This window comes from Rana temporaria, chromosome 3 (assembly GCF_905171775.1).
Source record: "Rana temporaria chromosome 3, aRanTem1.1, whole genome shotgun sequence".
In the NCBI taxonomy this organism is placed as follows: Eukaryota; Metazoa; Chordata; class Amphibia; order Anura; family Ranidae; genus Rana; species Rana temporaria.
Window position 1 is genome coordinate 191,378,653 of NC_053491.1, and position 72,089 is coordinate 191,450,741.

At 42.4% G+C, this 72,089-nt stretch overlaps 1 protein-coding gene across 1 annotated transcript; it reads left to right on the plus strand.

The window, feature by feature from the left end:
- The first annotated feature begins 11,476 nt into the window (after positions 1–11,476).
- On the plus strand, positions 11,477–48,935 carry TSPAN8 (tetraspanin 8). Its single transcript, XM_040343999.1, has 8 exons — positions 11,477–11,656; positions 27,406–27,468; positions 37,934–38,065; positions 40,252–40,326; positions 40,412–40,507; positions 41,241–41,357; positions 44,068–44,151; positions 48,770–48,935. The coding sequence occupies exons 1-8, from the start codon at positions 11,597–11,599 to the stop codon at positions 48,821–48,823; spliced, it is 681 nt and encodes a 226-aa protein (XP_040199933.1). The 5' UTR covers positions 11,477–11,596; the 3' UTR covers positions 48,824–48,935.
- The last annotated feature ends 23,154 nt before the right edge of the window (positions 48,936–72,089 follow it).

Consider the following 72,089-nt stretch of genomic DNA (forward strand, 5'->3'; position numbering starts at 1 on the left):
TTCATCTATCTCTGACCGCTGTTGGACGGGTTGTGGAGATTGAGGTTCCCATGCACATATCTGGTGGTTATGTCCTTTAATTAGACCGTTTTGGTCTTTTGTGTTGCATTGGATTGAGAAAATTCAAGGGTCCAGGGTCCCTGATGACCCCTGGGTGATATTATTTAATTGCACAAGTGAGCCAGTAGGATCATATTCTAAGTCAATTACTCCCTACCTCCTTAATGCGGCCAAAGCGCTTGTCCCTAAATTTTGGAAGCACAAAAGAGGTCGATCACATTTATCACATGGAAAGTAGTATGCTAGCACTACGAAATAAATCTGATCTAGCCCATAAAAAATGGTCCTGCTGGTTCGCCTTTAAGTTTTCGACAGCATATGCGGATATCATGGCACAACCTGTTTAGATGTTTAAATGGAAGGAGTAAATGTCTTGTTTTGTTGACATCCTGCTGTGGCTGGTCAAATCCCCCCACCCCTGTCCCCACCTACCCCTTCTTCTACTCTCTTCTTCTTCTTCTGTGCTGTGACGTCTTCTTCTTCTTCAGCCTTCTCCCGATGTTGACACGTGGGTAGGTACCGGAGCATGATGGGACTGTGAGGCCTATATAAGTCAGATGCAAGCCGCGCACCTGTCATTGCAGCGAGAAGAGGCGACGTGTCAACATCGGGAGAAGGCTGAAGAAGAAGACGTCACAGCACAGAAGAAGAAGAAGACGTCACAGCACAGAAGAAGAAGAAGACGTTCAGCCCTGAAGGAGAAGGCACCGGACAGCGGGAGGAAGAACCGGGGTGCGCCGAGTCAACAGCGGAGAGCGGTGAACATAGAAGAAGACCCCCGGAGAGTGGAGAAGACCCCCCGGATAGCGGAGAAGACCCCCCTGGATAGCGGAAGAAGAAGCCCCCCCTGAGAAGCACACCACCCCCCGCCGAAGACGTCGGAGGAAACCCGCCGGGGGGTGGGCGCTTTTATAAAAGCGACCCCCCCGGCGGTGAAAGAGAACCAGACGGCGGCGAAGAAGAGCGGCCCCCACCCGAAGACGTCAAAGAAGAAGCCCCCCCTGGTGAAAAGAGCTAAAGAAGACAGGGGGTGCCTCCGGAGCAGACTAATAAATTATTTTAAAAACCCTTGTGTCGTGTTTATTAACTTTAACATTTTTCCTCTAGGTGAATGGGTAGGGGTACGATGTACCCCATATCCATTCACTTAGGGTGGGGGGCCGGTATCTGGGGGCCCCCTTATTAAAGGGGGCTCCCAGATTCCGATAAGCCTCCCGCCCGCATACCCCGACAACCAACGACCAGGGTTGTCGGGAAGGGGCCCTGTTCTCATCAACATGGGGACAGGGTGCTCTGGGGTAGGGGGGCCCCCGCAGTGCGCCCCCCTGCCCCAGAGCACCCAACCCCCCCATGTTGAGGGCATGCAGCCTGGTACGGCTCAGGAGGGGGGGCGCTCGCTCGTCCCCACTCCTTTCCTGGCCGGCTGGGTAGCGTGCTTTGGATACGGGTCTGGTATGGATTGTAGGGGGACCCCCTACGCCGTTTTTTCGGCGTAGGGGGGTCTCCTTACAACCCATACCAGACCTAAGGGCCGGTATGCTCCTGAGGGGGAAACCCATGCCGGATTTTTATTTAAAATCCGGCGGGGACTTCCACCTCAGGATTCATAACAAACGCCGCACACGTGTAGAATTGGCGGGAATCCAAGTCAGATCTCCCGTCGCTTCTATGACGGCTTTGTCTCCATCGCGACAAGCCAGCTCGGCGCTGGCTCCCGCGATGGGGCTCGTAGGTGGTCAATCTCGCCGAGAAAGGGAGCGAGATTGACACAATATCGCGGTCACCCACTGTAAGTCCATTTCCAGCTGAACCCAGATTGTTGTGTCTTTATGATATTTCCAATCGGATAACCTTGTCAATACAATGGCAAAAAAATATTTCTTAAAGTCCGGAAGTGCAAGGCCCCCCTCTCGCTTTGGCTTAATCAATCAATTATAGGCGATCCTGGGGCGCTTGCGGTTCCACACATACCTACGGACCAAAGACTGTATTGTCCTAAAAAACCCAGGGGGAATCCCATAAGGAATCATTTGGAATAGAAAAAGCAGTCTGGACAAAATATTCATCTTTATAATGCTAATTCATCCTAGCCACGAGTGAGCCATCTGAGTACACTTTTGCAAATCAGCCTTAATTGAGTTCAATAAAGGAATGTAATTACTACGGAATAAGGAAGCCAGATTAGGGGGTCAGGAGTATACCTAAGTATTTCAATGAGTGGGATTGCAAGTCAAAGGGGAAGGATGGTTTCAACTGAGATACTAATTTGTGGGGAGTAGATATATTCAAAATGTCCGACTTGGTAAGATTAATTTTAAAATTAGAAAGGGATCCGAATTTGGTAAAGGCCGACATAAGATTAGGGAGTAAATGAAATCATGTTATGATCACTGCTACCCAGGTGTTCCTTTATCTGAACACCAGGTCCAACAGAGCATCATCCTAGTTGGGGCCTCAATAAACTGGACCATAAAATTGTCCTGCAATAGGTTTTAAAAATGTTGTCTTTTAACTGTCCCAGCAGTGCCATTATTCCAGTCAATTTCTGGGTAGTTAAAATCCCCCATTATTATCACCGTCCCAGCCCTTGCAGCCCTTTCCATCTGTGCAAGGAGCTGAGTCTCCACCTCCTCATTAACATTGGGTGGTCTATAACAAACTCCAATCATTAACTTTGAACTACACACATCTGTATGCAGTTCCACCCATACTGCTTCAGCCTCATCACACTCTCCATCAACCAGTGCTGGTCGTGGACACGGTGCATCCTCATCAGCACGTGGCCGTTGGACACGCTCGTCCTTGTTTTCGGCACTGGCCGTGTTGAGCTGCAACATGCCAAAGACTTGGTAGAGTGGATGACCAAGCCGTCCTCATCCTCCTCATCCTCTCTCACCCAGGCTCAGGGTGCTTTGTCTGGCAAAGTAGCTGCCAAGGCGTCCTCTTCCCTCTGCTCAATGGCATCACTCACTCCTTCCCTAGCCCCACCATGTCCTCCTGAGGAGTCCCCCGAACTGTTTGACCACAGTGTTGGGTACATGCTGCATTAGGATGCGCAGCATTTTGAAGGCACTGATGATGGTACACAGATAGAGGAAGGCAGTAACAAGAGACCAGAGAGAGGGGGTGCCCAAGAAGGACAGCAATCTGGCAGTCATGTTCCCCCAGCTGCAGCATACTGCCAGGTTTTCTACAGTGAGGAGGGAGGGGATGATGAGGTTGACGTGGGTGCCTGATAGGAGAGAGGAGGAGGAGGCACAGGCACATCTCCAACGAGGCAGGATGCCCTCCAGGGGCCAGCTTAAGGGCAGCACACCGACTGCATCACAACGCAGAGCTACGCATGTGCAGGGCGCTGCTGTGTCTCAGCGTTATTCCAAAAGTTCTTTGGTGTGGGCCTTTTTTGAGACGAGTGCATCAGATCGCACCGCTGCTATTTGCAACATATGTCTCAAGCGTCTCTCGCATGGCCAAAACTTCACCCGCTTGGGCACCACATGCTTGACCAGACATATGTCGACATGCCATGCAGTTCGTTGGCAAGCCTACCTCAAAGACCCACACCAAAGAACAAAGCGGACCTCCCCTTGCCCCTCATCAGCTGGGATCTCCAACCCCACTATACCCTCAGTCCTCTCTGAAGCCTGCACTGATAGGACTGAAGGTGTAGAATTAGGTGTGTCACAGCCTAGTACATGCGGGCAATCTACTATCGGTACACCGATGGCAGACTGTACCAGGTAAATTTCCCTGCCCCAGCTGCTGCAGCGCCGAAAGAAGTTCTCTCCCAGCCATCCACATGCCCAGCGGTTGAATGCTAGCTTAGCTAAATTGCTAGCACTTCAACTGCTGCATTTTCAGTTGGTAGATTCTTCCCCCTTCCGTGAGTTTGTGGAATGTGCGGTACCTCAGTGGCAAGTTCCCAAATGCCATTTTTTCTCACGGAAGGGGATTACGGCTCTCTACCGCCATGTGGAAGGCAATGTCCAAGCCTCGCTGGACAGGGCGGTCAGTGGTAAGGTGCATATTACCGCTGACTTATGGTCCAGCAGGCATGGACAGGGACGTTACCTATCTTTCACGGCGCACTGGGTGACTCTGCTGGCAGCTGGGAAGGACGCAGGACAAGGTACAGTAGTGTTGGAGGTTGCTCCGCCACCACGCCTCCAAAATGCTACTACTGGTTGTGACACACCCCCTGCTCTTCTTCTTCCTCTGTGGCCTCTTCCTGTGCTGATGTTTCCTCGGAACCAGCGGTGCTCCGTAGGCGTTCAAGGGGCTACGCAGGTACGCAAGCAAAGAGATGCCATGCGGTGCTTGAGCTGGTGTGCTTGGGAGACAGGAGTCACACTGGGGCAAAGGTTCTGTCAGCTCTGCAGGGGCAGGCTCAGAGGTGGTTGACGCCACGCCAGCTTAAGCCAGGAATGGTGGTTTACGACAATGGCACCAACCTCCTCTCCGCCCTGCGACAGGGACAACTGACCCATGTGCCCTGTTTTGCTCATGTTCTTAATTTGGTGGTGCAGCAGTCCTTGGGCAGGTACCCGGGCTTACAGGATGTCCTGAAGCAGGCCAGAAAAGTCTGTGTGCATTTCCGACGGTCATATAATGCCAGTGCTCGGCTGGCAGACCTCCAAAGGAAATACAACCTGCCCAAGAACCGCCTAATCTGTGACATGCCCACCAGGTGGAACTCTACGTTGGCCATGCTGCAGTGGCTGCACACGCAGCAGAGGGCCATCAATGAGTATCTGTGCCAATATGGCAGCAGAACTGGGATCAGGGGAGCTTGTTTTTTTTCCCCCACGCCAGTGGGCCTTGATCAGGGATGCATGCACTGTCCTGTCACCATTTGAGGAGGCCACAAGGATGGTGAGCAGTGACAGTGCATGCATCAGTGAGACTGTCCCTCTTATTCACATGTTGGAGCACATGCTGCGTGGAATAATGGACAGGGCCCTTGAGGCAGAACAGAGGTAGGAAGAGGAGGACTTTCTTACCTCTCAAGGCCCCCTTTATCCAGACAGTGTTCCTGCTTGCCCTCTATCAAACAGGAGGAGGAGGATTGTGTCAGCATGGACATGGAGCCTAGCACTCAGCATCAGCAGCAGTCTTCAAGGGATCAGTTACAGTCCCAAGGAACCCATGGACTTGTACGTGGCTGGGATGAGGTGGCTGCGGATCATGTCGTCCTCAGTGACCCAGAGGACTCCTCACCGAATGCCTCAGCAAACCATACGTTGTATGGCCTCCCTGATCCTGCAAAACCTGCGGAAGGATCCTCGTATTCGTGCTATCAAGGAGAGGGATCATTACTGGCTGGCAACTCTTCTTGATCCACGTTACAAGAATTTGGGTTGCAAGAGGTTGCGGACCTTATCTTGCCGGCGCAGAGGGAGCAGAAGATGAAACATCTTTGGGAGGCCTTGCAGAAAGGTCTGTGCAACGCGTTCCCAGAGACTGGGGGTTTACAAAATCCAGGTTCTGGACAACGTGTTGCTGAGGCTTCGGTCAGTCACAGAAGGAGCGGTGGAGAAGGTGGCCGTCTGACCGATGCGTTCACACAATTTTTTAGTCCGCAACCCCAAGGTATGATCGGTTCCAGCAACCATCGCCAGCGTCTGTTTCACATGGTTCCGGAATACCTAGGGGCCAGATCAGACTTGTACACCTTTCCCACCAAAAATCCTCTGGCTTACTGGGTCTTGAGGATGGATCACTGGCCAGAGCTTGCACAGTACGCAATTGAGCTACTGGCTTGTCCTGCATCCAGCGTTCTTTCAGAACGCACATTCAGTGCTGCTGGAGGCTTTGTAACCGATCACAGGGTGCGCCTCTCCACCGACTCGGTCGATCGACTGACCTTCATAAAAATGAATCAGGCTTGGATCACCACCAGCTAGCAAGAACCTGATGCTGATGTAACTGAATCAGATCCCTTCAAAACTGCCTATGCTGATGCTGAGTGACTATCCTGTTATGCTGAGTGAATATCCTTTTCCTCCTCAATGATCTTGCTGATAGCTTGTAAGAACATTGTTGGTTCTGGGCACCGCCACCAGTGGCTAAGGTCCAATTTTTCTGTCCCTGTTTAACAGGGGCGTGTAATTTCAATTTTTAATGCAATATTTCACAGCAGGGCATTCCAGCGCCCACCAAGACTAACTGTGATGGCTTACAGTGTTGTGGCAACACCAACACATAGGGCCCAAATTTATGCAGAGTATATACGGCAGGCCCCTACTTTCAAACATCCAACTTACGACTACAACTACTTGCAAACGGAAGGAGACAGCAGGAAGTAAGAGGAAATCTACCCCTAGGAAGGGAAATTCTCTTCTGTAAAAGGTGTCTCCTGTCCACTGATGCTTTATCACCAATCCTTGTTTCACAAAAAAAAAAAACATTTTCAAAAAATCTTTTTTCATTGGGACAGAAAGTTAGGTACAATCTTCTGAACAGATGCACACAGACAGCAAAACAAATGTTACAGGGGTGATAACCCTATGTTTTCAGAAAAGCTTAAAAACGATTTTATGGCTGAAGCTAATCTTCAAAGAAGTACTAGTTGAAAATTACAAACAGATTCTACTTAACAACAAACCTACAGTCACTGTCTTGTTTGCACCACCTGTATACTGCTGTTCAAAGTATATAGGGCCAAAGGGGCTTGTAATGACCTGGGGGGGAGGGGGGCGGGGAAACCCATGCTATTTTTCTCAGTAATTTTCATCCATATTGCAGGGACCAAGTATTACATTAAAGCCGCAAGCAGTCTTAAATTACTTTTTTCTTATAGTAATATCAGTTCTAAACATGTGCCACTTCACAGGCATACTATAGACACCCAGCAGGTACGATAATTAAAGTAATTTTTCATTATTTTTTTTTTCACTTTAAGCATCATTAAAATCGCTGCAATTGTTTTTAAAACTTTATTTTCCATTGATGCATGTTCCCTGGGGCAAGACCCGGGTCCCCAAACCTGTTTTCTGACAATAATTTGCATATTAGGCTTTAAAATGAGCACTTTTGAATTCAAACGTTCGAGTCCCATTGACGTCAATGGGGCTCTAAATGTTCGCACGAACGTTCAGTCCGTTCAAAGGTTCTGGTGCAAACCGAACAGGGGGGGTTTTCGGCTCATCCCAACTTAGAGACAACAAACAATTCATTCAAATTTTAGAAGGTGTCTCATGTACGACTAATAGTATACTTATTACTGCTGATGTCAGTTCATTATACACAATTATTAGCCATTCAGACGCCATTCTCTTGGTTAAATGAAGTTTATTACGGTCTGATTTATCTAGTAAAATTCCTATTACAGTGCTTAGAATTTTGTTTGACCAAAAATAATTTTCGGTACGGTAGGAAATTTTAATTTACAAATTATGGGCGTTGCAATGGGGGTGAAATTCGCCCCCCAGCGTGGCTAACTTATTCATGGCCTTATGGGAGGAGGAAAGTGTCTTTAGAGATCCCCACACCAATGGAAGTGCTACAAACGATACATTGACAATCTTGTTATGGTGTGGGAGGGACACATGTGTAGTCTAGAGGCATTCATGCTCAAATTTAACACTAACACGAAAAATATCTCCATTTCATGGAACATTGATTTCCAGAAGATCGTGTTCCTTGATCTGGAGAATTTTTAAGGAAGGACCTGTATTTAAGACACATAATCACTTTAAGCCTTCTGACAAAAATGGCTACATCGCTTTGGATAGTTGCCACCACAAAAGTTGGCTTTGCAAAATTCCCAGAGGACAGTTCATCTGCCTAAGACGGAATAGCACTTCCAACAATGATTTCTTAGCCCAATTTCAAATTCTAGCGGACAGATTTCAGCAAAAAGGTTACCATAAGGATATTATTCAGAATGAAATAGGGTAAGTTCTTTGAATAGGACTGACCTCATTTCTGACTCTAGTAATAAAAGGGAAGCAAAGTACGAATTTTTAATTATTTTGGATCACAATATCCAACATAAACAGTTTGAAAAAATAGTGGGTAAGCACTAGCAGGTATTAAGAAAAGATAAAGTTCTGGGAGCTGTTCTTCCTCCACGCCCATCAGTTATATACAAAAGAGCCCTGTCCTGAGGGATGTTATAGTCCCAGGAGTCATTGATCCACCTGTATTTAAAGAGAGTAGAATGTTCTCTTTTCTCACAGGCTTTTATGCTTGTGGATGCTGCCAAGGATGTAAGCAGTGTAAATGTAATATTAAAAAACGCAATGAGTTAATTTCCTTTTCTACCAATAAATCTTACACGATTAGTAATCTCATTACGTGTGGTACCCGTGGTGTAGTTTATATGCTGAAATGCAATTGCGGTTTCCTGTACATAGGTCATACCACGACCTTTGAGCCTTTGGATCGGGGAGCACGTGAATAATATAAAGAGGGGCCTTAGGAGTCAGGACCCATAGAGTTTCCAGACATTTTAGGCAATGCTATAATAGCAATAGTAATATCCTGGATTTTTTAAATTCTGGGGGATCGAAAGGGGGAATCAGTATTGGAAGGGGGAAATTACATCTGCCATATCAGTCAAAGAGAATCGTATTGGATTGTAGAAGCTAAGGTTTTGACGCTCAAAGGGTTAAATGTTGATTTCGACCTTAATTGTTTCATCTCAGATAAATAAATTTTCCCTTTTTCTTCTCTATTATTAATTAATATTTCTTAATTATTTTTTTATGCATATCTTTCAATTACATTTTTAATGTATTTTTTTGTGTATTTTTTATGTATATTTAATGTATTTGTTGTTAAGGTTTTGAAGGATGGTATTGGGTGATTCATTATTTATTATGGAATGTGCAATGGAATTAGTAGGTTTTAAACATAGTTGTGCTATAATTTTTATCCACTTGATGGCGGTTACCCAATCCTACACGTCTAATTCTATTGGTTTGATTATAGATTAAAACTTTGTTTTTTATGTATTTCATTACATTAGTGAATATTTAATACCTACACGTTTTCTTTGTTAAAGCCGATCTAGATGCCTGGTGCACAGATAGTTCTGTTTAATGGCCGAAGAGCTGTGTCTCTCACCACTCTGTTTGGCATGGGCTGTTGCCATAACAATAGTGTATTAGAAATAGGCTGATGGGTGACTCGGTGGCCCCGCCCCGCTGAGGAAGTTCACACAAGCGTAATACGTACAGGGGATGAGACACGTATGGATGACATCACCCACTGCTATCCTTCGTAACCAGACACATGTCTGTATTTCATGCCGAATGTATCGTAACTAAATCCGAGTAGTCCAAAATTGGATATTAATACATTTTCAGTATTATACAGTGAGCACTTATATCTTCTCCTTTTTTATCATTTATGGTCTGGTGCCCTTACTGAGATTTAAGGAGTCTGGAAAGGAGCTTTGATTCGTATTTACCCATTGACATTGTGGGATCTGCTTGCATGACTACCTGTTAGCTCAGGAGTCCATGCTTTAAGGTGAGAGTAGAAAATATGATCGGAGGTGGAGGGACTGTCACCTATTTTGATTTCTGTCATCTCCGGTGAAGATTTTCTGGGACCTGTTGTCCATCAACACCTATACTGCATTTTGGGACTTGTTGTTTATCAACTTTCCTGATTGTTTTGTTTGTGCTGCACTTATACCTTTATACAACAGACCGCTGTTCTACCTGTGTCCCGAACGAGCCGCGGGTTCCAGTGGACATTGCGTCTGCCGGACCCACTGATTGGTTCCCACTGTGTCCAATTACAGCAGGATCAGGTGGCCAGCGACATGTATGCGTGCCCCAGATCCAGTGCGGGATAATGTACAGGTACGTGCTCCTGCCCAGTGGAGCCACCTTGCCACCATATATTTAGAGTATTTGGTTGGCAAGCGGTTAAACAGGAGCATTTTCTTACTTTTTCAAACATTTTCAAACATTACACAGCCGGTCGCAAGATAACAGTAAGCTAATCTATTAGGAAAATCACAGACATTCAGTTTAAGGCCTCTTGCACATTGCAGCTTGAAAAAGCTTGGTACAGGTTATTTTTTTTACTGAACTAAAATACAACCCATTAATTGTAATGTGTCTGTGCACACAGGTGCAATAAATATATAAAAATCAGCATTTCTGGTCAGTAATTTACTCCCCATGTATGCAAATGCGTGCAAATGTCCATTAAAATATTGTGAATGTGAGAATAAGTTTGCGCTCAAAAATGCACAAAATTGCATGAACGTATATGCGCGAAAATGCGCACAAATACATACAAAAAAAAACAGCTGAAAAAATAGATGATCAAACAGGGGTATCGTGTGCAAGAGGCCTTAAAGCGACACTAAAGTTATTTTTTTTTTTAAATAAAAAACATATTGTACTTACCTCCACTGTGTGGCTCGTTTTTCACACAGTGGCCCAGATCCACGTCTTCTGGGGTCCCTCGGCGGCTGTCATGGCTCCCCCTCCGCAAGAGCTTTCCACCTTCATGCAAACGAGCTTGCATGGTTGAAAGCTCTTGTGGGCGCGCTCCCGTGATACAGCGGTGGCCATAGCCGCCGACTGTATAAATTGGCCCCATTGCCCCGTATCATTGGATGTGATTGACAGCAACGCCAGCCAATGGCTGCGCTGCTTTCAATCCACCCAGTGTAGCAAATTAACGGCCAGGCTGGGAACTGAAGAGGATGACGGGGACGAGCGCAGGACTTTCGAGGGGTCAGGTAAGTAAAACTGGGGCTCGGGGGGGGGGGGGGGCGTTACTGGGATGCATTAAGGTGAAAAAACATTTACCTTTACAACCACTTTAAGCTTGCTGTAGGCAATTCGTTTTTTTTTATTCAGTCAGCAGTCTGCAAAAACAAAAACAAAAAAAACATATTCTTCCATCAACAAAAACAAGGTAGATGTCCCTCCTAGCTGGTACATTGTATTCTGACACTGGGACTCTCCACTGTCAGAATATACTGATAATTGGCTGTGCAAGTGTTGGGGATAGCTTTCCAACATAGACAAATGTAGGAAGGGGTTAAGAGGTTTCTATGTAATTCCTCATGTGGCCACTAGTAGGTTCCCTTTTCTCTAGCAGGAGAGAATTTACACCAATCAGTCACCCACCTAATATTGAGTAGGTTCCCATTTTGCCACCAAAACAGTCCTTTACACTTCAATAACAATAAAACATATAAAGCCAAGGCTGACACAATAACGTTTTAACACAAATAATGCAAAATCTGATCTCATGATCTATGGCACCATTGCTTTGAAACTGCAGAGAAAATAATTTTGTGTGCACTATTCGTATTATTCCTACATACAATACTTTGTTTGTCATACGAGGAAAGAGTCAAAACTGATAAGAGTGAAGAGTCATAACTGTTTTATTAGTAAGTTAGTGGATGCAAGCAGCGACAGCACCAAATGGCATACCTCAAATAACCTGGTTAATATTTAGCCCACTGCTATATTTGAATGTGCAGCTTTTAATGGCACATTCATTTAGGTAGTGTGCTACAGTTTCCCTAAGACACAGCTCGAAAACAAGCTAGAAAATGGCGGGGGTGAATAAGTGCCTCAAATACTCGATGTTTGCATTCAACTTCTTGTTCTGGGTAAGTTGCAAATTACAGTAATTATTGTTGATAATTATCTATTCATATGCATTTAATTAATAAAATACAGAGATCGGAAATCCAAGCAATTTACTGCAAATGCTTAAAGTAGATTTCCAAATTTTCAAACTGCTTGCGTTTATATTACTTTTTTTAACTGCATTACAAAAAGGATTTTTTTTTGTTTATGAAGCTGGTAAAGCTGCAGTTTGAGTGTGTGTATATATATTTATTGTATGTTTTTTCTTTATTAAGTGGTAATTTTTACTGGTCATTGCTAGTATTCTGTATGTTTTATATTATTTTTTTGAGCATGTTCAGTTTAACCATAGCAGATTATTATTATTATTATACAGGATTTATATAGCGCCAACAGTTTTCGCAGTGCTTTACAACTTGCGGGTGTACAGTACAGTTACAATACTATTCAATACATGTGGAATCAGAAGCTAGTTTGAGCTTACAGATATAAAGTAGTTGCATTAACCTTAGTATTTTACTTTGTAAACCAATTTCCAATCTGAAAAATACTGCTAGAAAATATAGATGATTTTACCAAACCTACAATGTAAAGTAGTGAAGAATAGCAATATAGTGATTTGCCTTAATGATGCGATTACTGCAATCACACAAAGTTAACTAAACTGACCTTCGCAAACTTTACAATAAAACTAGTATCACAGTAAACTTCTGTGGCAATATCCAGATATTGCTATATATTGGATAGTTGTGCTCACCCTTGTGCTGTATGGATGTGTGCATCCATACAGGACATGGGTGAGCACAACTACCTAATATATAGCTATTTGTTTTTTCACTTACACCAGTGGTGATTATTAGTTGCAGCATAACCCTCACTTTAATATATATATTTTGATTTGGGCCACGACAGTTCTTTACTACACCAATATCCAGATATTGTCACCTTCAACCTTATGCCTTTGAGTATATATGCATACACCAGCCTCTTTCAATCTGGGTGCCTTCATATTTCTTCAGGGGTGCCTTGACAAAATGCCCAACAATTGTATACAAGCCTGAAGCCTCGTACACACAATCAGTTTTCCCGGCGGGAAAACTGTGAGGAGAGCTTTTGGCCAGGAATCCCAGGGGTGTGTATGCTCCTCGCAGGTTTTTCCAACGGGAAAACTGCCCAAAAACTGACGGACAAAGAAGGAGAATTGCCACACGTGCGGGATTTCCAATGGGAAACGTTCCCGTCGGAAAACCCGAGGGGAAAGCCGAGAACCTGCTCGGTTCAGTCTTTCCCCTACACACTGGCAGTTTTCCCGACAGGAAAACTGTGATGGAGCTTTGGCCGTGAATCCCGCGTTTATGTTCCATTACAGTTTTTCCCAAAGAAAAACTGCTAAAAAACGTTTTTTGGGCAGTTTTTCCATCTGAAAAGTAGTAGCATACACACGGCCGGGATTCCCAGCCAAAAGCTCTCCTTACAGTTTGTATACGAGGCTAATCAGTTCTCGGTTTTCCCGCCGTGAAATCCGGCGGACTTTTGTCCGGGGTTTTTTGGCAGTTTTCCTATGGGAAAAACTGCGATGGAACACACATACAGCCGGGATTCCCGGCCAAAGCTCCATTTTTTTGTCGGGAAAGACTGAACTGAGACGACTTTTAGCTGCCAGCGTCCTAGCAACCAAGACGTTGGGTCTTGCACAGCATCCTTGTTTGTCCCTCCACTGCCCCTCTGCATCAGTAGAAGAAGGGAGAAGAGAAACACTGGAATACTAGTCAGTACCAGAGTGCAAAGGTGTATTTAATTTGCTATGTGTGTGGATGTTGCTGGATTATGTAAAACTATTAGTTTACCTTTTAGAACGGAATGCCTCCAGATTATGCAGACTTTTAGAGGGTGCCTTGACTGAAAAAAAGGTTGAGAAACACTGATATACACCTCTCAGACGTTATAATTTGCATGTTTTACAATAATAGCACCCAATGTGAATTCTTCCGAACTTTTACATTTTTTGCAACAAGCCAGTTACACTTAAGCCAGTCATGCATGGATCAAAATTCGATTGGTTCAGCAGGGACCAGCCTAATTTTGATCCATGTGTGGGCAGGCTGGTTGTACACAAGTCAATCTTTAGATTGGAATACAACCAGTCTGTTGGAAAATGTTCTCTTGATCAGCACCGCTGGCTATATATTTTGCAAATGGCTCAGGATTACAAATTATTCCTTACAACTATTATGAAAGTGTTTTCGTTTCTTGGGTGAGTTCGTTTTACATTTTTAATGCATACCTTTTTGTGCATCTTTTTATTTGTTATGCAAAGTGAGGCTGAAACAATTGGGAAAGGGATTTTCTGGAGTGCAATCCCATTTACAATGAATCAAATAGAAAAACCTCATATATTTTTGTTTAGCTGCTGTTCATTTCAATAGGCCTGTTAAAGCAATCATATAAATATAATACATATCCTATGTTTTCATACACACTAAGCTGCAAGGTCTAGATTAAAAAACACAAGAATAAGATTTTAAACTGAAATGCATTTTCACGCTGTAAAATGTATATGTCTTACAGCAGGAAGTGACAACTGTGAATGGGCCCTATGACAAATATATAAGCTAGCTAACACAGGAACATGATTCATTGAACATGATATGGATTCTTTAGAAAAGCCTAAATTAAACTGTATTCTGAGGTTGACACTCCTTGTAAATGTGTGTGGGAGTTGTAAGTAGTAGTGCTTATCTTGAGATAAGTGCGTAACATAGAAATGAAATTTCATTGCAAAAACAAACAATAGGCATGGCCCTACCTCTTAATTACACAGTCCAGAGCTAAGAGATTATTGAACTCAGTGGACTTTGCAACCACTTGCAAAGACCGAGCCTCTTTCTGAGATTTGTTGTTTACAAGTTAAAAACATTTTTTGTTAGAAAATTACTTAGAACCCCAAACATTATATATTTTTTTGGAATGCCCTAGAGAATAAAATGGCGGTCGTGGCAATACTTTTTGTCACACCGTATTTGCGCAGCGGTCTTGCAAGCGCACTTTTTTGGGGAAAAAAATCACTTTTTTAAATAAAAAAAATAAGACAACAGTAAAGTTAGCCCAATTTTTTTTCATATTTTTTTATATTGTGAAAGATATTGTTACTTCGAGTAAATTTATACCCAATATGTCACGTTTCAAAATTGCACCCGCTCGTGGAATGGCGACAACCTTTTACCCATAAAAATCTCCAAGGCGAGGTTTTATATATATATATTTAATATTCTACAGGTTGCATGTTTTGAGTTACAGAGGAGGTCTATAGCTAGAATAATTGCTCTTGCTCTACCAATCGCGGTGATACCTCAAATGAGTGGTTTGAACACCGTTTTCATATGTAGGCGCTGCTCACATTTGTGTTTGCTTCTGCAAGAGAGCTTGTGGGATGGGGCGCATTTACATTTATTTTATTTTTTATTTTTACATTGTTCTTTAAAAAAATAATTATTGTGTCACTTTTATTCCTATTACAAGGAATGTAAACATCCCTTGTAATAGAAAAAGCATGACAGGACCTCTTAAATATGAGATCTGGGGTCAAAAAGACCTCATATTTACACAAATATGCAATAAAAAAAAATGGAATGTACTTAAAAAAAATAATGCTTCTGGAGCTATGGGCGGAAGTGACGCTTCCACCCGGCAATGGTATGGAGATGGGTGGGAGCCATCTTCCCCTCACTCGTCTCCATACCAGGCAAGGAAGAGGACCCAATCCCCTCCGCCGCTATTGATGGCTCCGGGAAAACGGTTCAGGGCACCGTAGAGCGGTGAGAGGGGGGCCCCTCTCCCAACGCCGATAAAATAAATCTTGTGGCGAATCCAGCAGAAACCACTTTTATCGGAAACCAGAGCGCTCACTAAAGAAGAGGATACCGGGGTTATGGTACTGTAGCTAGCTGCTGCCATAACAAAGATATCCCTCTTCAAAGTGCCGACGTATATCGGCGTGAGCCGGTCCAGAAATCGTAAAAAAAAAAAGGAAGCTTGGTCATATGAAACTAAAATATGTGAATTTGACTTCTCAGTCATTTTTAGTTCTTGGTTAACTATGTACTATTAACTATTATCTTCTGTAAAGTTTGTGAACATCGCTTCCAAATGAGCAATATTTCAAAGAGGGAGGTTGGATCTTAGGTAACCTCCAAATGGTAGAAGATCTATTATTATTATTTCAGTGTGTGCATATATTGATGGTTGTATGCCCATGTGTATAATAAGGGTTGATATCTTTGTGGAACAACTCATTTTTCAGCACTGATATTGGTTAATATTGGTTAATAATTATCCTAGTCCCGGTTGCCATAAGGTGTCGGGTTCACATATGTGTGGCCCTGGTTTGCCAGGGTCTAGTGTGTTTCTGTTCACCCGTTCAGGTGCAAATCAGGCCCAAATTTTTGCCTGAACTCGCACCTGAACCAGACCCAAAAACGCACAGGACCCTTTTGGAAACCACACAGCGGTCACCCTGGAAATGTGTTAAAACTAAACTAGCATTTCTGTGACCATCTTAACTGTTTGCTGACTGCCGCACACACTTATACGTCGACAGAATGGCACGGGCAGGCAAAGCAACGATATATATACGTTGCTTTGAATCTGCTGCCTAGCGATGTCCCGTGATCAGGTCACGGAGCGGCAGAACGGGGGGATGTCTGTGTAAACAAGGCATCTCCCTGTTCTGCCTAGTGACAGGACACTGATCGTCTGCTCCCTGTCATCGCACCCTACTGGTTAACCCCTTCCCTGCCAGTCACATTTATACAGTAATCAGTGCATTTTTATAGCACTGATCGTTGTATAAATGTGAATGGTCCCAAAATAGTGTCAAAAGTGTTCGATGTGTCCGTCACAATAAAAATCACAGATCGCCGCCATAACTAGTAAAAAAATGTAATAGTAAAAAAGCCATAAAACTATCCCCTATTTTGTAGATGCTATAACTTTCGCGCAAACCAATCAATATACACTTATTGCGATTCTTTTTACCAGAAATATGTTGAAGAATACGTATCGGCCTAAACTTATTATAGCAAAAAGTAAAAAATATTGCTTTTTTTTTCAAAATTTTCGCTCTATTTTTATTTATAGCGCAAACAATAAAAACTGCAGAGGTGATCAAATACCACCAAAAGAAAGCTCTATTGGTGGGGAAAAAAGGACATCAATTTAGTTTGGGAGCCACGTTGCACGACTGCACAATTGTCAGTTAAAGCGATGTAATGCGAATCGCAAAAAGTGGCCCTGTCATTTGGCAGCCAAATCCTCAGTGGCTGAAGAAAGGGCAGAAGACTCATGTAGCATTTACTTCCTGGAATCTGTCTGCACTTAGCTCAGGCATTCAAGCAGGAGGGTATGCTTATATGAGAAATCCTCACCTTCCCTCCTCCAGATAAAAGAAAAACTACCATGAAGACTCCTGGGATACAGGTATATGACTTAATTTTGATCAAGGCCAGACCCCAGGAAGCAACCGAAGAAAAGTAAAAAAAAAGTAAATTGAATAACTTAACTGAAAATTGTGTGGTCATGCGACGCTGTACCTAAACACAATGTATGCCATTTTTGAAAAACTATATATATATATTTTTTACTTTGTGCTATAATACAGTACATGTTGCCGAGAATGTGTTTCTAGCATGACAGCATCGCGCTGGTTCTCGGCGACATGGTGCCGACATCTCGCACTCGCTGGAATAGACAAAGCACATTCCAGCGAGCGCGTCATAGAAGCGACGGGAGATCCGACTTGGATTCCCGTCAATTCTAGGTGCGGCATTTGGTATGCATTCCTGAGAGGGAGAACTCCACGGCAATTTTTAAATAAAAAACCGACATGGGTTCCCCCCCAGGAGCATACCAGGCCCTTAGGTCTGGTATGGGTTGTAAGGAGACCCCCCCCTACGCCGAAAAACCGACGTAGGGGGTCCCCCTACAATCCATACCAGACCCATATCCAAAGCACGCTACCCGGCCGGCCAGGAAGGGAGTGGGGACGAGCGAGCGCCCCCCCCCCCCTGCTGAGCCATACCAGTCCGCATGCCCTCAACATGGGGGGGTTGGTTGCTCTGGGGCAGGGTGGCGCACTGCTGGGCCCCCCAACCCCAGAGCACCCTGTCCCCATGTTGATAAGGACATGGCCTCTTCCCGACAACCCTGGCCGTTGGTTGTCGGGGTCTGCGGGCGGGGGGCTTATCGGAATCTGGACCCCCAGACTCCTCCGCTCTCCGGGGGTCTTCTCCGCTTTCCGGGGGGTCTTCTTCTATCTTCGCCGCTCTCCGCTGTTGACTCGGCGCACCCCGGTTCTTCCTCCCGCTGTCCCGTGTCTTCTCCTTCAGGGCTGGCCGCCACTATCTTCGTGTGTTAGCTCAATTACTAGCAGGCGGCCAGCCCAGTTCTTCTGTGACGTCGTCTTCTTCTCTTCTCTTCTTCTCCCTTCTTCTGATGTTGACCCGACGACTCTTCTCGCTGCAATGACAGGTGCGCGGCTTGCATCCGACTTATATAGGCCTCACAGTCCCATCATGCTCCGGTACCTACCCACGTGGGTAGGTACCACGTGGGTAGGTACCGGAGCATGATGGGACTGTGAGGCCTATACAAGTCGGATGCAAGCCGCGCACCTGTCATTGCAGCGAGAAGAGCCGTCGGGTCAACATCGGAAGAAGGGAGAAGAAGAGAAGAGAAGAGAAGAAGACAACGTCAACAGAAGAGCTGGGCTGGCCGCCTGCTAGTAATTGAGCTAACACACGAAGATAGCAGCGGCCAGCCCTGAAGGAGAAGACACCGGACAGCGGGAGGAAGAACCGGGTGCGCCGAGTCAACAGCGGAGAGCGGCGAAGATAGAAGAAGACTCCCCGGAAAGCGGAGAAGACCCCCAGAGAGCGGAGGAGACCCCCCGGAGAGCAGAAGACCCCCCAGAGAGCGGAAGAAGAAGCCCCCCCCTGCTAAAAGAGCTAAAGAAGACAGGAGGGCCCCTGGAGCAGACTAATAAATTGTTTAAAAACTCTGTGTCGCGTGTTTATTAACTTTAACACTTTGCCTCCAGGTGAATATGTAGGGGTACGATGTACCCCATATCCATTCACTTAGGGTGGGGGGCCGGTATCTGGGGGCCCCCTTATTTGAGGGGGCTCCCAGATTCCGATAAGCCCCCCGCCCGCAGACCCCGACAACCAACGGCCAGGGTTGTCGGGAAGAGGCCCTGTCCTTATCAACATGGGGACAGGGTGCTCTGGGGTTGGGGGGCCCCACAGTGCGCCCATCTGCCCCAGAGCACCCAATCCCCCCCCCATGTTGAGGGCATGCGGCCTGGTACGGCTCAGAAGGGGGGGGGCTGCTTGCTCGTCCCCACTTCTTTCGGCGTAGGGGGGGTCTCCTTACAACCCATACCAGACCTAAGGGCCTGGTATGCTCCTGGGGGGGAACCCATGTCTGTTTTTTATTTAAAAATTGGCGTGGAGTTCTCCCTCTCAGGAATGCATACCAAATGCCGCACCTAGAATTGGCCGGAATCCAAGTCGGATCTCCCGTCGCTTCTATGACGGCTTTGTCTCCATCGCGGCAAGCCAGCTCGGCGCTGGCTCCCGCGATGGGGCTCGTAGGTGGTCAATCTCGCCGAGAAAGGGAGCGAGATTGACACAATTTCGCGGTCACCTACTGTACATATCCAAAAAAAAAATTGTCATCAGTTTAGGCCGATATATATTCTTCTACATATTTCTGGTATAAAAAAAACCCCAATAGGCGTAAATTGATTAATTTGTGAAAAAGTTATTGCGTCTACACACTATGGGCTAGGTTTAGGAACATTGTTTTTTTTTCTTAATTGTTTTTACTAGTAATGGCGATGATCTGCAATTTTTAGTGGGACTGCTACATTGCGGCGGACAAATCTGATCCCAAATGACACTTTTTGGGGACCAGTAACATTTTTTACATTGATCATTGCTATAAAAATGCACTGATCAATGTAAAAATTACACTGGCAGGGAAGGGGTTACCACTAGGGGGCAATCAAGGGGTTAACTGTGTTCCCTAGGTGTGTTCTAACTGTAGGGGGCTGGGCTGCCAGGGACATGAATGGGAACAGTAGACCTCTGTCATGTCCCCTGTCAGAACAGGGATCCACCTTGTTTACACTGGCAGAACCCCATTCAGCTTCTGTACTAGGCGATTGCTGGTCGCCGGCAGACATCGAGTCCATCCGACCCGCAGGGTGCTTTTGGGAGCACTGGTCATCGGGGCAGAGCCAGGAGCACAGAGCAGGTATGTATGACATGTTTTTTTTTGTTTTTTAAAGCCGAACCTTTAATACCAATTGACCATTCCCTAGCAAATTGAAGAGTCTATTTAACTTCAAATTAAAAAAAAAACACAATTTGAGAAGTTTGAGGAGGAGGAAAATGATTGGTTCCATGGAGCCCTGACCTCAACCCCAAAGAATATCTTTAGAATGATTTGAAATGCTGATTGCAAGCCAGGTCTTTTTATTCATCACCAAACTCTGACTTTAGAAACGATCAGATGGATAAATGCGGATGATATTTTGTTTTATGTAACAAACCCTAGGATAACCCTGCCCAATCTAATGCAAATGATTAAAGAGTATGGGAAGATATCCAATTTCAAGATAAATCCCGCCAAATCTGAAATATTGAGCATAAACATCCCAAAAAAAGAAAAATGTGTCCTACAGGAATATTTCCCTTTTAGCTGGAAAAAAGAACTAAAATATCTGGGAATCAGGCTGGCAATCTCCATGGAAACCTTATACAAGATTAATATTATTCCTTTGTTAACCAGTTAAGCCCCGGACCAATATGCAGCCTAAAGACCCAAGGTGTTTTTACAGTTCGGGACTGCGTCGCTTTAACAGACAATTGCGCGGTCGTGCGACGTGGCTCCCAAACAAAATTGGCGTCCTTTTTTCCCCCCACAAATAGAGCTTTCTTTTGGTGGTATTTGATCACATCTGCGGTTTTTAGTTTTTGCGCTATAAACAAAAATAGAGCGACAATTTTGAAAAAAATGCAATATTTTTTACTTTTTGCTGTAATAAATATCCCCCAAAAACATATATAAAAACATTTTTTTTCCTCAGTTTAGGCCGATACGTATTCTTCTACCTATTTTTAGTAAAAAAAATCGCAATAAGCGTTTATCGATTGGTTTGCGCAAAATTTATAGCGTTTACAAAATAGGGGATAGTTTTATTGCATTTTTATTATTTTTTTTTTTTTTACTACTAATGGCGGCGATCAGCAATTTTTTTCGTGACTGCGACATTATGGCGGACAATTTTGACACATTTTTGGGACCATTGTCATTTTCACAGCAAAAGTAGCATTTAAATTGCATTCTTTATTGTGAAAATGACAGTTGCAGTTTGGGAGTTAACCACAGGTGGCGCTGTAGGAGTTAGGGTGCACCTAGTATGTGTTTACAACTGTAGGGGGGTGTGGCTGTAGGAATGACGTCATCGATCGTGTCTTCCCTATAAAGGGAATGACGCGATCGATGCGCCGCCATAGTGAAGCACGGGGAAGCCGTGTTTATACACGGCTCTCCCCGTTCTTCAGCTCCGGGGAGCGATCGCGACGGAGCGGCTATAAACAAATAGCCGCGCCGTGGTCCCGGATCGCTCCCCGAGCGGACCCGACCTCCGCATGTAGCGGGGGGGGTCCCGATCGGACCCCCCACCCGCTAATAGGCAAGGACGTACATGTACGCCCATGTGCCTGTACGTGCCATATTGTGGACGTATATGTACATGCGGGGGTCGGGAACTGGTTAAATGAGGTCAAAGCTGAACTAAATAGAATTGCGCCAGGGCAACTATCTTGAAGTGGAAGAATAAATATATTTAAAATGGTGATTCTACCTAAGATAGTTTATAAAATGCAGATGCTCCTAATCCCAATACCACAAGCATATTTTAAAAAATTACAATCAATGCTTTTAAAATTTATTTGGAGAGGAAAAAAAACACGTATTAAATTTAGCTTATTGATTAAAGATAAGGCACAGGGGGGGTTAGGGGCACCCGGCATTAGAAAATATCACCAAGTGATTGTAATATCACGAATAACGGACTGGGCGAAAAATAATATAGAAAAAAGGTGGGTCAATTTGGAAATCAAAATGAGTAAAATAGCAATGGGGAAATCAATATGGGTCCCGGCACAGCATAGAGAAATCGGTTCTGACACTCACTATATCACGAGGCACGCATTAAAATTATGGGATCAGTTGCACAAAAAAGAAAAATGGGATTACAATTCACCATTCATACCCTTATCCGACACAAAATTCTTTCCACCCGGGGAAAAAAAAGGTTTGGTAAATGGCTCATTCAAGACAATATACAATTAAAAGATGTTATGAAGCTAAATAGGCTGTTAACAATTCAGGAATTGAAAAATAAAAAGGAAATGATTTTGATCAATGAATGGACGTGCAATTGAAACACTTTTTTGAAAGTCTCCCTCAACCGATTAGATCCGAAACTAATCTTCGGCCCCTTGAAAAATTATGTGAGGGGAAGGCCGAAAAGGGGACAATTTCTAAGGTCTATAAAATCTTGAATGAACCAAAATCACAAATCGTCCCACCTTACATCGAGAAATGGGAGGAGGAGCTAGGGTCAAGTGTAAACGAGTTTGACATCAGTCAGCTAATAACAAGAGTCAACGTTGGTAAACAATAACATCATGGAACTGAATTATAAATGTCGGATGCGTTGGTACCTTACCCAGGATAAAGTACACAAGTTCTCAGGAACTACCTCACAGCTCTGTTGGAGGGGTTGTAATGAGGTGGGATCCATGGCCCACATCTGGTGGACATGCCCCAAAATAAAAAAATATTGGGGGGAGATTAGACAAAAAATTAGAGAAATAACAAATGAGGAACTCCAGGATAACCCATGGGTCTGTGTACTACACGGGTCCCGAATCCCAACTAAACAGTACCTGAAGACACTAATTCCACAACTCCTGAACGCGGCAAAGATCCAAGTATCCCGTAATTGGCAAGAACTGGAGAGCCCTTCCTTGAGAGGATGGTGTAAAAGAGTTGAGGAAACGTATAATATGGAATACCTAAGATATAGGGATGAAGAGAAGTGGGAGGAGTTTGAAGAAAAGTGGGAGAAATGGAAGGTGTTTAAGCATACAATGGGATATGCAGAAGTGATGGGCGCCTACGCCTAAAACTAAAGCTAAAGATATACATCTATGGTATGAGGTAACATCGTGGAAGGAAAAAGAAGCTGGAAAGCAGGTGTTAGAGCCAAGTGAGAGAGGTCGGTAGGAAAGGGAGGGGTTGGGAAGGGGAGGAGGGAAGGGGGGAAGGGAATTAGTTTCCATGAAGATATAGATGTGTTAACAACCCCTTTTTCTCTCTCTTTTCTGGGAAAAAAAACCCTAAAGAAACAATAAGTAAAGAAATAAAACAAAAGAAATAAGGAATAATAAGAAAAGAAATATAACAAGAAAAAAAAAACAATCCACATATGATGCGAAACCATAGAAGAGACGTAATGGGCAAATGAACTGTGAGCAAGTCTCGCTGCCTTCTTTCTGTTTTTGGTGGAGTCTGAAGTGGAAATAAAAAAAAAAATAATAAAAAAAAAAAAAAAGATGGATGAATGGCCATTTCCACTGCTGATTGCCAAAATATTGTGAAATACATTCCCAAAAAAGTAGAGGCTGTTATAGCTTTAAAGGTGATAGCAAATCCATATTAATGCTCATTCCTTTGAAATGGAATTTACAACAAGCTCATATAGATATGAGAGTTGCAAATTTTTAGCCATGTCATATTTTTAAAAATTGGATCTAAGTTAAAGGTTTTTTTTTTTTCTGAATAGGTTCCTTTAAGCTAGTGCATTGTTGGTTCACTTACCTTTTCCTTCGATTTCCCTTCTAAATGTTTATTTTCTTTGTCTGAATTTCTCACTTCGTGTTTCTCCTCAGTAAGCTTGCCCCCATCATCTGGCTGGGGGTTAGTCAGCCAGACCAGCTTACCGAGGAGGAACAGGAAGTGAGAAATTCAGACAAAGAAAACAAAGAAAAAACAACATTTAGAAGGGAAATCAAAGGAAAAGGTAAGTGAACCAACAATGTACTAGCTTAAAGGAACCTATTTATAAAATAATAAACAAACCTTTACAACCCATTTAAGGTCTACGAAGTCTATGGTAGAAAAATCGGAATGTATGTAACCACCATTACTTAGATAAGAATTAGAAAAGGCTCCCTGCCTCTACTCAACTATCACCTCAGTTGTGATAAACCTGTTGGGACAGTTTACTGTGTTTTATATTTCTTTCAAAAATATAGACCTTTCAAGAGTTCCTTATTAGCAAAAGCAATAAACATGTAAAGTGCTATTTAAAGGCCTTTACAACATAAATATGGTTTTGTTGGTTAGGCGTTTTAGGGCTAGGCTCACAAACTTATTTTAGAGCTCCTCAAACATGATCTTTCACACAAGTATTTATAACCATACATCATCGAGGCTTATCCTGTGTACCATATTAGCATGAGTGCAATAAATGATGGGGTAAGGTATTGTAAGCAAGTATATTTGTTAACAATATTCATAGTGGCTTTAAAAAAATATAAGATATTCTGTCTTTTTCAATAATAATTATGGGCCAGATTCACGTAGAATTGCGGCGGCGTAATGTATCGTAGATACGTTACACCGCCGCAAGTTTTCATCGCAAGTGCCTGATTCACAGAGCACTTGCAATGAAAACCTACGCCGGCGACCTCCGGCGTAAGCCCGCGTAATTTAAATGGGCGTGTGCCATTTAAATTAGGCGCGCTCCCGCGCCGGACCTGCTGTGCATGCTCCGTTTCGCAATTCCCGTCGTGCTTTGCACGCAGTGACGTAATTTTTTCGAACGGCGACGCGCGTAGCGTAATTCCGTATTCCCGGACGGCTTACGCAAACGACGTTCATTTTTAAATTTCGACGCGGGAACGACGGCCATACTTTATACAGCAATACGATTGCTGTGTAAAGTTAAGGCAGGTCAAATAACGACTAACTTTGCGACGGGAAACTAGACTAGCGGTGACTTAGCGAATGCGAAAATCCATCGTGAATCGCCGTAACTCCTAATTTGCATACCCGACGCTGGTTTACGACGCAAACTCCCCCCAGCGGCGGCCGCGGTACTGCATCCTAAGATCCGACAGTGTAAAACAATTACACCTGTCGGATCTTATGGATATCTATGCGTAACTGATTCTATGAATCAGTCGCATAGATAGAAACACGTATCAGGAGATACGCCGTCGTATCTCTTTTGTGAATCTGGCCCTTAGTTTACAATGAAGGTAATAGAAAACTAAAATGCTAGAAGTCATTTATGCCTGCAGAAATTTATGAGCCTTGGTAACCATGCAACCAAATAAGCATAATCAAACACATTCCTATGTGTAAAGTACGTACACATATTTTCTTAAGCAATAAAAGAGATGCAGACAACAGATTAAAAGGGGATACAACTGACATCATGTACATACTGTATCTGTTGTAGCAATGGTTTGCAGTTTTCATTACAAGCATGACAATATTTGCTGAGAGCAGAACGTTAGCTAGAAATAGCAAGATGAAAAATAAATAAGCCATCAAACAGTAAAATAAAACCAGCTTTAGCGGCAATATTCACCATCAATCCAGAGATTTTCCCTGTAATACTTTTTTCTGCTCTGTCTGATGGTTGGCATTATTCAATCCACTTCTTCAGAAGCCAGGTTGTCTTGGACCCACCCCCAAGCCTGTTTTCAAGAGTGAAAGGAAAAGCACCACAGTTGGTGGTGTCAGCGGGGGGATCTGTAATTTAAAAAACACTTTCAGATGGTTATCTTGGCAAACACAACATTTATGAATATGGGAAATGGTAGTGGCATAATACACACACGATTAACTGGGTGGACTGGTGTCTTTACTAAAACTTCACCAACTAAATGTAACTATGAAGGGAGCATTAGAATAGATCACCATTGACCAACATCATGTAGGTTTGTGATCTGTGCTAGTAAGTGAGCCCCCCTACAGGGTTGGACTGACAGAGAGTTAGAAATGAGGACTAAAGCTAAGGGGAATCATGAGGAAGAATGCAGAAGGAATTAATCTATCCCTGACCTTCGTTAGCTGGTCTGTAGACTAGAGTGAGAAAGCAGTCAGGGCCTAGACCCAACAGTATATCCCAAGGGAGGACCCTCAGTTGAGGAACACATGGGAAAGTGGCTGCTGTTTAAAAAGTTGTATTGTTAGAACTATTGTGCTATGCTCTGTAAGGAGTAATGGGACTGCTGTATCATACACTGTACAGAGGAAGACATGCTGTTGTGCCAACAGGCCTCTGGCAAAGAATATGTCAGTACTGGGTAAAGTGATAGTGACACAATATGGCAGAGCCTCCCTCAAAGACAGGTATCATGTACGTATCCTTTCTGATGAAGAAGCAGGGCTGGACCTGGACCAGCTTGGCAGGAACTGCGGTCCAATCCAGGTCATTTACAAGTATGCTTTTTTCAGCACCTGAACTAATAGTCTCCTTGTACTGCTTTTCTTTTCACACTCCAGCCCTGCTGTACAGACACTGCAAAAGGCTGATACTAGGTCAAATGGACTGCTTGTATTAAAAAAATTATGTCTTGTATATTTGCATAGAGTTCATCTTTAACTGCTTACTTAAATTGCATGACCGTGTCAAAAATGTTTTCCTAGTTTTTACAAAGAGTAGGACAGAGCTTAAACCCTTGTCAAAGTCCTATGTCAGTCTGTGTTTGACTGAACACCCACTAAAACCATTTTTTAAAAAGCTTCTTGCAGAATTTTAGGCCTGATTTTCAATTAATACATTAAGCCCTGGTTCACACTGATGCTACTTTGAAATCGTGCTACTTTACTTGAAGTAGCGCGATTTCAAAGTAGCAAGGTCAGCGCGATTTCAGGTGCTACTTGATAGACATTCCTGTGGCTTCATACACAGAAATCGCACCTGAAATCGTCAAAAATAGTGCAGGAACTACTTTTGCAAATCGGTGCGGCGCCGCAAAATCAGTGTCGCACCGATTGGAACAGTGCCATTGCCGCCAATTGGCTGCGACTTGTCATGCGATTTGATCTCTCAAATCGCATGACAAATCGCTCCAATGTGAACCTAGGCTAAAGGGGTTGTAAAGCCTCATGTAAATTCCAATGTTTACAAGCCCCCCAGTTTACTTACCTGAGCCCTCGAAAGTCCCACGTCATGAACGTGCTGGCTTCTCGGCACGGTCTTCTTGGCTGTTCTCGGGTCTTCATTGGATGATTGATAGCAGCGCAGCCATTGGCTCCCGCTGCTGTCAATCAACTCAACGATGCGGCGCACCGGGGGGGCGGGGCCGAGTGATACACTCGGTGGCTATGGCCGCCGACTGTATCACGGGAGCGTGCCCGCAAGCTAACCTCCTTGGGAGAGCGCTTTCCAGAAGGGGGTTAGCTCTTGCGGGGAGGGGTTGAGACAGCCGCAGAGGGACCCCAGAAGACGAGGATCGGGGCCACTCTGTGCAAAAGAAACTGCACAGTGGAGGTAAGTATGACATGTTTGTTATTTAAAAAATAAATAAAAAAGAACCTTTAGTAACCCTTTAAAACTGAATTGATGGTATGTAGTAGGTTTTGCAGTATTTTACTAAAACTTTCTGTTACTTTTCAGTTATGCGGCTGTGTCATTTTGGGTGTGTCCATTTATCTTCGTGTTAGTAAAGATGCTCAACAGGTAAGTCTTACTCCTTCCTACAGAGGTCTACTGCATAGTCGATTTATTGTTTATAGTTATTTTGTTAGTTATCCAAGGAATAGTGTTCAAAAAGTGAACAAATAGGCAATTTAACTATGTTAAATCAAACGAATTCATGAATTAGAAATATGTAAATGCCAATATTTTTAGTGTATATGCAAATAATTTTTTAAGGCAAAAGGTGGGCATCAAAAATATATGTTTAAACGCTTGCTGACCAGCCGCCCTCATTGTACTGTCGCAGGTCGGCACGTTCCTGTGAGCCGTCCTATCTGTACATCAGCCCTTTAAGCAGGGATAGCAGGCGCACGCACTTCAGGGGGACTGATGCATATGGCCGGCGGTAAACACACAAATCCCTGTTCTGTGAAGAGAGGAGAGACAGATCGTGTGTTCCTACTAACTAGGCACAACGATCTGTCATCTCCTCTAGTCACTCCCATTCCCCCACATTTAGAACACACAGGAGGGAACACAGTTAACCCCTTGATTGCCCCCTAGTGTTAACCTCTTCCCTGCCAGTGACATTTACACAGTAATCAGTGCATTTTTATAGCACTGATCACTGTATAAATGTCAATGGCCTCAAAAATGTGTCAAAAGTATCTGATCTATCTGCCATAATGTCGCAGTCCAGATAAAAGTTGCAGATCACTGCCATTACTATTAAAAAAAAAAAAAATATTAAAAATGGCATAAATCTTTCCCATAGTTTGTAGACACTGTAACTTTTGCGCAAACCAATCAATTAAAAGGAAAAAAATTGCTTTTTTTAAAAAAAAAAAAATGGGGATTCTTATTATAGCAAAAGTACAAAATATTGTGTTTTTTTCAAAATTGGCACTCTTTTTTTGTTTATAGCGCATAAAATAAAAACTGCAGAGGTGATCAAATACCACCAAAAGAAAGCTCTATTTGTAGGAAAAAAAGGACGGAAATTTTGTTTAGGTACAGCGTTGCATGACCACTCAATTGTCAGTTAAAGCGACGCAGTGCCGTAACGCAAAAAATGGCCTGGTCATTAAGCAGGCAAATCTTCCGGGGCTGAAGTGGATAATTAGCTGCTGGCCATATAAAGCATACTTGAAGTGTATTTCTAGTTTTGCAGTTAAATTAGAGAAAACCCCACTTTTGTTTGCTGTGTGTTCTTATTCACACATCATACATGAAAAAGACTGCAAGACTGCAAGAATTCCTCACAAAGTTCAGTGTGATTTTTCCCCATAGAAAGGCTTAAGGACAGGATTAATTTTGGCAAACACAGCTTCTCAGGCCCCTCTTTAAACAAAGAGAACTAATTAGGATTTTTCAGTACTGGAATGTAAAGAACAGAGCATCTAAAAAATTACAAAGTGAAAAATTGCTTTGCAAAGTGGACACACTTTATGCCTTTAGTAAATCAACCCCACATTGTGCAATATGCCATTTAAAATCATTACATGCATTTACTGTAGGGTTGTCCCAATACCGATACTAGTATCGGTATCGGGACCGATACCGAGTATTTGCGCTAGTAATTGTACTCGCACAAATACTCCCGATGCCTGGTAGAATACTTATTTTTTTTTTTCGAGTGCGGGTGGAGAGGGGGTGGAGTGCAGGTGGAGAGGGGGCGGAGAGCGGAGCAGAGCAGTCCTTGTATGGGGGAGAGGAGAGCTGCTGCCGCTGCCGCCTTAGATAAAGCCAAGTCAATCCCCCCCCTTCCCCCACCGCTGCCGACATCTAGTTACTATGCGCTGGGGGAACACAACAGCTGTCATTTGCATTTGAATAGATGTGTGTTCCCCCGCCACGCCGTCATGTATAGCCCCTCCCCCTTGCCCAGGCACTTTGATAGACAGTTCACCCGTTCCTAAAAAAGTGGTATCGGGACAACCCTAATTTAATGTATATGCATTTAGAAATGTCATATAAACCAATATAATATATTTCATTCCCGTGTGAATGAGAACTAAGTGTTACAGGGGTTATCGTCCAGTTTATAGCCAATAAATACATAACCATCTCCTGCCCATCCCACACTGTCATATTTATGTGATAGTTCATAATAAAAATGTTCATATGTGAACGAAGGAAAATGGTTCCAAATTTTTTAAATATCTTGCAATTTAAAAAGCAAATGCCCAATACATCCTACTGATGTATGACATGAAAGCACTAAAGCAGCAGATAGAAGCATGAGTAAAACGTCTCTGAAAGGTGTATGTAGGCAAATCAATGTGCTGAGGTCTAGAATCAGAAAGGGCTTGGCACAGAAGAGGGAGATTTTTACACCAATACTTTCAGCACTTGATAAAACGTGAAGTTTTACTTATGTGATGGTTTAGATTGGAGTTTAGTGTTGGGGTCAAGGGTTAGGTGTTAATGTTTAGGTTTGGAGCTGAGTTTAGGATTGGGTTTTAAGTTGCACAAATGATAACATTTGCTTCCCTAGCTTTTCTCTAATTTACTTTTGCTAAAAATCCTTTTTCAATCCTCATCCAGTAATGATTTTCTAAAAGTGGCAAAAAAATTAAAACGTATTCATTGTCTTTCTAGCAGTAGTTAGTCATATACAGGCATACCCCACTCTGTACAACTGCCCTTGTTCTGCAATGGTAAATAGGGGTAAAGGAGAATAGTGGTGATTGTAAACTGAGTTATATTTATAGACACACTGGGGGCGGGTTACCTCCGTGTATCACTCAGCAATTGTCATGCCCTGTACACACGACCGGTTTTCCTGACATGCCAAAACCCAAAGTTTTTCCCAACGTGATTCCTCTCATTCCTGCCTTGCATACACACGTTCAGTCAAAAAAACTCTCGACCAGATCGCGTGACGTCCAACACATACGATGGCACTGTAAAGGGGACGTTTCATTCAAATGGTGCCACCCTTTGGGCTGCTTTTGCTGATCCTTGTGTTAGTAAAAGTTTGGTGAGAGATGATTCGCGCTTTTGAGCCTTGTGCTTTTCAGTCTGTTACAGTGTGACGAATAAGCTATCCCCATTACAAACACTAGTTTTAACAGAACGAGTGCTCCTGTCTCATACTTGATTCTTAGCATGCGCAATTTTTTTCCCTCCAAAAAGCATACACACGAGTGGTTTTTCGCGACGAGAAAAAGACTGATGGGAAACACGACAGGAAAAAATAGAGCAGGTTCGAATTTTTTTGTGGGCAGTTTTCTCATCGGGAAAACTGCTATGGAGCATACATACGACCGGTTTTCCCGACCAATCTAAAAAATGGCAGTTTTCTCATCGGGAAAACCGGTTGTGTGTACGAGGCATCAGAGTAAATGTTGATTACCAATTCACCAAATCACATTCCTGGCAGCAAGTCGGAAGAAACGAAGTAAGCTTTTATTGGCATTCAATATCTTTTTAATTCATTTTCTAGTGGAGTACATGTTCAAAAAATTTATTTACCCAGGGCCATTCATAAATGGCACTAGATAAATAGCAGTCAGGAGGCCAATTTGCCCTGTAATCGCTGTGTACTAAGCTATCATTTGACAATTTGATACACAGAAAAACTGTACCAAGCCAATCCAAGGGACTGGGTACCATGTGATAGCTGTGATATGTCATCACATCGATTAAATTGTGCTGTTTACAGTATTGATCCCTCCCCTTCCCCTTACAACATGGGAAGAAGAGGGAGCAAGTCCATGGGGACAGAATAAATGGATCGTCAGCTGCATATTCATTCAACCTATTTTGCTGACACAAGCATTTTTTTAAACTCTTTCATGGTCCTTCCTGTTCTAAATATACTATCTTTATGCTGTCTTCTTGTGACCTACACATTAAGCCCCTCACCCCTGCACCATTCTGAAGCTCCGTGTTTGACCCTTTCAGTGTGTTTTCATTTCCAAAATAATGTAGTAAAAAATTAGATCCCCTTGGGGTGTCTAATTTCCAAAAATGGTTCATTCAGGGGTTTTCATACTATTATGGGAATTTTATTTTAACAGAAAGTAAGGGAAATAGATTTTTTTTCTTTCCCTTTTTTCCTTTTTAAAAAGCAAGCTCTACCCCTTTAAAAATAAAAATTATTCTATATAGATGTAGCACCCTGGTGCAGGGTTGCTAACAAATTTAGTTTGCCAGGCAGTAATTTCCCTGACTAATTGTTAGAAGATCCACTGATTCCTCTCTAATTCTGGAATTGCTGCACTTTTTCTCTTCTGTCACTAGGTGGCACTGTGGCTGGTGACATTAGATTGACAAGTGCATAGCAAGGTCAGATTATGAATGGATGGGGTGTCTCAGCCAATTGGCAGGGGTTTCTTTAGTCCCTTGGCCTGCTGGGAGAGCCTATTTATTTGGTTGGAGTCAGGTGATCAGGGTTCCGTGCCACCTGAATGGCTGTCAAGGTGAATGTGTGTTATGTCGCCCTGGGTTGCTAGACTGGAAGCCAGAGGCCTATCCCAGGGACACCTGGCTGCTAGGCTGCCTCAGGCCTATCCAGAATCACGAGAAGCAGCATAGGGTTGGGACTGCAGTATTGGAGTTGCAGAGGTTCAGCTGGACGGGAAACCAGTTGTGGTCGGAGGTAAAGGGGAAGCAGTCGCCACTAAGGGACCATCCACCTTATTACCAGAGACTACAGAGTAAGCTAGAGCAAGTACCAGAGCAGTCTTCTCACCAGCCAGGGGCGGTGAAGAAGTGGGAAAGCTTCAGCAAGTGCCAAGCCAGGGACCCAGCGTGTTAGCTGGGTGTGAAGCTTGAGGAGTATACAGTGGGTTAGCTGTGGGAGAGCTTAGGAAATCCGGTGACGACTGGGATCTGTAAGTCTAGTGAGAAACTGGGAGCTCAGTGAGTGAAGACCTACAGTGGGATACTGTGAGATAAGAGAAGAACTATTCTGTGTTACCAAGAGTTATGTACGACTACCTTTAGTGACTGTTACAAGTTCAGTTGCCCTACGAGACAGCAGTCATACCTATGCAGACGCGGCATCCGGCTGGAGGCTATTCCCTGTATAGCTGTCTACCTATAGTGTCTCGGAGACTGCCCATTGCATCTACTTAAGTGTGTCCTGGCCCTATTCCGCTCTCTCACAGTTCTTGTTAAGAGACAATAAATCTCTTGTGCACATTCAAAAAGTGACTGGCGTCCATCATTTCATCTTGCATTACACTTCCCAGGAAGGATGTCAGCTATCCCTAACTCTAGGTCACCATCAGGCCTCTAGTGGTCCAGGAGATCTCTATATATATATATATAACCCACTTCTAAGTACACAATGGGCCCAATTTGGACATTTTCACTTAGGGGTGTACTCACTTTTGTTGCCAGCAGGTTAGACATTAATGGCTGTGTGTTGCGTTATTTTGAGGGGACACCAAATATACACTGTTATACAAGATGTACACTCACTACTTTGCATGGTAGAAAAGTGTAATTTCCTCAGTGTTGCGAGGGGTGTGCACACTTTTGTGAGATACTGTGTGTATAATATATACAGTATATATATATATATATATATATATATATATATATATATATATATATATATATATATATATATATATATATATATATATATATATATATATATATATATATATATAAAGGCATACCCCAGTTTTAAGTATGCAATGGGGTATATTTACTATCGCTGGAGAGTGCAAAATCAGGCTCACTTCTGCACAGAAACCCATGAGCTTCCAGGTTTTATTACCAGGCCTAATTGAACAAGCTGGGGTTAGAAGCTCATTGGTTTCTATGCAGAAGTGAGCCTGATTTTGCACTCTCCAGCGATAGTAAATAAACCCCATTGCATACTTAAAACTGGGGTATGCCTTTATATATATATATATATATATATATATATATATATATATATATATATATATATATATATATATACTGTATATATTATACACACAGTATCTCACAAAAGTGTGCACACCCCTATACTGTATATATTATACACACAGTATCTCACAAAAGTGAGTACACCCCTCACAACACTTTTCTACCTTGTAAAGTAGTGAGCCAGCCATTAATGTCTAAACTGCTGGCAACAAAAGTGAGTACACCCCTAAGTGAAAATGTCCAAATTGGGCCCAATTAGCCATTTTTCCTCTCCGGTGTCATGTGATTCGTTAGTGTTACAAGATCTTAGGTGTGCATGGGGAGCAGGTTTGTTAAATTTAATCTTACCGCTCTCACTCTCTTATACTGATCACTGGAAGTACAACATGGCACAACATGACAAAGAACTCTCTGGAGGATCTGAAAAAAATAATTGTTGCTCCACATAAAGATGGCCTAGGCTATAAGAAGATTGCCAAGAAGCTGAAACAGAGATGCAGCACAGTGGCTAAGACCATACAGAGGTTTAACAGGACAGCTTCAACTCAGAACAGGCCTCGCCATGATCGACCAAAGAAGTTGAGTGCACATGCTGTGCTCAGCATTATATCCAGAGGTTGTCTTTGGAAAATAGATGTATTAGTGCTGCCAGCATTGCTGCATAACCCCACCGCCACCATGGGCCACTCGATCCACAACGTTGACATCAGCAAACCGCTCACCCACAAGACGCCATACACATTGTCTGCCATCTGCCCTGTACAGTAAAAAACGTGATTCATCCCTGAAGAGAACACCTCTCCAATGTGCCAGACGCCATCGAATGAGAGCATTTGCTTACTCAAGTTGGTTACGACGATGAACTGCGGTCAGGTCAAGACCCTGATGAGGACGACAAGCATGCAGATTAGCTTCCGTGAGACGGTTTCTGACAAATTGTGCAGAGATTATTTAGTTATGAATACCGATTGTTGCAGCAACTGTCTGGATGGCTGGTTTCAGACGATCTTGGAGGTAAAGATGTGGAGGTCCTGGGCTGGTGTGGTTACTTGTGGTCTGCAGCTGTGATGCCGGTTGAATGTACTTCCAAATTCTCTGAAACACCTTTGGAGATGGCTTATGGTAGAGAAATGAACATTCAATTCAAGGGCAACAGCTCTGCTAGACATTCTTGCAGCCAGTATGCCAATTGCACGCTCCCTCAAAGCTTGCAACATCTGTGGCATTGTGCTGTGTGATAAAACTCCACTTTTTAGAGTGGCCTTTTATTGTGACCTAAGGCACACCTGTGCAATAATCATTCTTTCTAATCAGCATCTTGCTATGCCACACCTGTGAGGTGGATGGATTATCTTGGCAAAGGAGAAGCGCTCACTAACACAGATTTAGACAGATTTGTGAACAATATTTGAGAGAAATAGGCCTTTTGTGTACATAGAATAAATTGTAGATCTTTAAGTTCAGCTCATGATAAATAGGGGCAAACACAAAAGTGTTGCGTTTATAATTTTGCTCAGTGTATGTGTGTATGTATATATACAGTGTATATATATATATATATATATATATATATATATATATATATATATATATATATATACTGTGTATATATATATATATATATATATATATATATATATATATATATATATATATATACTGTATATATATATATACACACATACATACACACACACACACACACATATATATATATTTATAAACTCATTTAGGTAGAGTGTTGTATGACAAGATAATTGTCAGTCAAAATGTCACAGCACTAGAACTGAAAAATGGCCTGGTAACGAAGGGGTATGACAGGCAGGTACTTAAGTGGTTAAGCTTTTAACATCACTGGGAGAGGGGTATCTCATCTCATTATGTGATCTGATAACTTGCTGACAGAACCCCACTTTTCATAACGATGGAAACATATTCCAAAGAACCCATTACTTGTTTATAGAATGGACTGGTTTGTCTAGTGGGAAATATTGTCTGCAGAGAATGTCTGCTTGCTTTGAAATAACTTGATTTTCGGAAAAACAATCTACCACTGTCCTTACAGATATATTATGTCAGTGATCAATTATTTTAGCAAATGTATTAATGGTTAACTAATATGACTGGCAATATGATAAGAACAATATTTGTTTCCAAAGAGGAACCAGCCACTCCTAAATGTCTTTAAATGCTTTGCAGCTTCAGGAGATTTCCATGTTATTTTTGTATAATAAATTATTAATCCAATTAATGCATCTTACCAATAGTTTCTAACAAAACCAGGAATTTTTCAATTATTTGAGGTAGATTGCTTTAATCTGTTGATACATTTGCGAATGCTGGTCAAAAGTGATTTAAAATGCCTGAAATGTATCATGAATCCATTATTAGCATTGCCGTTGAAATAAATAGATAAAAGGCATTAAATGTCCAAAAAGTGTATATATGAGTCCTAGATCTCGAATCCAAAAACATGTTAAATAATAGGTCAGTTTGAAAAAAGACACAAGGCCATCTAGTGCAACCAATAAAAAAAATCTAACTAATATAAAACCTCCATATACACAACCCGACACCCACAGATGATCCAGAGGTAGTAAAAAAAAAAACACTAAAACATGATCCAATTCATAAATTCCTTCGTAATCCACCAGGAAGCAATCCAATATTCCCTGGATCAACTGCCCCTGGTGTTATTACCTAAAAATATCAATATATGGTTATATTTTTGTGCATTTAGGAATGCATGTAGTTATTATTTTTAAAACATTCTACTGATCTGGCCAGATCTAGTTCTTGAAAGAGTCTATACACATTTTCATAGCTCTAACTTGAAGAAGCCTTTCCATATGTGAAGGTTAGATATCTTATTATATTTGTCCTCTGTAATGTCCTGAAAGTGAATGACTCCACCAGGTTCACTATATGGACCTCTTATGTATTTATTCATGTAGATCATATCCCCCTTTAACTGCTTATGGACCGCCTCACACAGATATACTGCACAAAGTCTGGGGTGTGCACACGTGCCGCCGGCGATCCACTCCCGCTGTGGTTGGACACAGCGGGAGGCAATCAGCAGGTCCAGCAGACACAATGTCTGCCGGGATCCGCTGATCTTTCTCAGGAGAGGCAGAAATAAGGCAAACCGCCATACTGTCAGTTAAAGTAACGCAGTGTCGTATCGCAAAAAATGGTTTGGTCAAGGCTGAAGTGGTTAATCACTTCCTGTCAAGAAAGAATATATTTGGTTCAGCTTGTCTTTCCTCATAGTTGAACTTAACTTTTGGTTGCTTTTTTTTGTCATATGGATTTTTGATGAGCTTTAGGCCCCGTTTGCACAACCTTTCTGATCAGGTCTGCATGACCTTTCTGATCAGAGGAAGTTGGGTGTAAATGGAAAGCACAGTTGGCCAGATTCTCAAAAGAGTTACGACGGTGTATATCAGGAAACACCGTCGTATCTCTGTTTTTGGCCCCGGGTATCTATGCGAGTGATTCCTAGAATCATTTTCGCATAGATACGGCCAAGATCCGACAGGTGTAAGTCACTTACACCGTCGGATCTTAGATGTAATTCGACGCTGGCCGCTAGGTGGCGTTTACGTTCAGTTCTCATTTGACTATGCAAATGAGCCTGATACGCCGATTCCCGAACGAATTTGCGCCGCGTAGTCGTCGTTTACGTCGTTTTCGTAAGGTTACCCCTGCTATATGAGGGGTAACCTTACGCCAGTCCGCCGTATGCCATCTTAAGTATGGCGTCGGGTCAGCGTCGTCTTTTTCTGTTGGTTACGTCGTTTTACTAAGTCGTCCGCGAATACGACTTTACGTCAATGACGCTCACGTCGGCGTCATTGACGTTTTCCGTCGTGAGCTGGAGCATGCACACTGGGCTCTTTTTCCGCCCGGCGCATGTGCAGTTCGATCGGCGCGGGGGCGCGCTTAATTTGAATACAAGCCGCCCCCTTTGAATTACGCGGCCATACGCCGGGCCATTTACACTACGCCGCCGCAAATTACGGAGCAAGTGCTTGGAGAATACGGCACTTGCTCCAGTAAGTTGCGGTGGCGTGGTGTAAATGGCTTACACTACGCCAACGCCGAATCTTAGAGAATCTGGCCCAGTGTGTTTACACCTGGCCACCCATAGAGCAGAGGGGGCTCTGTCCATGTAAGCTCTGCATAAACTGAGCGGACATGGACCTGTCAACCTGCCATCCGTCCGTCATGCTATGATCAGTCGGGCACCAGAGGACAGATCCCTGCTGATCAGAACAGAGTTTGCCCCGTGTGAAAAGGGACCTTTTGCTGCTTCAATCTATTCCTTTAATAAGGGAATAGCAGCCGTAAAATAATGTTTCTATTCTTTACAAATTGGCATTAAATAAATGAAAAAATAAATATTGCAGAATAACATTAAAGCTGTATTATTTATATACTCAAGTTTGCTTTTAAATTAGAACAAGTTTTTGAATCAGAACCTTTAATCTACAAATTATAATAACTGAGATCTTCATTACTAATAATAAAATGTTAACTGTATTTATTTATTTGTGTGGAAGAAATGAATGTCTATTTGTATGTGTTTCTAATGTGTCATACATGTGTAAATATATTTTTCACTCTTTAGAAACTAAATCTTGACGGAACTGGTATAATGTCAGCAGTAGATGTACTGATAGCTGTTGGAGCAATAATTATGGTGCTCGGATTTTTTGGATGCTGTGGAGCCATAAAGGAAAGTCGTTGCCTTCTAATTCTGGTCAGTACTTTTACTATACAATGTTTTCTATACAGTTCTGCTGATCACTTTTATAGAACCAAATGCTCCAATACCAGCTATGCACTCTTCCTTCAAAAACGCATACTATATCATGGTTTCTCGTTTACTTGGTGTGTATTTGAAGTGAATCGCTGGTAAAATATATTTTTTCTTAGCTTTGGATATTAGTAGCAACAGGGACACATACAACAATAGAAAAGCTTCCAGCACTACCCTACTTAACTACTTAACTACTTAAAAACTGCTTACCTCTGTCTGTGTTGCTGTTTCCCCTTGCTTCCTGTCCAAAAAAAAGGTATTGGTTATGAATATATTTTGAGGTACCCAAAAAATGAGATTGCTTAAACACCACACTTTGTGAAGTAGTCAATGGCAGACATGGTACAAGACTCTAGTTCATTTATAAGTATAGATAATTACTTTCCTTATGTAGCACCCTCCTAGTTAGGTTGCTAGTAGGATTAAGGCAAATTTGTTTTTGGCTGCCCTGTAGCCAGTGGAGCAAAGTTTGATTGCTTTTGGCTGTTCTGGGTTCTGATGGTTGCAGGCTCAACTACTTCCCCTTGGTTTCTAGTGAGTTCTAGAATTTAGTCGGTTGGAAGAGGCAGACCCTTAACTTGCATATGCATACAGCCTCAGTCAATCCTTGGGAGGAACAAGTAATGGGCTGATGTGTGTATAAATATCCTGGGGCCTAGAACAGCAGGGACCTTGTCCTGTTGGAGAAGACCCAGCCTGAGGGCTGTAGCCCTCTGGGTCACTTAGCTGAAGTTTGCAGGAGGCCATCGGGGTCCCAGCTCAGGGTGAGCTAAGGAACCTGTGTCTGAAGTGGCTGGGAGCAGTTTAGAGGAAGTCTACAGCGCATCTGGCATGGAGGCTCATAGCACAGAAGCTGGCTGGTACTGCAGGAAGAGACGCTCTTATAAAACATTTACCTGGTTGTTGCAGGAGCTTTTCTTATGCCCCATTTTTCTCTTTATTGTTACCAACTATAATAACTGGCATCTCAATACAATTTAGTCTGATCAAAGTTATTTTTTTCATCCCACTGTTAGTTTTGTTACCATATTTAGTGTTTACTCTTTAAGCCTTTTTTCCTTTAATCTAAATGGGGTCAATTGACTAAGCTTTACCGCATGCAGTAAGGGTATCATGTTAATACTTTGCAAAAAATTATTGAATGCGGTGAACAAATAACAACTTTACAGTAAACAACAAAAAAACGAAATTGGTGGTAAATATTGCAAAAAATCGTGCGGTAATCTGTTATGTCAAATTTAAAAAAAATATGTGATATTTACCACCACCCTTTTGGTGGCAGTAACCAGTGCGGTATCATGAAGAGGGGCCTATTCAAACGCTCAGAAAGGGGCATTCCCCCCACCGAGAGCCTAATTCAACCCACAGGATGGGGAACTATTTCACCCACAGACAGGGGTGCAATTGTACCCTCAGAGAGGAGTGTAATTCCACCCACAGGGGACCCACAAATACAGATTACAATGTAAAAAAAAATTATATAAAAAAAAAAAAACATGTTATAACATAAAATGTTATAAGGAAATTACTTTAAATAACCCTTCACCACTGATACTTGCACTAAATTACCAACCATACTGCTTTAAAAATACTGCATTCGTTATTTAACGCAAATTTTTTAGTGAATTTAACATTCACAACTATTTACTGCATGTGTTATTTTACAGCATTTGATTTGCCGTTATTTAACTCTTATGCCTCGTACACACAACCAGATTTCCCGATGGGAAATCTGCGAGGAGAGCTCTTGGCTGGGAATTCCAGCCATGTGTATGTTCCTCACAGTTTCTCCGATGGGAAAACTTCCCAAAAACCACCGGACAAAAAAAGAGATCCTGCTCTCTTTTTTCCTGCGGGACTACCGGCAGACTTTTCCCTGGCAGTTTTTGCGATGTGATGGAGCATATACACGATCGGGATTCCCGACCTAAGCTCTCATCTGAGTTTTCCAGACGGGAAAACCTCTCGTGTTAACGATCAGGTTCTTGATTTTCCTCCCGGGATTTCCGACGGATCTTTTCCCATCGGGAATCCCAGTCATGTGTACAAGGCATTAGTGAATTGACTCCTAATGACAACTACCCAATGTGACCCTTATTAACCATTCTTTCCTGTTTTCTGCCTAGTTCTTCATTGGCTTGCTTCTGATCCTGGCACTTCAGATAACAGCGGGAGTTTTGGGAGTTGTCTATAAACCAAAGGTACAGTATATTGGATACATTTATTAAACATCTGCTGCATCAGTATGAGCTACATTTCACTTTCATCTGCACTTATTTGTTCCAGATTGACGCAGCAGTAAACCAGTCTTTGACAGAACTTTTACCATTACAAGACCAACCACCTGACTTTAAAGAAGCCTTGGAACAAATCCAGAAAGAGGTGATACAGAACAATTATATTTGATTGCATGCCAAATGTTTTATATTTCTAACATTTGCTTCCAAAGCATCACAGTCTTGTGAAATAAAATAACTCTCAAAAGCGTTGAAATGATATGCTCTAAAGATACATGGAAATGGTCAGTTGTGTTATAGAAGATGCAAATACATTGACAATCTGAAAAATAAGGAATGTGAATATTAAACAAATTACTGTAAATCAAATATAAATCAAATACTCACTCATTGACAATTTACAGCAATTTTGCCACCAAAACCAACTCAGTAAATGGCATTGTAAATAGTTTATGTCTCCATAGTGCCCCCTGCAGGATGTTATTTAAATAACTTTGCAGCTGTATAAAATTTCTCATAATGATATATTCAGGAGAGAGATTTTGAGTATTTATAAATTAAATGCATATAATTACCTGCAGCTGTTCAACATTTCTAAAATTCAAAATGTAGTATGCTTCTTAAGATGTCTTATGTGTGCCCACATTTTAATATGAACTTATGCCTGTGCAATGTCTTTCTATCCTTGATGATGCACATAGAACATATATGTTCTACATAAATAATTCTAATCTTAGCCTAATACAGGTAACTAGTGTAAAAGTTTTTTTTTACATTCCATATTTAATATTTCCTGAATAACTTTTTGAACATTTTGTATTTAATTTCATTTCATTTCTATTCAGAAAAGGTCATATTTTTGTTTCATTTTCTTACAGGGTAAATGTTGTGGTATTGTTAAAGGAATTGCGGATTGGGGGGGTGTTTCTCCTACATGTAGTTGCAGTACTGCAGTAGACAAAGATGAATGTGGGAGCAATGGAACCTATAAAAAGGTAAAAAATAAATAAAGGAATTTGCCACTTTGCCAGTATTGATTTATAAAGTATATGCTTGTGCTGATGTGAAAGTTAGAGGACTGACACCAGATAGCAATTAGAGGCACTTGTAGAGGTGCTAACACATGCTTTCTGTTTTTTTCAGAGTGCCCTTTCGAGCCCAAAAAAAAAAAAAAAAACTGAAATCACATCTGTATGAGTAGACACCTTTACATACAGTATACTGTAATGGACATGTGGTTTAACTTTACTTCCACTTTAACACAAATGTACTTTTATGCAAGTTCACATGTACTTTTAATAAATAGTAGACCTCAATATGAAATACATTAATTGTAAGGTCCAGTTTTTTACTTGTTTTTAGTCACCGTCTGAGCAGGTGGCTTTCCCTGATCACCATAGAACATAAGACTACGTGTCTATTAATATGTTTTTTTCACATAACATTCACTCAAGATTCACACATTCTAAAGTTACCGCGGCATAGTGTAAATGTGCCGGCGTAAACGCGCCTAAATCAAATGAGGAACAGGGGGGCGTGTTTTATGTAAACTAATCATGACCCCACGTAAATTACGCTTTTTTCGAACGGCGCATGCATGCTCATGCTCAGTATCTTGTCGAATTTTCAAATTAAATTACGCCCGCTCAATGCCTAGTCGACATGAACGTACCTTACGTCCAGCCCCATTCACGGACGACTTACGCAAACAACGTAAAACACGACGCTGTTCGTATGTTTCCGACGTCCATACCTAACATGACTTAGGTGGGGTTCACCGCTCCAGGGAAATCCCAAGTGCAATTGTGGATAAGTCCAGGTAGATGTGGGTGCTGGCAATGCACTAGGCAATAGGAAGTAGCAAAGGACGGATAGACGGCCGCACACCAAAGAACTCTTGAGTTGTCTTTATTGAAGGAACATGAGCAAAAACCGCAAATACACAGCACAAATCAAAAACAGCCTAACATGACTTACCCCTGCTTTATGAGGGGTAACTTTACGCCGGCGTATCTCTTACGTAAACGACGTATCTTGCTACGCCGGGCGCACGTACGTTCGTGAATCGGCGTATCTAGCTCATTAGCATATTCTACGCGAAAATGTACGGAAGCGTCACCTAGCGGCCAGCATAAATATGCAACTAAGATATGACGGTGTAAGAGACTTACGCCGCTCGTATCTTAGCCGAATTTATGCGTAACTGATTCTAAAAATCAGCCGCATTGATACGACGGCTCTCATTCGGACTTACGACGGCGTACATGGCGCTACGCCGTCGTAAGTCCTTTGAGAATCTGGGCCATTATTTTTATGTATAGTTGATACATTTATGCAAGTGAGCAGGCAGTCATATTTGCTATGCTTCCTGCTTAATAACGCAGCTCAGCATTGTGCCCTGTGGATTGTTTTATCTCACTATTAATCTACCAAATTTGTATCAGTGGCGGCCGCTCAATATGGGGCGCAGGGCGCAACGCTGTATCTTGGCCTAGGCCAACAAGGCCCAGACCTAGGGCAGCACTTTGCAGGGGGGCAGCAAGAAAAGAGTCCCCGCCGGCTTGCGCTAAACCCCCATAAAGCGGCCACACTGCTGCCGGTATAATAGGGATGGCGCAGACATAAGGGACACTGACATGGTCACCTATACCTGTCATTTAGGTAGTAGGACTCTCCTGCAATCCTTTGCTTGTGTCAGTTGTACATATTAAGAAATCTTAATTTTATTTCTGTTGGTTGCTGATGAGAAAAATAAACACATGGATTTATTTAATCCTGCCTCCAATCCTTCCTTTGCTCACTGACTGGACCACATTCACCTCCATCACTGTGCTACATGTTTTCTGCTGCACCACTGACATGTTATAAGGGAATCCCCCGACCCCCCCCCCCCCCCCGCCCCAAGGCCCTCAGAACTAGTGTCCCCACTGGAAAATTTCAGGGCAGGTCTTAAACAAGAAGGGGTGTGACCTTGACAGAAAGGGGTGGGTCATATTTAAATTAGGGGTTGCACGAGTTAAGTCAGGCCTAGGGCAGCACAAAACCTAAATACTCCACTGCGCAGGGGTGCCAGCTCCCTAATCCATGCGCCTGGCCCCTAATCTACATGCAGGAAGCTGGACACATTGATTCCAATGGGGTTTTTTTGTTTTGATTTAGAAGCACATGATTAGAACCTGAGGCTCTAATTAGCTTCATAAAAGGGTGGGCTTAGGGTGCAGAGAACTGTTAGACAGGAGAATTCGGTTTGTTGCAGGCTGGTTGGTAAGTCGAGCTGGGGATTTTTCTTTGTTTTTGTATGACACGTGTCGCCCTTTCATGTGCTCCTTGTTGTTAAGGCCAATTATAGGTTGGGGCAGTTACTGTTGTACTGCTAGTCCCAAACATATAAATAATGTGCAGAGCTATGGAAGAAAAACTTACATTTTGTAACTGGTCTCATCCAAGGGTAGGAGAGAGAGGAGGGTTGCTGTGTGTTAGTATGTCCCGACCAAAGGCCTCACGTGTTTGTGCCTCAAAACTCTCCATGACACATCCTGGGTGGAAACGGCCATCTATCTAGGTGGTAACCCCTTGTTAAATACTTATGGGATGTTATTTTATGGTGTGTAAATGATACAAATGTAACACTAAAAAAAATACATGTCCCTTTATATATGATTGGTAGAAATATCTGCTCTAAAACACAGTTTTTTTCCTTCACAGACTTGTAATACTGTATTCACTGAATACTTCGAAAAACATCTCCTCATCATCATTGGAATTGCATTTGGACTGGCAGTAGTAGAGGTACTAATATTAATAATTAAAACTGCAGCTGACACAAATACTTATGTATGTTTCAAGTGAGAACAGCAGTATATTTCAATTGCACCTGTGCCTAGATGATGGGCATTAAATATTTACATATTCTAAACAGTAAACTTTAACACACTCCATCCCTGACCTCTGTATGGACTGTGTTTGGTCCAATCAGTAGGGGACCCATAAACACATCTCTTCCTGAATCGTAAAAAAAAAACATAATGGGTGTCACATTTGCGACATTCCTGATTGTTTTTTTTGTTTTTTTGCTGCATTTAAAAATCAGCCCTTAGGATCTATGGGTTGCTGAGTTTAAACAAACTTGCACCCTGTCATAGTTACAGTGGATGTAGAAAAGAATCTACCCTTTTAAAATAATCAAATTGTGTTGCTTTGCAGCCTGAAATTAAAGGGGTTGTAAAGGTAAAAAGAAAAATTCCCTAAATAGCTTCCTTTACCTTAGTGAAGTCCTACTTCACTTACTTCATCCTTCGATTTTGCTTTTAAATGTCCTTATTTCTTCTGAGAAATCCTCACTTCCTGTTCTTCTGTCTCTAACTAAACACAGTAATGCAAGGCTTTCTCCCTGGTGTGGAGTGTTGTGCTCGGCCCCTCCCTTGAGGGGGCGAGCAGGAGAGTCAGGACGCTCTTAATGTTGCAGATAGAGAAAAGAAGCTGTGTGTTAGTGGGCGTCCTGACTCTCCTGCTCGCCCCCTCCCCCGTTAAGGGAGGGGGCTAGAACACCAGGGGAAAAAGCCTTGCATTACTGTGTGGAGTTACAGACAAAAGAACAGGAAGTGAGGATTTCTCAGAAGAAATAAGGACATTTAAAATCAAAATCGAAGGATGAGGTAAGTGAAGGAGGACTGCACTAAGGTAAAGGAAGCTATTTAGGGAAAACATGTTTTACCTTTACAACCCCTTTTAGACAAACACAGCTTTTGTTTTATCCAGCTGTAATTACTGTAATTAACATCCAAGTGAGTAATATAACACCAACATGTCAGAAAAAAATAAAAAACAGAATCACTGAGTTGGAAAAAGGATCACCCCCTTGTGTTAGTATTTTTCTGAACCACCTTTTGCTTTAATTACCACCTTTAGTCTGTTGGGATATGTCTCTACTAACCTTTCATATCTAGACTTTGCAATATTTGCCCAATCTTGTTCAAGTTCAGTTACATTTTGATAATGACTGTTTGGGAACTGCAGTCTTCAAGTCATTCCACAAATTTTCAAAGTTTGGGCTACGACTACATTTTTCTCTTTTAACCACTGTGTTGTCATTTCTGCTGTGTACTTTTGGTAATTTTCATATTGGAAGGTGAACTTTCTTCCCATTGACCACGTTCTGTTAGAGGGCAGCAGATTTCCCTCAAGAATTTGATGATATTTTGCCCCATTCATTTTTCCTTCTATCCTGGCAAGTGCTCCAGTACCTGCTACAGAGAACCACCCCCATAACAGGATATTACCACCTTCATGCTTTACTGTAGGAATGAAGTTATTTGAATAGTAAACTGCGTTGGATTTCCACCAGGGCTCAAGTCCTGCGGGAACGCGTGGGAACGGAGTCCCTGCACTTTTTTCACAGCAGGAACGCAGTTCCCTTTGCAGGACTAGAGCAGCCGAGAGCAACCGAGCCACCCGAGCCAATCCTCCACTAAGCGGCGACGCCCAGCTCGAGTCACTGTCAGGGGCAAGCGAACCTTAGTAATCCTTTGTTACTGGCCGCTTCCTGTTTATGGATTCATCAGGTAGTGTGCGGGTATTCTGTCACTTCCTCGATGCCGCAATGTCTCCTGGGAGCTTTTGTCATTGTTCCCAATGACAGAGGTCTGCCGCGAGTTATCGCAGGATTTAGAAAGAACTTCTTTCTAAATCCCGCGATAACTCGCGGCAGACCTCCGCACTGTCTCCTGGGAACAATGACAAAAGCTCTCAGGAGACATTGCGGCATTGAGGAAGTGACGGAATACCCGCACAATACCAGATGAATCCATATACAGGAAGCGGCCAGTAACATAAAGGATTTCTATGGTACAGTAGATCGGAAAAAACAAACAAACAAACATGCGGTTTAGTAATTATGCATATGAGCACATCATTTTTATTTTTTTGGTGGGGGAGTGGATCTTGGGTGGGAGTTCCTACACTTTTTCCCCAGGACTTGACCCCTGATTTCCACCAAACATATAATTTGGTGTTGAGGCCAAAAAATTCAATGTTAGTCTCATCTGAGTATAACACCTTTTCCCTGTGGCCTCAGAATCTTTAAGATGTGTTTTGGCAAAGCTCAGTTGTGACTACATGTGGCCTTTCTTGAGGAGTAGCTTTTTTCTTGCAAACCTCCCATACAAGCCACATTTGTGGAGAAATTGGGATATTGTTGCCACATGCACACAATGACCACTCTTTGTAATAAATTCCTGCAACTGCTTCAGAGTTGCTGTAGACCCCTTGGTAGCCTCTTTGATCAGTTTACCTCGTGGCACTTTCATTCAATTTGCAGCAACATCCTGATCCAGGGAGGGTCTGTGTTGTACCAAATACCTTCCAGTTCCTAATAATGGACTTCACTGTGCTTCTAGGCATTGATAAAGCCTTTGAATTTTTTTTGTATCTGTCTCCTGACTTGTGCCTGTCAACAACTGTATTCTAGAGATCACAGAGATAGTGCCTTGCCACCCATAGTTGATTGTTTCAGTTGCACTTCCAGGGATTGAACTGCTTCAGGAAAGCTCCTTTCGCCCCTGTTCACATCAGGCATCCCAATACATTTGGCAATATAGTGTATCAGGGAATATTCACAAAGCTGAATTCTGGGTCGTTATAAAAATTACCAGTTAGTGAAGTAATATTTTTAATAAAGTGCATTTGTAGCCAAAACTTTTTTTAAGAAAATGATGAGAAATCCAATATCTTACAAGTTTCATTGGAACATTTGGTGATCATTCCATGGAGAGACAACTGTCTGAAAAGAATTTCCTTTCACTTTAAAAATATTTAATCTTAAAGTGGATGTAAACCCAAAATTTAGGGGAGATGTATATAGTCAGAGCTGGGCAGAGTAGAAGTTCTACTCTGCCCAGCTCTGACTAGATACATCTCCAGGGCTGTCTTAATGAGAGGGCACACCTGGACCCCTGCACTTTCCCCAAAGCAGCTTGCCCTTGAGCCCACACTGTTCCAAAATTGGGGGCCCCATGATGGTACTGAGAGTGATAGATACACAGGGGAGGCAGTCTGCCTCCTACCTACTTGATGTCTGTTTGCCTGCACTGTCATTATTGTAGGGGCCCCAGAGCATTACTTTGCCCAGGGGCCCATGATGCTATTAAGACGGCACTGTACATCTCCCCTAATCAATTGTCTATGTGAATTGGGAACTTTTTACAGAGGCTGTGCATGTGTCCAGGCTAGTGCACGAGATATGTAAATAACCTGTCACTTAAAGCAAGGAGGGCAGGAAGGACTTTTTATTTAGACAGGGTTTTCTCTGTAAGTCTGTTTTATTTCACTGAACAATAAAAGAGGATTGCTCAGAGCTGGATTAACTTTGTGTGGCAAGACTGGGCACAGATGATAGGAAATCGTATTCTCTACATTGTGACATAAAAAAAAAATTGGGGTTTACATCCACTTTACTTCCTGTCTCTGGGACAAGCAGTGAAATGTGTTCAATGAAACAATGACAGAAAAAACCTAACAAGGGTTTTGACTATTTCCTATCCTATTCAAAACGTATGCCCTGTACACACGATCGGTTTGTCTGATGAAAATGGACAGATGGACCATTTTCATTGGACGAACCGATCATGTGTGGGCCCCATCAGTTTTTTAGAACCTGTTTTAAATTTTACGTATGGTTAAAAAAACAATAGAAAAAAATGATCGTCTGTGGGGAAATCCATTGGTCAAAAATCCATGCATGCTCAGAATCAAGTCGACACATGCTCGGAAGCATTGTACTTCATTTTTCTCTGCACATCGTTGTGTTTTACGTCACTGCGTTGGACACGATCGGATTTTTAACCGATGGTGTGTAGGCAAGACTGATGAAAGTCAGCTTCATCGGATATCTGATGAAAAATTCCATCGGTTCGTTTTCATCAGACGAACCGATCGTGTGTACAGGGCATTAAATATACATTAAATCAAACTCGGCTAAATACCTAATTTGTCTGGATACATGCTGCTATAACCCTTTGCCCACCTGCACTCAGACTTGGGGAAGGATGGTCAGCACTTCAGCAGGTCGGTTTGTGTTGTAGTGCACATTTGCTGAACATTCTAACATTAGAGTAGAGTAAGTACATACTGTAGATGACAGTCTCCAAGATGGATATGTTTTAACTAAAGTTATTAACAAAGCTGAGCTACTTTTGCATTGCAGGTCAAATGGGCACCAAGGCTTACTGTCCAGTAAATGCGCCCATATCACAAAACTAGCTAGACAGAATTACAATTACAATTTTTTTGACAATAAAAGCAGTTCTCATATATGGGTTTCAGCTATGCATTTGGCTGCTTGCCTTTTTAGTATGTAAGCAAATATCTAATATTGTAGGATTATATTCATACACTTGTCTTGTCCTTCCAGCTTTTTGGCCTTGGATTTTCTATGACATTGTACTGCCAAATAGGAAAGAAATGAGGAAACGGATGAGACACTGCAAGCTACCATAGGAAGTAACCTGATAGAACACTCCTGCAAGTGCTTTATGTTATAATATATGTTCAATACAATAAACTGTAGATATACCTGACATGGAAATGTGTTTTGCAAGTCATATTTAGCCATCACTCAACAGTACTAACTAATTTAGCAACCAGCTGACAATCAATTGTTACTCCTGGTCTGTTAAATCTAATTGGCTGTTGTAGGTTTCTGTATTTTGCACATCATTGTTTTTTTTTTAACATTCTAATTTAGTTGGGCACCGACCGTTTAAACTAAGTATATAATAAAAATTATAGTATAAACAAAGCTTACCTGGTGAAAAGTGCACATCACAATAATTACTGTAGTAGATCATAAGGCAGCTGAAATAATATGCAAATGTTGACTTTTCCTGTAAAAGCCAAGGTGGAGGCCCAACTTCTGCTATCTGCAGAATGTTCCTATTGGTCCTTGGGTCATGGGTCAATATTCACTAGAGAAGCTTGGAAACAGGAGGGAGAAAGTCCACATGCTTGGTTTGAAATTTCAGGTATGTCACAGGCTTATTATAAAGTAATAATTTTCATCCACAAAAAGTTGAAAAGCAGCTTTGGGGCAAAGCAGGAATGATCAGGTGTCTTCACCTATCTTCCAGTGTGTTTTTTTTGTTTTGTTTTTTAGATCTACCAGACCCTCAATGTGATTGTATATGCAGATAATGGCACACACAATTAATGACTAGCCTTTCCCTTTCCATGTCCTGCATTATCTTCTGGTCCTTCAGCATTATGGACAAGCTTAATCGATATGGAAGGGTGGCCAGCTTTTGATTTTGTGAACTTTTTATTAGGTTTAGTCATGCCAACTTAAAGTGGAGGTTCACCCTAAAAACAAGTATTTACCATTCAATCCAGCATACTGCCGACATGTACAGTATGCTGGGTTTTTTTTCGGTTTACATACCGTAGTATAGGTATTTCTTCCCCCGGCTTCCGGATAGTGAATCCCGCGGTACTGGGCGTTCCTATTCGAGACTAAGTGATTGACGTATGACAAAAGCTTGCCCCCCGGCGCATAATGCGCATCACCAGTTTCCGAAAGAGGCCGAACTGCGAGTCGGCGCTATACGGCGCCTGCGCACCGACGTTCGGCTTTTTCCGGAAACTGGTGATGCGCCTTTTGCGCCGGGGGGCAAGCTTTTGTCATACGTCAATCACTTAGTCTCGAATAGGAACGCCCAGTCCCGCGGGATTCACTACCCAGAAGCCGGGGGAAGAAATACCTATACTACGGTATGTAAACCGAAAAAAAAAAACAGCATACTGTACATGTCGGCAGTATGCTGGATTGAATGGTAAATACTTGTTTTTAGGGTGAACCTCCACTTTAAAATCACTTTGGTAGACATGTGCAGGCACTGGCTTTTTTACAACTTTAGGTTGAAGAAAATATTTATTTTAGATAAGCTTATACAGTAGGTATGTTTATGCAATCTTGTTAGATCCTTCAATGTAATACATGCATCAATTTCACTTCACATTTTTTGTTTCAATAATATCAACATTTATTGTATTGAAAGCAAAACTCTTTATTGAAAACTGTTTGAATATTACTACTCTTCATTAAAGGTATATTTAAAGCTCAACTCCAGGTACAGTTTTAATGCATTGTTATATTGGTCCAGCTTGGGTCAATCTAAGTTTACATATTCCATACCTGTAGGACCCTTGTGAAAGCAGAAAATCATTGTAATGCCTCGTACACACGGTCAGACTTTTGACCATGCAAAAGTCCGTCGTGAGTCCGTCGGAAGTCTGATGGAAAGAAAGAGAACAGGTTCTCTATCTAAGGTCCGTCGGACGTCCGATGGAGGCTACACACGGCCAGACTTTCCAAAAAAAAGCCTGTCTGAAAAGCAAGTCCGGCCATGTGTACGAGGCATAACAGTTCTCTGATTGGATGCTGTGAAGAGGAAGGTAGGTAATATCATGATCTCCATCTCATCCAATAAGAAAACACCTTGTATCCTTTAAAAAATATATTTTATAAATAGCGACCATGCCAAACAAGCAACCCACTGTGTTCAGTATTCAAAAGGGCAGTCACTTAATAAAGGACCTGGAAGACTGCAGCATTTGCCGACTACTACAGTGTTTATCCACTTCCACACTGGTCCCTCAGGTATAGAACACTTTTACTTACATTATTTCAAGCTGGACCAATGTGACTATGCAATAAAAACCAAATCTAGAGTTCATCTTTAACTTTCCCAAACAAAGATGCTCTTCCAGGCCTTTTCCAGCAGAGATAACATAATAAAAAGCTTAATAAAAAGAGAGGTATTAGCCAATCTTAACTCTGATTACTCCTGCATCAGCACTGAACAATTTGGTCAACAAGAGGTGTAATGCCTCGTACACATGATCATTTTTTTCCGACAGGAAAATAAAAAAAAAATTCAGGAAAATGGCTGAAATTTGTTTTGCCTACACACGGTTACACTAATCTTGGCTGAAATTCCAAACGTCAAGAACGCGGTGACGTACAACACGTATGACAAGCCGAGATCAACGAAGTTCAATGGGCTGTTCAGCTCTTCTGCTTGATTCTGAGCATGCGTGTTTTTTTGTGCATCGTAATTGCATACAGACGAACGCGATTCGCAATAGGAATTTTTCCTGTCACGAAAATTGAGATCCTGCTCTCAATCTTTTCTTGGCAGGAAAACTGACAGAAAAAGTGTCGGAATTCCTGACAAAAACCTCACGTCGCACTTTTCTTGTCAGGAAAACTGATCGTGTGTCCGAGCCATAAGAAGCAACCAACAGCATTTTTTTAAATAGAAAAACATTTAACTTAATAGCCGTACTCTTACCATTTATGTTACCTCTCAAGTAAAAGTATTGATATAACTTTCCGTAACCATAACAGAAAAAAGAGCAATCACAGGGTTGCAGAAGACCTCTTTTATTTTAATATGCTAAAAATGTATGTATTTGCACATGCAATCCTAAAACGTAATCACAGGGCTGTCAGCAGACTGAAGTTCCACATATAGCACCAGGTCTCTCTGGAGGTGCTTCTGTCACCACCAGACTGTCAATCTCATCTTCTCTTTGGAGACATACAAAGTGCTCCACTTTCCAACTGCCTTTATGTTAATAGATGAGAACTGCATTTCTTCTCTCCACCAGCTTGCTTTCTACTTGGGATAGTTTGCACCTCTAGCAAGGGACATGGTGCTACAAGTGGAACTTTAATCTGTTGACATGATCAAGTTTTATTGTCAGTGCAAAAAAATTAAAAGGTGAACTGACTTACAACATTCCCCTGCTCCTCAGTTTACAGCTGCATGTACCTCATATGATCCTCATCTTCTGAAACTCTTTTCAGCTGGTATAACGGCACAGCTCTTCACAAAATTTCACAAAAATACTGCACAACAGCAGGTGACCGTACTAGCCAATGAGAATCTTTGCTTCGTTTTGGATTGCCATCCTGGAAGAAAGGAGCCTCTAAAGGAGCCAGTGCTGACCAATGGGTGCCCACCATTGCTTGCATTATGCTGTTACACAGCCTCTGACACTATGTAGTGATGTTTTAATGTGCCACACCCTTCAATTGTCTGGGGCAGACAGTAGAAGATGGGGATGGGAAAGGTGTTGTAAGTTAGCACACCTTTTCATTTTTTTTTGTAAAAAGGTGATCTAACCCTTTAATTTGAAGGATATGTTTTGCATTATTAGGACATTTTTTTATTACAGTTTATGAAGAGTAATTTGATTTTGTATTGCTAAAAATAAAACCTTTTTTTTTTTTAAAACATTTCAACATTTTGTAGAATATATGTTTGAATTTCATGTATCATTGTAAAACTTTGCATAATTAAGCACTGCTCATATTATGATATAATTATAAATGTGCAAGACTCTAAAGCACACACATGTAGAATGCTTTATTAGTATAATGGTTTCATAGTTTAATAGTTGCACCAACCTTATGTTTTATTTTATTGTCAAGCCTATAAAAAAACTTTATAGTACAATAATTCTACAGCTGCTAGAAAGACATACTTACCTCCACCCTGGAGTTGGTGTTGGGTTACAGAATTTGCTTATCACAAATCTTCCAAAATGAGAAAAAACACACACGAATGTCAAATACATGGATTTTGATTTACTACGGTAATACTACTCAGAAATGTGCATTTTACCCTAATGGATTATCTAGATCAGGGGTGTCAAACTCAATTTAATTGCGGGCCGCATCAGCATTATGACTGCCCTCAAAAGGGCCAGTTGTATCTGTAAGATTTGATGTCCAGCGCATCCCCTCCCCTTACATTAGATGTCAAGTGCCACCCCACCATCAGAAATTGAGTCCCCCACCCTCCCTTATATTACAGTGCACCCCCTTACCTTATGCCGCTGGGAAGAAGATGGATGCATTGCTTGAAAGCAGAAAGTGCAGGGAGGAGGACCAGAGGAGGGCTGGAGCTGAAATGGACTGGAGGGACGGATTTGGCCAGCGGGCCTTGTGTTTGACACCTGTGATCTAGATAGTGAGGATATCAGTTAATGGGGTTACAGAGTCATTGCTATTCATTTGCAGAAAAGGAAATACAGGATAATCCATCAGGTCAGTAAAAACACTACTTCTCTAGGGGGCCAAGGCTCGTTTTTGCCAGGATGGTGTCCAGACATCCAGAATGCAGGGAAGGTTGCTGACAGTGGCAGATTATTGAATGTTTACCATAGCCATCACTCTACTGCATAATCTGAGCCCTTACTCTACTGTGAAGCCCCATACACACTATCAGTTTTCCTGCAGATTTTTCTCTTTAGGTTTACCAAAACCATATAGTGCAAGGTCCTGCCTGATTGCATACAAATTGAAACTCTTAAAGTTTGACCTCTTATTAGATGGTTTTGGTAAACCTGAAGAGATAAACCTTCAGGAAAACAGATAGTGTGTATGGGGCTTGTCACTTTTGTTTTGTTCTTACTCTACTCTGTCACATGAGTGCACTGTGTAACCTGAGCCTTGACTCTACAGAGTAACCTGAGCCCTGACTATACTGTGTAACCTGAGCCCTGACTCTACTGTGTAACATGAGCCCTTGCTATACTGTGTAACCTGAGCCTTGACTGCACTGTGTAACCTGAACCCTGACTGTACTGTGTAATCTGAACCCTGATTATAGTGTGTAATCTGAGCCTTTACTGCACTGTGTAACCTGAGCCCTGATTCTACTGTGTAACCTGAGCCCTGACTCTACTGTGTAGACTGAGCCCTTACTATACAGTGTAACCTGAGCCCTGATTCTACTGTGTAACCTAAGCCCTGACTCTACTGCGTAACCTGAGCCCTGACTCTACTGCGTAACCTGAGGCCTTACTATACTGTGTAACCTGAACCCTGACTGTACTGTGTAATCTGTACCCTGATTTTAGTGTGTAATCTGAGCCTTGACTGCACTGTATAAGCTGAGCCCTGATTCTACTGTGTAACCTGAGCCCTGACTTTACTGTGTAGACTGAGCCCTTACTATACAGTGCAACCTGAGCCCTGATTCTACTGTGTAACCTGAGCCCTGACTCTACTGTGTAACCTGAACCCTGACTGTACTGTGTAATCTGTACCCTGATTATAGTGTGTAATCTGAGCCTTGACTACTAAGTAATCTGAACTAGGGATGAGCTTTATGTTCGGGTCGAACATGAGTTTGACTCGAACATTGACTGTTCGCCTGTTCGCTTGTTTGCCGAATAGCAAACAATGTGGGGTGTTGGTGGCAAATTCGAAAGTCGCAGAACACACTTTAAAAGACTAGGTGAGAAATCAAAAGTGTTCATTTTAACGGTTAATACGGTTAAACGGAAAGTTATTGTCATAAAAAGTGTTTGGGGACCTGGGTCAATGCAAAAAAAGTTTTAAAAACTACATTTTTTTTGAGCAGTGATTTTAATAATGCTTAAAGCAAAACAATAGAAGTGAAATAAAGGTCTGGTATGGATTCTAGGGGGAGCCTCCTCCAAATGGAGTGTGATATCATTCCCCGACATCACCTCCTCCTCCTCAACCTCCTCCTCCTCAACCTCCTCCTCCTCAACCTCCTCAGAGGACTCTGGGCTTGCCTGGGGGTTTTCCTCAGACTCATGTCCGGTGGAGGCTGCAGGCTGGCCAGATGGCCCAGCACCCTCCTGCACATCTATGGATGACACAAAACATACACAGGTTGGAGGATCCACACACTTGTCACATATTCCCTTCCCCCCCAAACATGCTACTCACCAGATAGAGAAAAAAAACACTTACCTGTCCTCACACCCTCCTCACTGGAGTCAAAGCCAGGCAGCCCCTCCACTTGCTGCCTGTGGAAGCACTGGGCCACCGCACGCTCCTCAGCACTCAGCCTAATAGTGCATGCAGGTCCCACTCCAGTGCCCCTGGCATGTGCTGCAATCTTGGCCAGCTTCCCACGGACCACACGCCTGAGATCATTGATCTTTTTTTGGATCCCATTGCGGGTCCTGGTCTCACCACCCAACGCATTGACATCGTCTGTGATGTCTTGCAGTATCTGCCTCCTCCTGGCCGGGGTGGTGTTGGCACTCTCAGGGCCATGAAGAAAGAGACCAAATCGGGTAATGACCCTCACAATGATCTCCTTCTCCCGCGAGGAGTAGTTTAACTTCCTCTTCCTCTCAGTCATCTTTACAAAACACTCTCCAAAACACTCTCCAAAAACCACACTGACATGACACGACACAAACCAACAAACAGCACCAGACAACGGAACAAAACCACCTTGCTTCAGGGGGGAAACAAATGGATGTACTTTTGCAATGGAAGGGCGTATGTCTGGGCCTATTCATGCCATGGGCGTATCTCACTAAGTACGCCGGGCATAGTTCCTATCTCACTAATTGCGCCGGGCCGAGTTCTGAGCATGCGCAGAGAGGCTCTGACCATAGTCAGCGTCATGCGCATGCGCAGTACGGCCGGCCCTTCATTTGAATGGGGTCACGGCTCATTTCAATGGAACATGCCCACGTCCTTCCCACTTTCAATTACGCCGGCTTACGCCTCGAAATTTACGTTGCGCCGGCGCAAATTTGGGCGCTAATACTATGAGGATACGGTACTTGCCTCTCTAAGTTGAGCCGGCGTAACGTAAATGAGATGTGCTACGCCGGTCTATATATGCGCCGATCTACGTGGATTTGCCCCCATGTTTTTAACCATTTTTGTAAAAAATGTTAATATATTTTTGTACTTCTTTTGAACTTGAGTCGTTACCTTTAAAGTCCCACTTTGGGGGTTCTCTCCTCTCTATTTCATTCAGGGATGTTGGTAATGCACATAGGTCTAGTTTTCTGATGTCATATTATGCTACTGTGTAACCTGAGCCCTGACTCTACTGTGTGACCTGAGCCCTAACTCTGCTGTGTAACTTGAGCCATGACTGTACTGTATAACCTGAGCCTTAAATCCACTGCGTGACCTGAGCCCTGAATGTATGTACACTGCTCAAAAAAATAAATAAAGAAACACTTTGAAAACATATCAGATCTCAACGGGCAAAAATCTCATGCTGGATATCTATACTGATATGGACTGAGTAATGTGTTAGGAATGAAAGGATGGCACATCATTAGATGGAAATGAAAATTATCTACCCACAGAGGACTGAATTCAAAGACACCACAAACATCATGAAATGTCATTGCAAGAACTCAAAATGGTCCTCAGTAGTTTGAAATGCTCCCAAGTGCTTGTATGCATGCCTGACAACATCAGGGCATGCTCCTAATGAGACGACGGATGGTGTCCTGGGGTATTTCCTCCCATATGTGGACAAGAGCATCCCTGAGCTCCTGAACAGACTGAGGTGCAACCTGGCGGTACCGGATGGACCGAAACATAATGTCCCAGATGTGTTCTTTTGGATTTAGGTCAGGTGAGCGTGGGGGCCATTCAACGGTATAAATTTCTTCATCCTCCATGAACTGCCTGCATGCTCTCGCCACATGAGGCCGGGCATTGTCGTACACGAGGAGGAACCCAGGACCCGCTGCACAATGGGTCCTAGGATGTCATCCCGATACCTAATGGCAGTCAGGGTGCCATTGTGTAGCCTGGAGAGGTCTGTGCGTCCCTCCATTGATATGCCTCCCCAGACCATCACTAACCCACCACCAAACCGGTCATGCTGAACGATGTTACAGGCAGCATAAAGTTCTCTGTGGCTTTTCCAGACCCTTTCACGTCTGTCACATATGCTCAGGGTGAACCTGCTCTCATCTGTGAAAAGCATGGGGCACCAGTGGTGGACCTGTCAATTCTTGTGTTCAATGGAAAATGCCAATCGAGCTCCACAGTGTCCGGCTGTGAGCACATAACACACTAGAGGACGTCGGGCCCTCAGGCCACCCCCATGAAGTCTGTTTCTTATTGTTTGGTCAGAGACATTCACACCAGTGGCCTGCTGGAGATCATTTTGTAGGGCTCTGGCAGTGTTCACCCTCTTCCTCCTTGCACAAAGGAGCATATACTGGTCCTGCTGATGGGTTAAGGACCTTCTACGGCTCTGTCCAGCTCTCCTAGAGTAACTACCTGTCTCCTGGAATCTCCTTCATGCTCTTGAGACTGTGCTGGGAGTCACGTATTGGCACGTATTGATGTGCCATCCTGGAGGAGTTGGACTGCCTGTGCAACCTTTATAGGGTCCAAGTATCACCTCGTGCTACCAGTAGTGACATTGACCCTAGCCAAATGCAAAACTAGTGAAAAACAGTCAGAAAAGATGAGTAGGGAAAAAAAATGTCAGACACCTCCACCTGAAAAAACATTCCTGTTTTGGAGGTCGTCTCATTGTTGCTCATCTAGTGCACCTGTTGTTAATTTCAATTAACAGCAAAGCAGCTGAAACTGACTAACAACCCCCTCTGTATACACCCCTCCCCCTCTGCAACTTAACTGACCAGATCAATATCCCAGGAGTTCTGATTCAAAAGCGTTCCTTTATTTATTTTTTGAGCAGTGTATAACCTGACCCTTGAGTCTATTGAATAACCTGAGCCCTGGCTATACTGTGTTAACTGAGTACTCATTTTACTATGTTACTGTGTAATCTGATCTCAGAGTCTAATTCTACTGTGCAATCTGAACCATGACACCTATGTGCAACCTGAGCCCTGATTATACTGTATAACCAGAGCTTTGATTATTCTGTGTAACCCGAACCCTGACAATACTTTGTAACCTGAGCCCTGACTACACACGTCCCTGTTCTGTACTGAGAGGAGATGCAGATTGTGAGTTCTTACAAGCCGGGAACCACAATATGTCATCTCCCATAGTGTGTCCCATCCCCCCACAGTTAGAACACACATTAGGGAACACAGGTAACCCCTCAACTGCCCCCTAGTGTTAACCCCTTCCCTGCTAGTGACATTTACATAGTAATCAGTGCATTATTATAGCACTAATCGCTGTATAAATGCCAGTGATCCCGAAAATTTGTCAAAAGTGTCCGATATGTCTGCCATAATGTTGCAATCCCGATAAAAATCACTGCCATTACTAGTAAAAAATAATAATAATAAAAATAATAAATAATAATAATATAAAATAATAAATAATAAAAAAAAATGCCATAAATCTATCCCCTATATTGTAGACTCTATGGCCCGGATTCTCAAAGGAGTTACTCGGCGCCTGATTCATAGAATCAGATACGCCTCACAGTTGCCTAGATACGAGCGGCGTAAGTCTCCTACGCCGTCGTATCTTAGGGTGCATATATTCACGCTGGCCGCTAGGTGGCGCTTCCGTATATTTCCACGTCGAATATGCTAAATATCTAGATACGCCGATTCACGAACGTACGTGCGCCCGGCGTATCAAGATACGTCGTTTACGTAAGACATACGCCGGCGTAAAGTTACCCCTCATAAAGCAGGGGTAAGTCATGTTAGGTATGGACGTCGGAAACGTACGAACAGCGTCGTATTTTACGTTGTTTGCGTAAGTTGTCCGTGAATGGGGCTGGATGTAAGTTACGTCGACTAGGCATTGAGCGGGCGTAATTTAATTTGAAAATTCAACGTGATACTGAGCATGCGCGCGCATGCGCCGTTCGAAAAAAGCGTCATTTACGTGGGGTCATGATTAGTTTACATAAAACACGCCCCCTGTTCCTCATTTGATTTAGGCGCGCTTACGCCGGCACATTTACGCTACGCCGACGTAACTTTGGACGCAAGTGATTTGTGAATACAGCACTTGCCTCTCTAAGTTGCGGCGGCGTAGCGTAACTACGTTACGCTACGCCCGCTTACATTTACGCCGCCCTACGAGAATCTGGGCTTATAACTTTTGCGCAAGCCAAACAATATACGCTTTTTTTGATTGTTATTACTAAAAATATGCCGAAGAATACATATCGGCCTAAACTGAGGAAAAAAAATTGGGGCTATTTATTACAGCAAAATGTACAAAATATTGTGTTTTTTTCAAAATTGTCGCTCTTTTTTTGTTTATAGCGCAAAAAATAAAAGCCGCAGAGGTGATCAAATACCACCAAAAGAAAGCTCTATTTGTGGGAAAAAAGGATGTCAATTTTGTTTGAGTACTACATCACACGACCACGCAATTGTCAGTTAAAGCGACGCAGTGCCGTATCGCAAAAAATGTCCTGGTCATTGAGCAGCCAATTCTTCCGGGGCTGAAATGGTTCAAACACACTATATCATTGAAACATGCATTCTCCACAGGCTGCATTTACCAAAGTGATAACGGGGGGTTGTCATGAATGAATAATGAAACATACTGAATGAATAAAGGTCATCAGGCTGTATCTTTGTAAACGTATGATCTTGGTGATTATTTATGTAGTGATTTCAAAAGCAATCCATTTTAAATTGAGATCCTCCTTTTTAATTAGGTCTTCTTTGAAGATTAGAGAACCTGGTGCACTCAGCCTCATTGTTACATAATTTATTGAGGAAGAGGCATATGTGATTTAGGCATAAAAGTTTAAACTTTACTGATTAGTATTGATGGCTTTTCTGTCAATGTAACATCATTACAATATTATTAGTCTGTACTGTCTTAAAAGGAAACCACTACTTTTGTTCAAGAAGTAAATCATATAATACATGCAATTGCATCACAATCCAGGATGACATCATCCTCAAGTGATTGTCAGAGTGATGGATTTACCCCAATTCTTGTTCGACAGTGAGCATTAACCACACACAGCAATGTTCTCATTTCTCTTCTCCATAGCAGAGGGAAAGAATAGACTTGTATGCCTCGTACACACAACGTTTTTCTCGGCAGGAAAAAAAATATGTTTTTCCCGACGGGATTCCTCTCAAGCCTGCCTTGCATACACACGTTCAAGGCCAAATACCGTCCCTGTCCAAAGCACAGTGACGTACACCACGTACGACGGGACTATAAAGGGGAAGTTCCATTGTAATGGCGTCAATCTTTGGGCTGCTTTTGCTGATCCTCATGTTAGTAAAAGTTTGGTAAGAGACGATTCGCGATTTTCAGTCTTCGTGCTTTTCAGTCCGTTACAGTGTGACGAATGTGCTATCTCCATTCCGAACACTAGTTTTACAAGAGCGAGCGCTCCTGTCTCATACTTGATTCTGAGCATGCGCTGTTTTTTTCCTCTCGAGAAGGCATACACACGAGCGATTTTCCCGACGGGAAAAAGCCTGCCGGCAATCCTGGCGGGAATAAACAGAACAAGTTCTCTTTTTTTTCCCTACAGTTTTCTCGTCTGGAAAACTGCGATAGAACATACACACGGCCGGTTCTCCCGGCCAAAAGCTGTCATGGCAGTTTTCCCGACAGGAAAAACAGTCGTGTGTATGAGGCAGTAGGGGGATTTTCCAACATAGACGTGCTTGTGATCACTCTCTAACAGAGAAGACAATCAAAATCAGGACCATTACTTGCTTTTACTGTGCTGCTTGTGGCAAGCCTACCTTTAAGGCCCTGTACACATGACCGAACATGTCTGCTGAAACTGGTCCGCGGACCAGTTTCAGCAGACATGTTCGGTCGTGTGTACGGCCGACCGGACAGGTTCCCAGCGGACATTTGTCCAGCCGACCGTTTTCCAGCGGACAAATGTTTCTTGGCATGCTAAGAAACATGTCTGCTGGAAGCCTGTCCGTCGGACATGTTCGGTCGTCTGTACAGACTCACCGTACATGTCCGAGCGGCCGTCATCCCTCGCATGCGTCAAAGTGATTCGTCGCATGCGTGGAAGCATTGACCCTCCAGGGCCGCACACGTCGCCGCGTAATCGTCGTGGCGACGGCGCGGCCACGTCACCGTGTATCGTGTACGCGCGGATTTCTGTCTGATGGTGTGTACAACCATCAGACAGAAATCCGGCAGCGGACGCAGCGGACAGATCCGCTGGTGTGTACGAGGCCTAATAGAGAAGGGGAGAAGTAAAGCCCTTGCTAGGTTTTATTTCAGTCCGTGCCCCTGCTAAGTACCTTCTCTGTTTGTCCTGGTTGGTATTGTCACCTAAACAAAAAGTGATGGGAAACCCAACATTTTGTTGTGAAGGTAAATCTTCCAATGGAGATGCATTTTTCAGTGCCAACTATCTAAGTGGGGAATTCTCTCCTTTTTCTAGAGATTTTCTCTGACTTCTTGACAGGAAATGATAATGACAACAGCAACTAAACTAACAGCTGCTAACGCCTTCCATTTAAATATTTAGCAAGCTGTTATTTTCAAAACTGTCAAAAATCGAATATTTCTTGAAACCATATTGACCACGTGGAGAACACCCCTAAAAATGCCAATACCTGCTCATTTAGGTTACTCATTGTTTTTTTTGTAGTTTTGTGTCTTATGCAACACATACCATGCATAATGAGTGTTATTAAAGAATTTGTTTATCTGCAATACAAGATGGAGACAGTGGTAAATTTATAGTTTTTGTAGAATCTAGAAACTGTTCATCTTTAACAAAAATACCCATCATTCTTCAGTCTAAGTAGAGACAGGTACATCCTGGGAATTTAGACTCCATCTTAGAGACTAAGTGCTGGTTCACACTAGCAAAATGCGAGAACCAGCATTAAACCAGGGCCAGTTCCCGCATTGCAAAGAACTCGCAGGCAGTTCACACTGCCCTATGCAAACCATACCTCCCAACCTTTTGAGATGGGAATGAGGGACACCTATCAGCAAAAGTATGCAGGCATAGTATACACCCCTTGCCACACCCCCTCAAAGGAGAATTGTACAAAAAACAAGAGTGGTTAAACCCACAAGTGTTTTTTTTTTTTTTACCACTACCATTTCTTTATATTGGAATTTACAAATGCAGCAATTTAGAAAGGTTGAGATAAAAGGTTTACCACTGTAAAACACTTTTTGATAGACAAAATTTGCATTTTATATACAACTCTATAGATCAGACCAAAATTAGGGATAAATGAGGAGGAATAAAGGACAGAGGGACATTGCTCCAAATCAGGGACAGTCCCTCAAATTCAGGGACAGTTGGGAGCTATGTGCAAACCGCTGCTGGTGTTAATAGAAAGTTAATGACCCCCAGATCAGTTTGTATATTGCAGTGTGAACTGTAAATTTGGACAGGAATCTGGTGTGAACACTTATGCAATCTGATTCTGGTGCAGACAAAAAAAAAGGTCCTGCACGATATTGTTTTGAATGCAATGCAAATTCAGCCATACAATCTGCATGGCTGAATTCGCCTTGCACAGATATCGCATGTGATCAGCACACCAGTGCAAATCACATGCAATGTCTGACCTCTCACAAGTGTGAACCGGCACTGATAGAAGGAACCAGCTATCAGAGCACCGCTTGCATCCCCTAAATGCAGCATCATTGGGGAGAATTATTTATCGGCATCTGCAGCCTAGCGTATTCATTGTATTTCTGTATAGCTTATAGACTGATTATATGTAACTGTATTTGTTCTCAATAGTTTCACCCTCCCTGTTTTGTTAATAAAGCTTCAAAACGACACTCAGTCTTGCCTATTGCAGAATAGGAGGGTTTATCTGCATGTTGAGCTACACACAGGCAAACGTGTAGCAGGGACAGAACAATGAGTGCAGGCTGGTGTAAAATGAGCCTTAACCACTTAGTAACCGCCCTATAGCCGAAATACGGCTACAAGGCGGTTCCCTTACTCTGGGAGGGTGTCAATATACGTCCTCCCGGAGACTCAGACCCGCGCGCCCGAGCAGGCACGCACACGCGATCACCGCGCTCGCCGGGTCCACGGGACCCGCAGCAACAAGGATCGCGGTAAGGAGCCAATGGAAGCGGCTCCTTACCACGTGATCGCGCCGTCAAATGACGGCGCGATCACTTGTAAACAAACCGGCATCATTACATGACGCCAGTTCCTCCCTCTCCTCTCTGTACCGTTCGGTACAGTGTGAGAGGAGGGGGGGGGAGTGGGTGGCAGCAGCAGCAGATCCAGCCATCCATCCCTGCGCAATACTCTGCAATACCCCCCATACTGTGCAATACCCCCCCATACTGTGCAATACCCCCCCATACTCTGCAATACCCCTCCATACTGTGCAATACCCCCCCATACTCTGCAATACCCCCCCCCCATACTCTGCAATACCCTCCATACTCTGCAATACCCTCCAAACTCTGCAATACCCCCCATACTCTGCAATACCCTCCAAACTCTGCAATACCCCCCATACTCTGCAATACCCCCCATACTCTGCAATACCCCCCATACTCTGCAATACCCTCAATACTCCTCAATACTCCGCAATACCCTCAATACTCCACAATACCCCAATACTCCAATACCTTGCAATACGTCGCCTATGGGGATTTTTAAGTAGCGAAGTTTAGCGCAATTCCACAAGCGTGTGCAATTTTGAAGGGTGACATGTTAGGTATCTATTTACTCAGCGTAACTTCATCTTTCATATTATGCAAAAACATTGGGCTAACTTTACTGTTTTGTTTTTTTTAAGCACAAAACTGTTTTTTTTTTTAAAACACGGGTTCAAAAAATTGCTGCGAAAATACCGTGCAAGATAAAAAAATTGCAACAACCGCCATTGTATTCTCTAGGGTCTTTGAAAAAAAAAGCATATATAATGTTTTGGGGTTCTATGTAATTTTTTAGCAAATAAATGATGATTTTTACATGTAGGAGAGAAATGTCAGAATTGGCCTGGGTGTTCCCGAACGCCCGATGGTCCTCCCTGCATGTTGGGCCTCTGTATGTGGCCACGCTGTGTAAAAGTCTCACACATGTGGTATCGCCATACACGGGAGGAATAGCAGAATGTGTTTTGGGGTGTAACTTGTAGTATGCATATGCTGTGTGTGAGAAATAACCTGCTAATATGACAGAAACTAGAATTTATTTTTTATTTTTACAGAATTTTCAGTCTTTTTTCTTTTATAGCGCAAAAAATAAAAACTGCAGAGGTGATCAAATACCTCCAAAAGAAAGCTATATTTGTGGGGAAAAAAGGACAAACATTTCAGATGGATACAATGTGGTATGACTGAGTAATTGTCATTCAAATTGTGAGAGCACCGAAAGCTGAAAATTGGTCTGGTGATTAAGGGGGTTTTCGTTCCCAGTGGTCAAGTGGTTAATTTGAACCTTATGTTGGGAAATCAAAATGGATGGACAGCCAGGATTTGAATGCATAATAGACACGCTTTGTCTCTACTGCATTCAAGCTACTTATTTGCCTGTCAGCCCCTGTACAGTGAGCTGCGGGTGTGTGAAGCAAATACAGTAATGCCAAAGCTGATGGAACACCCATGCATGCGTGGGAGTGATGTCATCTCAGCCCTGCCAATTACAGCGACCCGTGATCAAGACTGGCGGGGAGTTCCCGGGACATTGCATTGTTGATCAGATGGTAAGTATAGCTCCATTTTAAATTGCATTCTGACAACATATGGTTACGTAACAGTGGCTTTGCACTGATATCATGTAATGGAAATTTTAATATAAACTAAGAAAATAAAAATAATGTTTTATCCCGTAATAAAACGTTTGCTGAAATATATGCATTCATATCAGATGTGATAGAACTATATTAAAGTAAACACAGGCAGTCAGCATTATAACAGTATATAAAGGGTAGAGGTAGAATGAACCACAGATGATGGATTCCAGATGCCTCTATTTTAAGCAGCCAAATTGGCAATGTTGTTATCTGCTCCTTTCAACACTTTTAAGAGGAATGCAACAGTGCAATCATACTTTTTATATATTTCTAAGAATTTAAAAAAAACTGTGCAGCCTACCAAAACAGAATATTTTTTAAAGGTAAGCCTACAGCAAACAGCTACATATACTGTACTTCTAAGGTGCAAATATGTAAAGTGACCTTCCCAATGATTACACCAATATGAACCAATACAGATTGGTCTATTGCCAACCCCATCTTGTGATTGGACAGTAAAGAAGCAACAATCACACTGATGAAGTACCCACTCGGGTAATTGGCTTACATTTAAATGGGGTTTATTCAGAACAGGGACTAGTGGTGCGCCACAAGGCTGTGTGCTGAGTTATTTTCCATTTAATTTGTTTGTAAGTCATAGAACTATTGGATTGATGGATAAGGTATGTATCTTTGCTGATGACGCAAAGGTGTGCAACAAGGTTGACATCTCTGGAGCTGTCAGTAACATGGAACATGATTTGGCATTGCTGGAAGATTGGTCAAAGCAGTGGAAACTGCAGTTCATTGTCTCTAAATGTAAAATAATTCACATAGGGAAAACTATATTCTTGATAGAGTAGAATATTGGGGGTTCAGTGTTGGCTAAAGCTACAGAGGAAAATGTGGGGGTACTTATTTCAGATTATTGCCAAAGGCAGCAGTGTAGCCAAGCAGTGGAAAAAGCAAATAGAATTCAAGGGATTATTATTAGAGGGCTCACCAGCAGGCGTAAGGAGGCCTTGATTCCCCTATGTAGATCTTTAGTTAGGCCTCATTTAGAATAGTGTTTCCAGTTCTGGAGAACTCACTTACAAAATGATTTTGATAAGATAAAACTAGTCCAGAGATGGGCAACAAAAATAGTGAAAGGTCTGGGGGAAAAACATATCAAGAGCGACTTTAGGAACTAAACATGCACAGTCTGAAGGAAATTCTCAATTGGATCTAGGTCTGGACTTTGACTGGGCCATTCTAACACATTAATATGCTGTGATCTAAAACATTCCATTATAGCTCTTTCTGTATGTTTAGGGTCATTGTTCTGCTGGAAGGCGAACCTTCGCTCCAGTCTCAAGTCTTTTGCACACTCTAATGCCCTGTACACACGATCGGAATTTCCATCGGTATAAACTCTGACAGATTTTTCTGACCGGCGGTGATGTAAAACACTACGACGAGCCGAGAAAAATTAAGTTCAATGCTTCCGAGCATACGTCCACTTGATTCTAAGCATGCATGTTTTTTTCTCCGTTGGAGTTTCATACAGACGAACTGAATTTCCGATGGAAAAACTCAGATGGGGCACACACACGGTCGGAATATCCGATGAAAAAATTACATCTGACTTTTTCCATCGGATATTCCGATCGTGTGCTCAAGGCATAACAGGTTTTCTCCTAAGATTGCCCTGTATTTGGCTCCATTCATCTTCTCATCAACTCTGACCAGCTTCTGGGTCCCTGCTAAAGAAAAGCATCCACACAACTTAATGCTGCCACCACCATGTTTCACGGTGGGGATGGTGTGTTCTGGGAGATGTGCAGTGTTAGCTTTAAACCACACATAGCGTTTTGCTTTAAGGCCAAAAAGTTAAATTTTGGCCTTATCTGACCAGATCACCTTCTTCCACATGTTTGCTGTGTCCCCCACATGGCTTCTCGCAAACTGCAAACGGGACTTCTTATGGCTTTCTTTCAACAATGAATTTCTTCTTGCCACTCTTCCATAAAGGCTAGACTTGTGGCGTGCATGACTAATAGTTGTCCTGTGGACAGATTCTCACAGCTGAGCTGTGGATCTCTGCAGCTCCTTCCGAGTTACCATGGGCCTCTTGGCTGCTTCTCTGATTAATGCTCTTCTTGCCCGGCCTGTCAGTTTAGGTGGACGGCCATGTCTTGGTACGTTTGCAGTTGTGCCATACCCTTTGCATTTTAGGATGATGGATTGAACAGTGTTCCGTTCAAATATTGGAATATTTTTTATAACCTAACCCTGCTTTAAACTTCTCCACAACTTCATCCTTGACCTGCCTGGTGTGTTCCTTGGCCTTAATGATGCTGTTTGTTCACTAAGGTTCTTTAACAGATGTCTGAGGGCTTCACAGAACAGCTGTATTTATACTGAGATGAAATTACACATAAGTGGACTCTATTTATGATTAAGGTGACTTCTGAAGGCAGTTGGCTCCACTAGATTTTAGTTAGGGGTATCAGAGTAAAGGGGGCTGAATACAAATGCACGCCACACTTTTCAGATATATATTTGTAAAAGAAATTATAGACAATTTATAATTTTCCACTTCACAATTATGTTCCACTTTGTGTTGGTCTATCACATAAAATCACAATAAAATACATTTACGTTTTTGGCTGTAACATCATGACAACATGTAGAAAATGTCAAGGGGTATGAATAGTTTTTCAAGGCCCCATAAGACAACACTTTCAATGGCATGTTTAACAGACTTAAAGTGGTAAAAGTCTTAAAGTGCTTAAAGTCTTTACTACCACTTTTACCTACAGGTAAGCCTATATTAAGGCTTACCTGTAGGTATAAATAATATCTCCTAAACCTGTACGGTTTAGGAGATATTCCCCTCGCAATGCGCCGCTGATTGTAGCGGCGCATGCGCGCACATGTGCGGGAATGACGACATTGCCGCTCCAGCCAATCACAGCACTGGAGCGGCGATACCCGGAAGACACCCAGCGGCAAGATGACATCTCGCTCGGCGTGGACCAGGTAAGTTCCCTACACCTCGTTTTAAGGTAAGTATTTCATAATGAGCTAGTATGCGGTGCATACTAGCTCATTATGGATTTTGCCTAAGGCCTCGTACACACCATCGAACATGTCCGATGAAAACGGTCCGCGGACCGTTTTCATCAGACATGTTCGCTCGGAGATTTCGGTCTGATGGCTGTACACACCATCAAACCGAAATCCCCGCGGACAGACAGCGCGGTGACGTGGCGGTGACGTTGACGCCGCCACGTCACCAATCCAGGAAGTAAAATACTTCCACGCATGCGTCGAATCCATTAGACGCATGCGGGAGATATCTGTCTGCTGGTTAGGTGTTAGGTTAGGTTAGGTGTTTTAAAGCATGCTTTAAAACTTGTCTGCTGGAAAAACCTGTCTGCTAGGCTGTACACACGGTCGGATCAGTCCGCCGAAACTGGTCCGCGGACCAGTTTCAGCAGACATGTTCGATCGTGTGTACAGGGCCTTACAGGTGTAAAAAAAAAAATTGCGGGTATAAAAGGGAGCAAACATTACTAGGTTTTAATTTTTTTTTAGCTGCTATCAAAAAAATAAGGCTGTAATGTCAATTCTTACTAAAAATTGTGTTTAGCCATCAAACAGATTCAAACCTACCCTGAATCTAAACCTGATTGTTGGTTGTGGGAAAATAACTCCAGTTCTTTATAAATATACATCGTGATGTCAGACCTTCTGCGTTAATCTATACAGCATGTGCAGGGTCACTATTACTACAAAGTCCTAAAACATGAACTTAATATTGATTTTAGCTAGGCAGCACTTATCTCATTGTTCTTGGCTGCAGTGAAATATACTCTAGATAACAATGTTGCTTCAAAATCAAAGTGCAAAGCTAGCAAAGGATAGAAATAATTTCCAAAGTAAGGGCGCCTTTACATTTGTCTGTTTTCCATGCATTTTACTGCATGCCTGTTTGTAAGGACGAGGGCTTTAAATAACACTGGCAGACGTTTTTATGAGATGACTGCTAGAAGTTTGTGCTGGCCATGACAAATTTGACCTTTTCATCAGTTTAGTAAAGCTTTAATTTGTTTTCTGCAAATTTATATCTGGTAAAAAATAAATTAACAAAAAAAACTAGATCTGAATTACAAAAGTTTATATCAGCTGTTGAGGAAACATTCCATCGTGGTTTTTGCATCTTTGTCGTATTCACTAAAAACCACACAAGGTCAACACAGTGACTGTTGGTACTTTCATCTTGCAGCACTAGAGATATCTATTTGAAGCCCCACCATTACATTACCTCCATTGCATTTTCTCCATATCCTTGCATGGCTTTGTGCAAAAACATGCTGGTAGATTAATTGGCTCCTGTCTAAATTGACTCTACTATGTGTATGTATGGATGTGAGTTAGGGACCTTAGATTGTAAGCTATTTGAGGCCTGCAACTGATGTGGATGTGCGATTTATGTAAAGCACTGAATAAATTGTCAGTACTATATAAAAACCTGTAAAAAGAGAAGATGGGCAGCAACTCCAAAAATAACTACTACTTATCCCTAACACAGGTGATCAGACACTATAGCTAGCTTCTGTGTTCTTCACCTATAGCAGCGCCCGTTCCCATAAGGCAAGCAGGCCTATCGGTACGTACTCGGTTGCCCCTAGATGCTATCGTGTCTGGCCACCACACTGGGGCAGGTGCGAACTGAGCAAAGCAAACCGGTACTTACAGTTGGCAGACAGGCAGAGAGCTTCAATGACAGCCCAGGTACAAGGCAGCCAGAGATCAGAGAATAGTTGATATCCGATCTGAGGTCATACACAGGGAAATTCAAACAACAGAGCAGGGAGCTTTGAAAAACGTGTTACAAATGCAATATCACAAGCATGAAACTGCAGGCTTGGCTAGCTTAAATCAGGTTTGGTCTCCACCCAGAGCCTGGCCACAACCAATCACATTGCAGGTGGACAGACAGATAAGGAGAATGTAACAGCCAAAACCAGGATGCTGAAACCAGCAGTTAAGATGGAGCAGGAGTGCAAATGCTCTTGACACTACTATACCACAACTTTGAGGAGACACAATTGTGTTAAAAAATCCACTAATAGATGTATACAGATGTATATAAGTGCACATGGATACAGTAATACACAGGATAGAATTACAGAAAACACATTGGTGCATGTTCTATGCATTATACCCGAATAAAGCTGAGAAAATTGCAGTTTTGTTGGCTAAACGTTATTCTCTATGGAAAGACATTTATGTACCCCAGTATACATTTCGAATAATTGCAAGCAGAGATAAATAAAGATCTGTTTTCACAAAGCTGTCATAATAAATTACTGTTTATAGAAACAGTTTTCAGACGTTTATTGCTGGAATTATTCAAAGCTGGACAAGCCAGTAAAACAATTACCAAGGCAGGTCTACAAGGAGAAAAAAAAACTAATTGGGCAGTCATAATCCACTGTTGCTCCAGATCCTCACTACCAGTCGTAAGTTTATTTCTTTATTTTCAATATTTTCATGAAGACTATTCCAAAGTCATAGCCAGAGACAAGGATAATATTGAGTGCTAATATACGCAGGAAGGATTCAAGAGACGAGATTTAAGATATATAAGGCACAGTATAAAGAAAATAAGGGACAAATCAAAGCATGTTGGCTTGTGTTTTCTAAAACACTCTGAAGTTAAGAGGCATTCTTATTGAATTCAAGGATATAACTGTTAGCATGTTAGTCAATCATAGCAATGTACATCTATCATCTATTCTACTGTATACATTAACATCATTTTCCTTACTTGCAAACCATATGTGAAGCCCCATACACACTATCAGTTTTCCTGCAGGTTTTTCTCTTCAGGTTTACCAAAACCATCTAATATGAGGTCAAACCTTAATGCCGCATACACACAATCGTTTTTCGGGTTCTACAAAATTACGTTTTTAAGGGTCTAGAAAAAACAACGTTTTTTTTTTCAACCCGATCATTAAAACGGCCTTGCCTACACACGATCATGAAAAAAAAAATGCTCTAGCAAAGCGCGGTGACGTACAACACGTACGACGGGACTATAAAGGGGAAGTTCCATTCGGATGACGCCACCCTTGGGGCTGCTTTAGCTGATTTTGTGTTAGTAAAAGACGATTCTCGTTTTTCTCTCTGTTACAGCGAGATGAATGTGCTTACTCCATTACGAACGGTAGTTTTACCAGAACGAGCGCTCCCGTCTCATAACTTGCTTCTGAGCATGCGCAGATTTTTCACGTCGTTAAAGCCCACACACGACGATTTTTTACAACCTTAAAAACGACAACGTTAAAAACGTTGTAAAAAAATAGACCATGTTCGAAAAAAAATTTGCCCATTTTTTAGAACCCAAAAAATGCTCTGAAGCCCACATACGATAGTTTTTAATGAGATTTTAAAAAAACGTAATTTTTTAGAACCCGAAAAGCGGTCGTGTGTACGCAGCATAAGAGTTTCAATTGGTATGCAATCAGGCAGGCCCTTGCACTACATGGTTTCGGTAAACCTGAAGAGAAAAACCTGCAGGAAAACTGATAGTGTGTATGGGGCGTAATACATTCTTGACATATGATATCACATTTTGTACCACTTTTTTTGTACTAAATAAAAATAGTTGTATTCTGAACTACCCATTAGCAAAGAAGTCATGGAAAATACTAGTGATATTAAATTAAGCTAGTGGATCCTGCAGAAAGTTTTTTTTGTTATGTCATATCACTACTAGAAGTTAAGTGAGGGAACCCTTGATAAAAAGTTATTTAAAGTGTTGTAACATAGACAAATATATTGTATGCCTTGTTCAAATTCCCAGCACTTGGGGGTAGGGGTGCTGCAACTCTATTATCAGAATATCTTGGTGGGTTCCATGGGGAAAAAGTTGTTTTTTTAATTAAAAAATATCTCTAACTACAGCTTACCATATGCTTCCAAAAATCATATCTCCTGCATCTTACCTTTCCTGATTAAGCCCATGTTGGGCTAATAGAATATACATGTTGTATAATAGAAACGTTTGTGTAAGATGACATATCATCACATAGTTGAGGTTATGATGTTAAATGCCGGCTACATGCTGTCATCCTTGTGCCTAAATCAGATATCCATCTGAGCCTCTAACCTTCATGAAAAACATTTCTGACAATTGTTTTTTATCTTTAATGAAAGAAAAGTCAGGGTTTCTGTATACTCTACATCTATGCCAAATTCCTTTAGCCTTACTTGTTTCTACATGCTTGGCCAGTGCT

Excerpts from the sequence above, each read along its gene's own strand:
- TSPAN8 (XM_040343999.1), top strand. The coding sequence starts at position 11,597 with ATGGCGGGGGTGAATAAGTGCCTCAAATACTCGATGTTTGCATTCAAC. Across the intron at positions 40,508-41,240 it reads TGGAACAAATCCAGAAAGAG|GGTAAATGTTGTGGTATTGT; the intron begins GTGATACAGAAC and ends ATTTTCTTACAG. Across the intron at positions 41,358-44,067 it reads GCAATGGAACCTATAAAAAG|ACTTGTAATACTGTATTCAC; the intron begins GTAAAAAATAAA and ends TTTCCTTCACAG.